Source organism: Arachis hypogaea, chromosome 16 (genome assembly GCF_003086295.3).
Source record: "Arachis hypogaea cultivar Tifrunner chromosome 16, arahy.Tifrunner.gnm2.J5K5, whole genome shotgun sequence".
NCBI lineage: Eukaryota > Viridiplantae > Streptophyta > Magnoliopsida > Fabales > Fabaceae > Arachis > Arachis hypogaea.
The window spans coordinates 17,134,263-17,204,805 of record NC_092051.1 but is presented as its reverse complement, the minus strand read 5'-3'; the positions used below and the strand labels follow the sequence as shown (position 1 = coordinate 17,204,805).

Below are 70,543 nucleotides of genomic sequence, written 5' to 3'. Positions count from 1 at the left end.
GATTTTTAAATTTAAATTTTTTTACTTACCACATTTATAAATTTTCTCTTTACTCAATTTACATTGTTTCTCCACAATAGAAGTACTTTCATTTTTTCTCTCTTTTTAAATATTTTTTCAAAATTTACGTAATTTATAAGATTATTAATTTTTGGATTGTATTTAATTTTATTTATTTTTATCGATAAATAATAGGATTGATACTATTTATGACAAAACTAATAAAAATTATTTTTAAATTAACAAATTCCTATATTCCTAATGAATAACGAACGTTTAATTAAAAAATTTTATTTAAAAATTTAAAGTTTGCACTAGCTAATTTGGAAACTCTATTTAAAAATTTAAAATTTGAAATTCTAATACTAATTCCTATATTCTTAATCATGAAATTTCTAATGTCTTCTTCAGATCAAGATGAAGGTGAAATGAAGAGATTTGCTAATTGGATACTTGATGTTGAAAATGGAAATATTGGTTCTGTTGTTGGTGATGAATCAGAAATTGAAATTCCAGATAATCTATTGATTACAACTACTGATGACCCTCTCTCTCATTTGGTAGACTTTACATATCCAAATTTATTGCAAAACATGTCAGACTACAAGTATTTTTAGAGTAGGGCAATTCTTGAACCCATGCTTGAGAGTGTCGAGAAGGTAAACGATTTTGTCTTGACAATCTTTCCAGGGATGGAAAAGGAGTATTTGAGTTCTGACACAACATGTCAAGCTGATGAGAATGAAGATATACAACAAGAGTGGTTCACACCAGAGTTCTTAAATGACATCAAATGTTCGGGACTATCCAATCACAAGTTGACTTTGAAACCATGAGTCGCTGTAATGCTATTGCGAAACATAGACCAGATTTCAGGTTTATGCAATGGGACAAGATTAATAATTAACGAACTTGGCAGCAACGTAATTGGAGCGACAGTAGTGACCGGTAGAAATATTAGAGATAAAGTATACATTCCAAGAATGAACTTGATCCCTTCAGATTCAAGATTGCCATTTAAGTTTCAACAGAGACAATTTCCATTAACAGTATGCTTTGCAATGACTATTAACAAGAGTTAGGGTCAATTATTATCACATGTAGGACTTTACTTGCCAAAATTAGTGTACACCCATGGACAACTTTGTGTGTGTTTGGATTTCAGTTTGTAGACAGGAGTTTGCATAAAATTGATTTTACAAACTTGATTTTGATGAAAAGTAAGTTTGTGTTAAAGTAATTTATGTTTGGTAATCTTTATATTAAAATAGATTATAGTAAAGTAAATATTGTTTGGATTACACTACTCAAAATTACTTTTAAATAAAAAATTACTAAAATAGATTTCAAGTTAAATAAATTTTTTATATTATTCTATCATTTTAATTTAGATATTTAAATAAATATTATTAACTAATTTTATAATAAAATTAATATTTACTTACTAAAATAAAAATAATATATAAAAATTGATAAAATATATTTTTATATCAAAAGTAAAAATAATATATGAAAAATATATCAAAATATACTTTATTAAATTATATTATTTATAATTTTTTTAATACTCTCGGTATTCTTTTATTTAATACTATTTTAAACTATAAATTTCAATTATTCATGACTTTATTCTTAGTTATAATTAGTTTTTTATTTATTTTGTTTTTTTAATGGGATCAATAATTTATATTATAACAAAATTATAATAATAAATTAATATACAAGAATTACACTTACAAATTTTAACAAAGCCAAATAAAAATATTTTTTTTATACAAAATCAAAAGTAAAAATTTAATAAAAAATATAATTATATATTTAAAATATTTGAATACTAAAGGGACTACAAGCAAGGAAGTAAAGGGGTAGAATTGATAAAACAAAATAAATTCAATCCTAACGTGATTATCTAAACGCAGAAACTACAATTTCTAGCTTCTTATGAACGCACGTTAAGAACTGTAAAATCACGTTGGCGTTTAAAGAAAAAAAAAAAAAAGCATCCAAACAAAAAGAGAAAGCGTTCAATGCACTCAAACGTGCTTCTCTTCCTTTTAACGTAAAACCAAACACACCCTTTATGTTGCTTTGTCAAGAGTTAAGAGTTGCAGTGGGTCTCAGAATTTTAATTCTAGACGAAGACGGCAATCCAAAGTCATCAACAACAAATGTCGTGTTTAAAGAAGTTTTTAATAATATTTAGGTAAGAATAATATTATTTTCATTTTAATAGCATGTTATGATTTACACTTTTGTATAAATATTTATTGTAGATATAACTAATTTATCTATAACTATGTTTTCATATTTGAGATGAAATGTGTAACAAAGAGCACACCATCATATGCCAATTGCTTTTCTAATGAAGTTAGTAAGATACTAAATTGTCGATAAATTTTTATTAGCCTTTTGATATAAAATTTAGTGTAAAATTAACATGCTATTATTACAATTATATATATTTTTATTTTTTTATATCTCCCTTCTTATAGTTCAAAAATATTATAAACTTCAAACTCTCCTATTTACTTTTTATTTTGAATAAAAATAAAACAATATATTCAATAAATTTATTATATAATAACAATGATCCTGTTATACTAAACTCAAAAAATTTATGATTATAAATTATTATTTTTAATTTAATATATCAAATTTAAATATAAACCGTAGTATATATAATTATTGGAACATGTGTTTAATCCCAATTCCCGTCTCTATCTCTGCTGAAGGCTGAATTCACTTTCTATTCTTCTTTCCTATTAAACTTCACTTCAATACAATTCACTCAATCAATAATCCATAAAATTCTTCCTCTATTATTTTCCTAATCTTCCACAATTTTATCATTTCCACTGCCACGAATTTCTCCTAGCTTTTACTTTGTATATCAGCATCACACAACGCTGCTAGTTCTCGACAATGAGTGGTGGATCAACTAGCTTGTCTTGTTCCTTTTCTTCCTTCAGCTATGGATGGACCTATGATGTTTTCATCAGTTTCAGGGGCACCGATACTCGCCATGGTTTCACCGGTCATCTCTACAGTGCACTCTCTCACAGGGGAATCCGCACCTTCATAGACGATCAGGACCTTCAAAGAGGGCACGAGATCACACCCTCTCTTCTCAAGGCAATCCAAGAATCCAGGATTGCTATCCTTGTCTTCTCTGCAAACTATGCATCTTCCTCTTTTTGCTTGGATGAACTTGCCACCATCATCAACTGTGTCAAGTCCAAGGGTAGGTTGGTTTTGCCGGTTTTCTATGGCGTGGATCCTAGTGATGTGAGGCATCAGAGAGGGACTTATGGTGAAGCTCTCGCTACGCATGAGGAAAGGTTCAAGGATAATTTGGACATTGTGCATAATTGGAGGAATGCTCTTCATCAAGCTGCTAACTTGTCCGGTTGGCATTTCAAACAAGGGTATGTATTCTGTATTCTCCTCTCCTTTTTTATTTGTCTAATTGTTAAACGGTAAATTATATAGTTTTTTTTTCCAAAGAAAAATGTTATTTTATTAATATAAAACAAAAATGTTCCCATTTATCAACAAGACCGAAAGAGTAAGAGTTTAAAGAAGAGTAAAGTAAGAGTAAAAAAAATTAGCGCATCTATCAGATATGGCTCACGAGTTCATGTACTAAATTGCTGGCTTCTTTCACTATCTCTGGTGCCGGGCTTATTATCTTCTCAAAAGCACACCGATTCTTGCTTTCCAAGTACTCCAACACAGTTATCTATGATAATTTATGTTCATTGTACTAAACTATGTTAACACATTTAAATATAAACTTTAAAAAAGTATAACATTAATTTTTAAAATTTTTCTTTTTTCTTAATCTTTACTCTGTTTTTCCTCGCAAAACCCATACCTTATCTACTAGGCGTATTTAGTAACAACTGTTAAATTAAACTTAGTTGATTGAAAAGTCTTTATAATTATTTCAATATTAAAAATGAACCAACATCTTAAAATTCATGTTGAAATATACACCTTAGTTTCCAATCCTTTTGTGCCTAACTTATCTTTTATAGCAAATTTTAAATATTTAATGATTATTTATTTTTATACTTTTAAAATTAAATATTTATTTTTAATTTTTTTTAGTTAGATAGAGACTTTTAGACACTACAGCAATCACCTTGTTAAATTTAGAATTGTGATTACTGATTATTGAGTATGTTATGTGTCAACATGGTCATGATTTTGTATGGCTTAACACAAGGGTGTCATGTTGATTGTTGAATAGGGATGAATATGAGTACAAGTTTATTGGAAAGATTGTGGAAGTCGTCTCGAGAAATATTAGACGAGGCGTTTTGCCGGTTGCTGATTACCCGGTTGGACTGGAGTCCAAGGTGGTGCAAGTAAATTCCCTTCTGGAGGTTGGATCTAATGATGGAGTCCGTATGATTGGGATCCATGGAATTGGTGGAATAGGTAAGACCACACTTGCTCTAGCTGTATATAACTGCATTGCGGATCATTTTGAAGGTTTGTGTTTTCTTCAAAGGGTGAGAGAAAGTTCAAGTAAACATGGATTGGTACATCTTCAGAATATCCTTCTTTCAGAATTATTAGGTGAGAATAAATTTAAATCAACCAGTGTTCAACAAGGAATTTCAATAATACACCATAGGCTCCAGCGAAAGAAGATACTTCTGATTTTGGATGATGTCGACAGACAGGAGCAATTGCAAGCTCTTGCTGGAAATCCTGACTGGTTTGGTCCTGGCAGCAGAGTCATCATTACGACGCGGGACACACATTTGCTCGCATGTCATGGGGTTGAAAGATCATATGAGTTGGAAGGCTTAAATTATGCAGATGCTGTTGAATTGCTTAGTTGGAAGGCTTTTAAAACCATTGATGTCAGTCCAAGTTATGTGGATGTTTTGAACCATGCAGTGACTTATGCTCATGGACTTCCGTTGGCTTTAGAAGTAATAGGTTCCAACATGTTTGGAAAAAGTATCGGAGAATGGAAATCTGCAATAAATCAATATGAAAGAATTCCTAATAAGAACATCCATGAGATACTTAAAGTAAGTTTTGATGCTTTGGAGGAAGAAGAGCAGAGTGTTTTTCTTGACATTGCTTGTTGCTTTAGAGGATATGCATTAGCAGAAGTTGAAGATATACTTCATGCTCATCATGGTGCCTGTATGAAATATCATATTGGTGTTTTGGTTGAAAAATCTCTCATAAAGATTCAAGAGCTTGGTGAGATCACATTACATGACCTGATAGAGCACATGGGTAAAGAACTTGTCCGACAGGAGTCACCAAAAGTGCTTGGGAAACGTAGCAGGTTATGGTGGCATGAAGATATAGTTCAAGTTTTGGAAGACAATCAAGTGAGTAAGATTGATGTGGATGGTTGTTTTTCATTGTTTCCAATCCTTTATCACTAGTACTAATTCATAGTTGTTTCCTTCCGTTTACAGTTTGTAGGTTTCTTTAAGAAAGTGTGTTGAAGTAGTTCTATATATATTGTGGTTAATTCGTGGTTTTTTGTGTTGAAAGGGAACTAGCGAAATAGAAATCATTCATCTGAATTTTCCCTCAACCGAGGATGAAGAAGAAGAAAAAGTAGAATGGGATGGGAAGGCATTCAAGAAGATGAAAAATCTCAAAACACTCATTATAAAAAATGGTCATTTTTCTGAAGGTCCCACACATTTTCCAAATAGTTTAAGAGTTCTGGAATGGTGGAGATATCCTTCTGAATGCTTACCATCTAATTTTCATCCAAAGAAACTTTCCATATTCAAGTTACCGAATAGTTGCTTCTTATCGCTCTATTTGGCTAGCTTATTGAAGGCAACGGTAATAAACTCATTTCTCTGATTTTGTATGTTGATCAATTCACTTGAGATTATTCATTTGGTTCTTCTTTCTTGATTTTTCTATTCTTTTTCTTGTGCAGAAGTTTGCAACCCTAAAAGTTTTGAATTTCGACAACAATAAATATTTAACACAGCTACCTGATATATCTGGTCTTCCAAATCTACAAAAGTTGTCATTTGAGCATTGTGAGAATTTAATTTCAGTCCACAATTCAGTTGGTTTCCTGAAACAACTTAAAAGTTTGAGTGCTTATCGTTGCGGTAAGCTTACAAGTTTTCCGTGCATCAACTTGCCTTCTCTTGAAGAACTCAGACTTTCAGGGTGCTCAAGTCTTGAGAATTTTCCTGAAATACTAGAAAAAATGGAAAAGATAACAGGACTTCATTTGGAGCACACTGGAATAAAAGCTTTGCCACTTTCGTTTCAGAAGTTTTCTCGGCTGCAGCAGTTGACTTTGAATGAAAATAAATATTGTAAGATACCAAGTGCCATTGTCATGATGCCTGAACTGGTTATGATTACAGTCACACCACTTGAGAACGAGCGGCTATCGATAGAGGGTGAAGAAACAGTGAGCTCAATGGTGTCTTCAAATGTAGAATATCTAAGTATCTCACGCTGCAATCTGTCAGATGATTTTTTCCCTCTAGGTCTTGCATGGTTTGCTAATGTGAAAGAACTAGACCTACGAGGCAATGATTTCACATTTCTTCCTGAATGCATCAAAGAATGTCACTTTCTGAGGAAGCTTAGTGTGGACTATTGCCCAAATCTTAAGGAAATTAGAGGGATTCCACCAAATTTGGAACATTTCTCAGCAATAGGCTGCAAATCCTGGACTTCCTCATGCACGAGCATGTTAACGAATCAGGTTGCTTTTCTTTTCTTATTTGGTGAAAACTCGCGTGCTACTGCCTTCATGTGAAGTTGATGACTGAGAATCGTTAGATGATTTGACATATTTGACAAATTGTCATATAATAATTTTCAACTATCAACTTCAACTGTACGTGGGTTTTTACCTTCTTATTTTATTTTAGATTTTAGCTGGGATCATTGATATTCAGATTGTCCCTGAGTATATTTATGCTTCTAAATTTGTGAATTATGACTAATAGGAACTGCATGAAGCCGGAAACACGAGGTTTGCTTTGCCCGGGTCAAGAATTCCAGCATGGTTTGAGCACCACAGCAAAGGAGCATCAATTTCTTTCTGGTTTCGCAACAAGTTCCCTGCCATAGCTCTCTTTCTTGCAATTGGCCTGACGGATAAGAACACAGTTTTCGTAAGCCCCGACATTACCATAAATGGCAAGAAAGGTTTTCCTGAATTCTGGACTGAAATGGAACAGATATTTCTCTTTGATCTACAGATGATACAATGTGACTTGGGTGAGACACTTTCAGAAAACGAATGGAATCATGCAGAGATTTCGTGCACCGCTAGTGATCATTTTCTTTTTATAGGAGAAAAGTTCCCAGTCGAGCCGTTTGCAAAAGAAATCGGAATCCATGTATTCAGGCAAAAAAGTACCGTGGAGGATATTCGATTCACCGATCCTTATAAAAGAAGAAAATTAGATGAAGGTCTCTGTAGTTCAGATCCATGAGTAATGTTGATTAAAAATGGCAGAAAATGAATGCAATAATTCTCTTTAGTTGAGCCAGCATTATTATGATACCATTTAAATATTATCAACTAAGATTAACTTACATTCACTTCCCTTTTAAAAAATTTCACACCTATATTCAGTTATATTATATATAGTATGTACTATGTAATATATTATAAACAAAAATATTTAACTCTTTTTTATTACAAACGCAAATAATAACTACTGAACCATTAATTATTCACTAAGATAACATTAATTCTTGTTTTCTGCCGAAGGATTCTATGAGATGATAACAGGAAACATTTTTATCTTGTAAATATATTAATTAAAGGAAAATACCATTTTTACCCTCAGAGAAAGAAACGTTTGTAAAACAAGAAATATTCAGACCCCACCAAATGTATGTAGGGTTTAAGCATCCTTGCAGAATGAAGAGTTTAGTTTGCAGAGTGACTGAGGAGTGAGGACTCTTAAGTCTTAACTGAAACCAACACACACTCAGACTCCATTCTAATGGCTTATGGCCCTTTCTCTGTTTTACTAACCAGACGCCTCTTAAACCCTAAACCCTCTTCTTTTTCACTCTCTCATCTTCTCACTTTCACAAAATCATTTTCAACCTCCCAAGATCCTAACCCTAAACCCTCTACTCTCTCCGCCCGCCTCAGCTTCGTCTTCGACCAAATCGACGCCATCGAAAAAGAGCGTTCCGAAAAGAACCAAGCGCTGCAACGCATTCGAGCCTGGCGCCAATCCAAGAACCCTCAATCCCCTCTAAACGACGCCGTTCCTCCCAGCTCAGAATCAGCTAAGGATGAAAAGCCTAATTCCGCGGATGCAGCTGCGGCCGAGCCGGCGGTGGCGGCGACGAATCTGGAGGAGGTGAAGAAGGAGGTAGAATTGGTGCACCCTTGGCCCGAATGGATCCAATTGATGGAGAGCTTGGTGCACCAGAACTACTTCGATCACAGGAGGAAGGACGAGGATAAAATGGTCCAAGATGTAGGGTTCGATGCCCCGGGCGATGTTGCTGACGATTCGGATATTGATTTCACTAAGGATTTCAAAAGCGTTCATGACGCTTGCCTCAATTTTGGGAAAGACCGGTTCGACATCTTGAGGTTTGTTTGTGCTTGTCTGTGAAGTTGGCTTTTTGGGTAATTAAATTGACTTTGAAGTGACAATTTTCAAGAATGTTGGGTGTTGTTTAGCACAATTTATATGTAGTAGTTAATAGTGCTCTGTTTTGTTAAATAATATACTAGTACTGGGGTGTTGTTGGTTCTGAATCACAATTGCTGAACCAAGTGATTGATTTCAGGTCCTTGTCAAGGCAAGATATTCAGGTTTTGGTTGGTTTTGGTTGCCCCAATGTGGACAAGAAGGTGGTTTTCTCTGCAAAACTTCTAAGGAAGCATGCTCACCTTGATGAAGGAGATGTGAGTATGATTATTCTAATTTGTTGCCATCTAAATGGATACAAATTGTATATATTCATGATTTATGATTATGATAAATTCATTCATATCAGGTCTGTAGTTCCTGCAGTTTGAGAAACAACTGTGATAGAGCATATCTGCTAACAAACAAAGAGGATGATGCACGGACTCTTGATGTCATGCGGATCCTACTGTCTTTCGGTTTTGATCCTGTAAATGGACCAGTCACAAATAAGTCACTTCTAAAGCAGAAGTCTGTCAAAACTGTGGTTCGGAAATTGCTTCATGAGGTTGTTAAGTTGAGCTCCGTTCCTATTGATCCAAATCTCCCTCCTCCAGTAATTAGAAAGCCTCCTCCAAAAGTGAAACAACCTCCTCCTCCTCCAAAGAAACGTGTTGGAAGGGATGACGTTGAGATGAAAAAGGGGGATTGGCTATGTCCTAAGTAAGTTATCTTAATCTTTGTAATTTTCTTGCAATAGTGAACACTTAGTTTACCACCTAAGAAGTTTCAAGGTAATTGTCCGTTTGAAATATTCTTATGTTTTCCTTATGCTTGGTATACTCCCCAACTCCCTGTGAACCATATGAACTCCATTTTTTGGGCATGCCACTGATTTGCATCATAGTAGATTTGTAGTATATGCAGACAGAATTCTTAAAGCTGATCGGTTATATAGTTTACTTCCGCTTCTCGTTTTGATAATTGAAGATATATAATCTATTAGAGTTTGACTAGGAATCAATTGGATGTGATTATGTGGAATAACATGAAGCATACAAAGGTTATTTTTTTTCTGTTGTAAATGTTGACTGAAGTTGTTGGACGCTTCTCAGGTGCGATTTCATGAATTTTGCAAAGAATACTATATGCTTACAGTGTGATGCCAAGCGGCCAAAGAGACAGTTATTACCAGGAGAATGGGAATGTCCTCAGTAAGTTTGAGCCTGCCTCTCTCTCTCTCTCTCTCACACACACACACACACACACACAAGGGGCGACCATATTGATGGTGTTGGAAAGATTGACTGCATAGAAACCCAGCAGATTGTATCTCTTTTGACATTTTATTTATAGCTTGTGTAATTTTTCTTAACAAAAATCATGCGAGGCCTATATGTCCTATGTAGCATATATTGTTAAAATAGAGTTTGGCTTTTCTTTTCTCTGGCAGGTGCAACTTCTTAAATTACAGAAGAAACGTGGTATGTTTTCATTGTGAGTGCAAACGGCCACATGATGAATTTATGGAGAGTCAAATGCAAGATACCAAGCTCAGTTCCAAGCCAAGGTTCAATAAGGTCAGCCGGCCAGAGGTTTCCAATGCTTGGAATTTTGATTTTGATGACAACGAATCAGATGGTGCAGATGTTGCTGCTTTTGAGTATGCAGATGCTAAAGCTATAGATGAAGATTTCCCTTCAGATAATCTTGCTCGACAAGGAAATTATAGAGGGTGGGAAGGTGATTTCGGAAAAAACAACAGAGTGCAGGGGTCTCATGATGAAGAATATGCTAATCCTGGAGCTCTTAAACCCGGAGTAGGGTTTGATGATTTTGAGGATGAAGATGACGATGATATAGATAGCTATGAGCTAGAATCCAAAACTCATAGTAGTAGTACAAGAGTGCAACCATCTAGAAATCACTTTTCTGAAGTCGAAGGCTCATCGGATTTAGATGATGTTGAAGACACATATGATAAGAAGCATGCACGTAACAGAACAGGTTCCAAAAGAAATATGAGATCGAGAGATCCATTCTCTGGTTCTGAGGATGATGAACTTGATTTGGATACAGAACAACGGGCCATTCATTCCAATTTTAAATCTAGCCATGCTTATAGTGCCAACCAGAAAAGAAAGGGCAGAGGTCCAACTAAGAAATTAAGCTTTGGTTCTGATTCTGATGAAGATGATGTTGGTGCTGGTGGTTTATTCTCTGATGACGATGATGACTTAAATGATGTGTATTCATCAAGAAAAAATAAAGGGAATAAACATGATTCATCCAGACCAAATAAAGGAACTAGGCCTGATTCTGGGAAAAGGAGCTTTACTGAATACAGGAAGTCTGGATCTACTGGCGGTCGCAGTCAAAATAAGTTCCGGGATGATTATGGTGGGTCGTCCCAACATTCTTATAGGAATGGTAGAGGCTCACAGGGAAATGACCGTAGTTGGAAAAAATTTGAAGATTTTGATAAATCTACTTCCTACGGAAATGGTAGAGGGAAGTCGTTTGGTAATGGTAGAGGGTCTCAAGGTAGTGACCGAAATTCACGGAGGTTTGAAGATAGAGGGTCTCGAGGTAGTGACCGAAATTCACGGAGGTTTGAAGACAGGGGACGTAGCGCAGGACAGTTCAATAAATATGGTATGGATGAGAAGGATTTTGGCGAATTTAAAAATAGTAGGCGTGTGATTGAAAGATAGCACCGGTAGCTTCAGGAACAAAATTTTTGGACTGGGTTCATTGTTGCACATAACTGCTGCCGATCACAAGGGTTAATCTTTGTAAAAGCATGAATAAATTCATGAGATCATTTCATGTTAAAATTTCATGGAAACTATCGGAAACCACAACTTTGGGAAAACAACTCCATTCAACGTATCTTGACCTACTCATTGAACATTGTTTAGTTTGTGAGTTGCCTATCGAAGTGTCTCAATGGCAGCCAAATTATCTCTGCGTGACTCCGAATTGCTGTTTGTCAGCCAAGTTAATCTGCTATGCACCTCAATTCCACCGCACCCTTGTTATGGCAGCCTGAAATTTTCTTTCATGTCGTGCACTCGTGCTACAGCTACCTCCATACATCTTTGGGAGCTTTGTATTTTGGCCGGGACATCCTTGGAAGTTTCAAATGTTATACCCTTCATGTAATAAAATCATGTTACTTCACTGGTTCGAGTATAGCGTGACAAAATTTAAAAAACTTAAGTATATTTTAATATAATTTTCACAGCATTCTTTCTTTCTTGGTAGGATTTAGATTTTGGGCCAAGGATTTGATGGACTGGTTCTAAGAGAGGGGAACCAATACCCTCTCCAAAAGTCATTATAAAACTTGCCTAATGTTTTGTTTCAAGAAATTATATTAAAACAGTACTTTATTCTTTTGTTTATCTTTTGTTTTTCAATTTTAAAATTACCTTTCTATAATGCAATGCTGGATTTGTTTTAAATAAGTATTTTAAATATTTTATTTACGAAAATAGGTAAGTTGAATATAATTTACCTTTTTTGTCATATTACTTATTTTGTTTACCGTATAAACGATTTGAGATAAAACACATACCCTTATGAACGTAGACACAGAGCATATAAATCAGATATGTTGATAATCAAATCGTTTGTTCTGTAAATGAGATATGTTTAAATGAGGCTTATATATAATTCGTTTACAGTGTTGAAATATTTGATTGGTTTTATTCTAATATGTATGATTAGAATAGTTGTTGTATTAGGAACATAATTTTAATTAGGGTTAAGTATGATTTTGGTCTCTAATGTAGGGGCTGAAATTTTTTTTCGTCCCTCGCCTTTTTTTTGCTCCAAAATGGTCCCCAAAGTTTCAATTTGTTTTAAAACGTCCTTCGAACCAAAATGTCCCTATCCCTTCTTCCCCAAATTTATGCAAACCACCACCACCACCACCACCACCACCACCCCCAAATTTTTGTGTGTGTGTGGATGTTGAACCAAAGACCTCTCACTAAATACAAAAGATTCTTGACCACTAAAAAAATCATTAATTAATAATTTAATATTTTTTTATATAAAAGTCAGTTCTATTTTGAATTAACATCAAATTATATAATAATAGTGTATCTTTTCTGTAACTCGCAGATACACCACCACCACCACCACCACCACCACAACAAAATCAGAACAACAACCACCACCCCATCCACTGCCACTCCATCACCAGCATCCATCACACCAACCAAAACATCAGAAAATCAACATCATCATCTGTCATCCTCATCAAAAGCCAGAACTCAGAAAATCCAAAAAAATCAAACAATAATACTCAGAATCAGAAAATCATCATCATCATCAAGAACCCAGAATCAGCAAGAAGCGGCGGGCGGCGGACAACGGCTCGGCGGTGGTGTCGGCGGGAAGAAAAAGAAGAAACGGGCGGCGGTGCAGTGGCGGAAAGAAGAAGAAGAAGCGGCGGTGCGGCGGCGGTACGGCGGCATGGCGTCTCTCCCTCTTCCCCCCCTCCCCCCTCCCCCCTCCCCTTTCTTTCTTTCTTTCTTTCTCGGCCCCTACCCCCCTTTTCTTTCTTTCTCTCTCGCCCCCCCTCCCACCCCGCTTCTGTATCCCCATTTCTTTCTTTTTTTTCTTTTTTTTTATTTATTTTATATTTATTTTATTTTATAATTTATTTAATAAAGGGTAATTTGGTAATAAAAAAATATAATTGGTAAAAAGGACGATTTTAAAACAAACTGAAACATTGGGGACCATTTTTGAGCGAAAAAAAGGCGAGGGACGAAATAAATTTTCAGCCCCTACGTTGGGGATCAAAATCATACTTAACCCTTTTAATTAAGTGCTAGTTTAATTTTTGTTAGTTATTGATATTTATTTTTAGGGCAAAACACTAAGATAAACCAAGGAGAAGCAAATTTTACGCAAATCAGCCAAATGGAAAACTGATTCAGGAATCCACCATTGCACAAAATCATGTAGTTCGAATCAGGTTACATCGAACTAGGTTTGAAAGTAATTTGAAACAAGGTGGTTCGAATTACTTTAGCACGTGAACATTGCATAATTCGAATTGCATGGATTCGAATTACAATTGCATAAATCGAACCAAGCTGATTCGAATTAGCTTGTGAAACGAGAAAGTGCATAATTCGAACCTAACTGATTCGAATTACTCTTTTTTGCCACTAGTAGTAATTCGAATTGACCTGTTTCGAATTACAATAGATTTGGCTATAAAAGGAGTTCGAATCCACTCCCATTCGAACCACTTCCTCACTCTCAGACCCCACCAAATCTCAGAGAAAACGACCCAGATTCGCTCCGACAAAGGATCGAGCAGAATATTTAGCTGATGGGGGACAATCCAGGTAGACTATATCGGTGATGGAGTGGCTCATATTGCCGGGGTCATCAACGACGAGGTTAGTAGTTAATTTTTTTTGCTAATGGTTTATTTTGTGGTTCTGCATGTGGTTTCTGTTGGCAGTATTGCATGTGGTTTATTGAAGTGGTTTTATTGGCGGTTTTGTTGGCAGTTTATATTAGTGGTTTACGTTAGTTTTGCATGTGGTATTGTTAGTGGTTTTTGTTTAGTGGATTTGCATGTGGGATTGTTAGTGGCTTTGGATGTGGTTTATGTAAGTGGTTTACGTTAGCGGTTTTTGTTAGTGATTTTTGTTAGTGGTATTGCGTGCGGTTGATTTTAGTGGTTTTGTATGCAGTGTTGTTGATGGTTTATGTTAGCGGTTTATGTTGGTGGTCTTGGAAGTGGTTTATTTAGTGGTTTTGTATGCGGTTTATGTTAGTGGTTTCGCATGTGATTTTTGTAAGTAGATTTGCACGTGGTTTATGTATGCGGTTTATGTTAGCGGTTTATGCATGCGGTTTTGCTAGTGGTTTATTATATTGCTTTTGTATGTGGTTTTTGTTAGTGGTTTCCATAAGTGGTTTATGTTGTTAGTTGTTTTTGTTAGTGGTTTTGTAAGTGGTTCTAATTATGCGGTCCATGTAATGCGCAGCCCCAGCGTTGCATCTCGAGCATGCGGCGGCAGCAAGGCATGCGACTTGATGAGATATACATTCCGTACTTGCAGATGGCCGGATTATACCATCTTGCGAGACTGGACGATAGATGGTTTCGATTAGATGAGCCCCTTGTCAGTGCCTTAGTCGAGCAGTGGCGTCCGGAAACGCACACCTTCCACATGTCGTTCGGAGAGTGCACGATCACACTTCAAGACGTGGCGTACCAGTTGGGGTTGCCTGACAGATTTTCAGATATACATCCAGGGTGGCCGTCCAGCTTGGGTGTGGTTCCAGGAGTTGCTTGGAGTGATTCCTCCTCCGAGCCAAGTTCAGAAATTCGCAGTAAACTGCACCTGGTTCCAGGAGACTTTTGGAGAGTTCCCCGCGAGAGCTGATGAGGAGACTATGCGGCGCTTTGCTCGTACCTATATCATGATGTTGTTGGGCACTCAGCTGTTTGCCGACAAGTCCAGCAACCGTATTCACATCAGATGGCTACCCTACGTGGCTAGGCTTGAAGAGATGGGTGGCTACAGCTGGGGGTCTGCAACACTAGCATGGTTGTACCGGTGCATGTGCCGAGTGGCCAACAAACATGTGGTGAAGTTAGCGGCCCATTACAGTTACTTCAGTCTTGGATCTTTTGGCGCTTTCCTAGGTTTAGGCCTGCTGGGTTTGATACGTGCAGCTGGCCGTTGGCCTTGAGGTACCATTCTCGGACTTCTCTATTTCAAGTTAAATTAATTAATTCCATGTACGCTTGTAATGTTATACAATTCTGTCACACTTTTAATTAGCTATAACACCGATGTGAGATGCAAGTGGTCAGGTTACAACCCTTCCGGTAGCGAGAAGGGACCTAGAGTTCAGATGTGGAGGCTGAGGATAGACATATTACAAGCCAGGGATGTGAGTATACTAACTGCCAATGTTTATTTAATTAATTAAGCTTTATGACTTTGGATCATGAATTGGCCTGACAATGTTGAAATCTTTTTGCAGTTCATCTGGATGCCATATAGCTCCCCCAACGTACTACAGGTTGTGCATCCGGAGGTGTTGGAGCCTCGTCATATGGCGTTATGGCGGTCTGTGACGCCACTGATATATTTTGCCTTGATAGAGTGGCATCAGATAGATAGGGTTTTACCGCAGTTCGGCGGAGTCCAGCCCCGTCCCCAGCCCGCCTTGAACATCGACTTTCTGATGTCGAAGGACGGGAGAGGAGGTGATCGTTAGTTCCCGTACAGTTTGCAGTTCTGGCATCTTCATTAGGAGAGCCGTGCGGACCACGTTCTCCGGTTCGATGTTGTCGCAGACCCTGGACCCTCACATGACTTATTAGAGTGGTGGAGTCAGCATGGAAAGAGGTTCTTGTCACCAGAGATGTACCTGGGGGATCCGAGAGCCGTTCCTATTCCTATGGAGGCGACGCATAGGGGTGCTGGGTGAGTTCCTGATATGGATCGTGTTGACGACGTGCCGGATAGGCGTCGAGTTGAGAGGAGAGCTCGTGTGGGGACACGACAGAGCCAGCGTGAGTGGAGGTGGCTGGACCAGGCTATGGACGACGGTGACGCGGACGGTAGACGTGGTGGTAGACGTGGTGGTAGACGAGGAGGGCGTGGATCACATGATAATCCAAACTCCTGTGGTCGCTGGAGATGGAATTCGCAAGACACGTATGCGGTCCATTGTACTGTTTGACCTCCCAAATGCCCTTGCGCTGCCGGAGACTCAGCCGAATCAACCATGTGCACCCATTCCCAAACTCAGAACACTTGCCCACATACCGTCGATAGTCAGACTCCACTACCTTGTACTGTACCCCTCGTCGGATGCTGTAAGTCTTGACACTTAACACGGCCTCATCTTTATCCTGAAATTGCTGACCAACCTGAAACTCTGTCAGACCTGCAGACCCTTTCGCATCTCTAGCGCCAAATCCAGCAGCCTCCCTAGGAACCCCCTCCTGCCTCCTGGCATCCAAGTCCAAAGATGAAAAATGTGGAGGGTACTGCTGTGTGCCAGAGCTAGAACCACCTCCTGCCCCTGCAGGCTCACTCGCTCCAATATCATCGCCACTGTCATCAGCAATCATATCCGGCTCCACATCATCGTCCTCTGGATCATCCAACAATCCATCTCCAACCCCAGCCGGTGCAGCACACTGTAAAGAGGTCGGCACAAAATCCCCTATTACAACCTCGCCACCTACACTGCCGTTGAGATCAACAGCGAACGAAGGGGAGGCGACAGGCTGGATGGGTGGCTCGTACACAGGGACGGACGAAGAAGCAACGGCAGGTCTGGAGCTAGAACCGGCTACCGTGCCTAAAGTGGGGGTATCCCGGTTCGAATCCCCCGAGATGGATACCACATCAACCAACTTTGCCAATAGCTCTGGTGTCCTCACTTCGGAAAACTGCCGGCGACAATAAAACATGACCTGCAAGTCCTCATCACTCCCGATTGTGAAACAATCATACTTCACGGTTTCTTGGAGCACCGTGATTGAAATGCGATAGAAAAACTTCTTAACCCGTTTCCCACCTTCCAGACCAAGTCTCAGCACTACATAGTTAACAAGGTCATCATACCTCGTCGTAGGCCTCACGAAAATACTGAGAGGATCCTTATCAGTGAACTTCACACCGAAACGTGTTTTCCTCTTAATCGATCCTCTGTGGTGAACCAACACTACAAAACTCTCCTCACTAGCCATTATCCCCCTCTAATGAGAGCAACTCACGTTCAAACCATATATATACACCTCTGCTCCCTTATAATTCGAACCAGCCTGGTTCGAACTATACTTTGTGTAATTCGAATTAACCCACTTCGAATTACATGGAATTGCATCATTGGAAGTAGTTCAAATCAACCTGATTCGAATTACATGTTATTGTGTAATTCAAATCAGCTGAATTTGAATTATGTTGCTTTGTGTGTCAGTGAGTAATTCGAATTTATTTGATTCGAATTATATGCACTCTAAGTTCGAAGCAGGTAGGTTCGAACTACATGTAAACGTGGTTTGGTTGATTGATGAATCAGATTTTGCTTTGGCTGATTTGTGTAAAATTGTTCTCCCCTTGACTTATTTATGTTTTTTGCCCTTATTTTTAGGAATTTGTTTTTACTGAATATTAGGATTTTTTTTAAAGGAGTATTTTAAAAAGAGAAAGTCTAAGGACCAACACTTTTATTAAAATTTGGCCAGCACTTAATCATAAAAAAAGGTGAGTAATTTCACACCTCCCACCATTAAAAACACTAGTGATAGCTAATTGATGGCTACAAATCACAAAACCTGCTGGCCCCTAGCACTCTTCTTTTAAAAATTTTATTTAGAAAATAAATGATAATGGATTTACTACATTTGAAATAATTCTTTAATAAATTTTACTTTAATATGTATGCTAGAGTAAACTTTAAGAATTAAATTTGGGTGAACTTTATTTTGTAGTTTAGTATTATACTTCTTTTTACTTATTTTTAGGAATTAAATTTACTATTAATAAACTTTAAAACTTTAGGAATTAAATTTGGTATTAAACTTTATAAATGTCATTTTAATGTAGATGTTATTGTTAATATTATTATAATGTAAATTTATTATATAAAAAATTTTATTTTTTAAATATCATTAATTAATTTATTTTTATTTTAACAAATGCCTCGCCTCCTACTTCCTAGGCGAGTTAGCCATACCCTTGTACCATCGGACGCCATTCTCTCTTACTTAAGGAGGTTGACTTTGGCGACACAGTGCAGCTCAAAGATTTTGTATTTGACAACACTCTGATTTCTGTATTTGTGGAGCGTTGGCGTCCGGAGACCCACACTTTCCACCTGCCTTAGGGTGAGTGACCATCAACTTGCAAGATGTGACGTACCACCTTAGGTTATGCACCAATGGAGAGGCAGTGGGTGATTGCTTGAGGGAGTTTCAGACATGGTACCAACACTCCACGTGGGATTGGGTAGAGGAGCTTCTCGATGCTAGGTCTCCTCATACTCAGCAGGAGGAGCAAAAGGAGTCGTTTTCGATCAAATTGACATGATTTAGGGAGAGAGTGCAGCATATTCTAGTTGAGACAAATCCGGCCATTTTTCGTTAGTACACGAGATGTTACATCCTCTATTGATAGGGGTTACCTGATGATAGATAAGCCGAACAATCAGGTAGACATTGGGTGCCTTCTCTTGTTGGCTGACTTTGATCAGTGTCGCAGTTTATCTTGGGAATCCACTATGCTTGCATGGACATATCACTCGTTATGCTCTGCAACACATCGATCCACGACAGACATTGCAAGATGCATGCCGCTACTGATGTCATGGATATACCATCATTTTCCGGCATGTTGCCATCTGACAAGCAGACATTGACCTTTCCGTTGGCCATGAGGTATACATTTATTAGCTTCTCGTGTCTTCTTTCTTAATAGTTAATATTATTTTCGCATAGAGTCATATATAACTTGTTATTGTTGCACATGGCGGTAGGTTGATAAGTATGGCCCAACAGAGTAGAGACCACTTTGAGGGAAGACTCCTTCGCTAGCGTCTTTGATTGGATTAGTTGACGCTCGATGAGGTTAGAAAGTTTTCTTTTATTTCATAGTAAATGAATAAAGTTATTTGTATAATGTTGTTTCATGATTAAAATTTTTTTGAACATTTTATAGTTCCGATGGACGTCATATGATGACTCAGATTTGAAGACCATGACACCAGACTGGCTGAAAGATGACAGGGAGATCCAGACAAAGATGGCATTGGTTCCCATGATTTGCTTCAATTATATTGAGGAATTCTAACACTTGCAGGTTCTTATATAGCTTATTTGAATTTGTCGTACTCTATCTCATTTACAATTAAACGATTTGATTATGGTCGTATCATATTTACACGGTATGATTATAAAGTGTTCATAACACACAGCGGAAGTAATAAAGTAATCTTATTGATCTATTTTGTACTTAAAATTTTATCGAAATAACATAGGTTAGATGCCAATATTTGAGTACGCTAGTGAATAAGACTTTCTCCTTCGATTGTATGAAGACATTATGTATTTACACCGAGACTGATCCTTGTTGTCAACTCCTTAACCAATGGATTTAATTGAGAAACCTCTTGTAACTCCTTATACCAGAAATTCTTCACCAAGAATTAGACTATTTTGTGTATGTGGAGGTAAAGGAACAATTGTTGTGTTTTCTTTACCATATACATATGTATAATATGAGATTGATAGCTGAATTGAAACACTTAGTATCTTATCCATATTTAAAATTCATCATAGAATAAATAATTAATTATTTAATATTCTCAATTATCATATTATTATATTATTATATTCATAGTGCTAGCAAAGAATATAATAATATTTTATTTAAATTAATATAATTATTTATTTGATTAAATTAAAATATTAATTAAATAATTCTTTATCAAGGATTAGAACACTCATTACTGTGTGACCTCATAGGTTCAATACTAAGTGGGTAGTAAATAAGTCATATTAAATTTATTAATCAAGGTTGGCATCTAGCAACACTTCTTAACGACCCGATAGTGTGAACTAATAATATTTTGGGTTAAGCACAATTTTATTCCCTAAGGTATGGGCAAAAAATTTTATTCATCCCCAACATTTTTTTGCATACAAAATTGTTCCTAAAGTTCATCTTGGTTTTAAAATCGCCCTTTTGGAAAAAAATACCCTTCTTCTCCAATTTATCTCAATCCCTCATCTTTCTCTTTCACTACAATGAAAGGAGAACAGAGAGGCAGAGATGCTGGCGGCAACGACACGGGTGGGAATACACGCTGGAAGCAGCGACCTGGGCTGGAAGAGACGCATGCGAAGCGTAGGAGGGCAGAGACGTAGACAGCAGCGACGTGGGCGAGAAAAGATGCATACGATAGTGATGCGAGCGGGCAAAGACGCAGGCGGCAACAACTCGGGCATGCACAGATGCAGGCGGCAGTGATGCGGATAGGCACAAATGCTCGCGGTGGTCTAAGTCATCCTCTTCTCATTGCAGTGGTCGCCCCCCATTCGTGCTCCCTCAAGCTCTATTCTTCAGTCTCTTGTCGCATAATTTTCTTAGTATCTGGCGATGATTTTTTATGTTCTTTGTTGCTGATTTTTCTTCTTCAGTCTCTGTTAGTTTTTCATTCTTGTTGTCGCTGATTCTCTTCGTTCATCTCTCTCTCTTTCTAGTTTGGTCTCTAAGAAATTGTAAAATTTGTGTGAGAAACCGGTGTTGCTGATTCTTGAATTCTTGGAGTATATGTGGAAATTGGTGTTGCTGCGTATGAGAACTTGGTAATCCTTCTTCAATAATGGTGGATCTGAGAGAGTGGAAGTCAGTATGTGTAAATTGGAGAAGGATAATTTTGTCCAAAAATTAGAGAAAAGACGATTTTAAAATCAAGATGAACCTTATAGATGATTTTGTAAGTAAAAAAAGGTTGGGGACGAATAAAATTTTTGGCATAAATCTTAGGGACCAAAATCATACTTAACCCTAATATTTTTACTAAGAACCCAAGAAGAACAAAAAAATATAATTCTTTCTATCTTTTCAACTCTTGGCTAACTTTTAGAGTACAGTTTGATTGTCAAATTCTAACTTAGCTTGTTACCATTATTATAATGAATTATGAATGACCTAAGAAACTCATTCTTTATTCATTCAAACTCCGTGACCAAGGCATTGTTTAATTCATTCATTATAATCGTAGAGCTCAAACTCATCATCAAAGTTGATGGATTTTATATTGACTAATCATTAATTCTACAAGTATTTAAATCATACCCAATATCTATTCAATTGGCACAGTAGAGTATTAGGTGTTCGAAATCAAAGTATAATAAATATATTGTCAATTACTATGATAGTCACAAGTCAAAGAAAAATTCTAATATTATGAATCGCTAATGTCCTAATATTTTCGGCATAAACTTTAGGGACTAATATTGTACTTAACCCTAATATTTTTACTAAAAACCCAAGAAGAACAAAAAAATATAATTTCTTCCGTCTTTTCAGCTCTTGGCTAACTTTTAGAGTACGATATGATTGTCAAATTCTAACTTAGCTTGTTACCATTATTATAATGAATTATGAATGACCTAAGAAACTCATTTCTTTATTCATTCAAACTCCTGTAATTCATTCATTATAATCGTAGAACTTGAACTCATAATCAAAGTTGATGGATTTTATATTGACTAATTATTAATTCTACAAGTATTTAAATCCTACCTAATAATTCAATTAGCACAGTAGGATATTAGGTATCTGAAATCAAAGTATAATAAATATATTGTCATTTACTATGATAGTCACAAGTCATAATATATATATAAATTAAAAGTATTCAAAAACGTTTATCTCGTTATTAAGATCTCTATTATAATTATTCGTTTCTAATTTTAATTAAGGATACTATCATAAATTATGAAAGCTTATTCTTATAAAAAGAAATAATAATAATGATAATTTATGATAGTATTTTATTAGACATATATATTTATCTCCAATATACACTGTGTCCTTTTTTTTTACATGTATCAAGATATGTTTAGCATGTAATTTCCTACGTATCACGAGTGCACTTGTCTTACGTGTTTAAATTGTATATTTTATCTTGTTTATAATATAAATGAGATATATTCACAATCAAGTTATTTACACTATAAACGAGATAAGTAATATAACAAAAAAAATAAGTTGTATTCGAATTATCTGTATCTGTAAATAAAATATTTATTTAAAAAAAGGGGTAAAGTACTAAATTGGTCTCCTACGTTTGGGCGTAATCCTGTTTTAGTCCTTAAGGTTTAAAGTGTTCTATTTGAATCTCAAAAAAGTTTCATTTAGCTTTAATGCAGTCCTACCGTAAGGTCAAAGTTAAATAATTAACGAAATATCCTACATGTCAACAATACAAGAACAAAGTTGATAATCTGGAGAACAAGTACAAGCTCCAAAGGTACAAAATTAACTGTGGATGCATCAATACATTTATTTATCATTCTTCTTATAATTTAAATGAAATATTTTCTATATAGATAAAGAGAACGATAAATAAATGTATTAATATATTCACGGTTGATTTTGTGTCTTTGGAGCTTGTACTTATTCTCTAAATTATCGACCTTGTTCTTGTATTGCTGTTATGTAGGACATTCCGTTAATTATTTAACTTTGATCTCACAGTGGGAGTACATTAAAACTAAATGAAACTTTTTTGGATTCAAATAGGACACTTTAAACCATAAAGACCAAAATAGAATTGCGCCCAAATGTAGGGGACCAATTTAGTACTTTACCCTTAAAAAAATTATATAATTCCTTGGTAGTTTCTTAATGTAAATATTATATGTCGATATGAAATTTATTTGGATGAGATTTTACAAAAATATTTTTTTTCAAGTGATCTTTTTTTTAAAAAAAAAATATAAGTAATTTTATGTTTGAATATCTTATATAAAATTTTTTTGTTTGATCATTATGTTTGGATATAATAATATAAAAATATTTTTTATTACATTAAAAATAATTTTTTAAATAAAATTTATATATATATATATATATATATATATATTATAATTTTAAAAAAATATAATTTTTTAATAATTTTATTTTTATTACTAAAATTTTATCAAATATACTAAAAAGAATTAATAATTTAATAACACTCAAACAAGATAATAATTTTTAGCCTTTTAACATTCTTTGGATGTGTATATAATGTGTAAGTTTCAATTATGATTATGTTTTTTACTGTTAGCTTTTATCTTTTGGTCTTTTTTATTAAAAGCTTTTGCCACTATTTTTTGTGTAGCACCAGGATAATATGTGGAATTTTTTCTTAAACGAATGGTAAATAATTATTTTCAAAAATAAATTAAAACTATTAAATGTATCAAAATTAACTTTTTTTGGGAATAAGAAGTGATTCGATTATAGCCAAAATCGTGTGAATTTAATCCGATTATGTTTTTTATGCATTTGTGAAGTATTTATATTAGTTTTTAATAGTAAAATTTATTAAAAATTCTGTGTTTACAAAAAAAAAATTTAATTATTATATATTTGTGTATAATTAATAAATTATACTAACAATTAATTAGATAAATTAAACTAATTTTTGGTAATTTTAGTTTGTTAATCATGAAAATTTAATCATATTCATATTATATGTATATAAAAAATTAATTATTTGTATAAAATATATTAAAATATAAAATATACATTAAAAATATGTGAAACAATATATATATATATATATATATATATATATATATATATAAACAAATATATAATTGTTGATTTTTTACGTACATAATAATTTTCATAAAAGTTTTACTATTTAAAACTAATATAGATACAACACAAATGTCTATAAAAAAAATTATAATCAATTTGTGGTCGATATGATTTTTTTACAATCTCAAAATAAAAGTCTATTTTAGTATTTAATGTTGTTTAATTTTGCCTTTAGAAATAATTTTTTTTGATTTATTAAGAAAAATACTTTATTATAGATGTTAGGATTTCTAATTTGTGCAAAAGTCACAGCACGATATTGAGTTTTTTTTTTTTTAAATGCTAAAAACTAACATCTGTTGTAATATAGATGCCTACTATTAATAAAGTATGGCTTGTTTTATTAAATCGACGGCTCAGCTTTTTAATATTGAAAGAATCACTTTCTCAAGACAAATTTAATTAATGAAGATTGAAAAATTAGACTTTGTATGTATATAAATGGAAAAATTACTATTTGTATCCATGAACTTTGTGAACGCTAACAAAAGTATCCATGGAAGAAGAAAAGTGACTTTGTACCCACGAAAGGCTAGATCCGTCTGTCGATAGTATCCAAACGTCATTAAAATGTTAGCTCCGTTAAGTTAAAAGCCAACATGGCACGTTAACTGCTTACCTGGCTTTGAATCAGCAGTCTAACGTGTCCAAGTATAAATATACCGTTATAATATAACTCATTTCCCTAATTTATCCTCAACTGTTTTCCCAATTTCAATTTCAAAACCCTAGAATGTCTAGGAGAAACAGATGTAACCAATTTTCTTCGAATGGAAGCATCAGCGAAGAAGGGACTTCGTCTTCTAAGAGGGGTGAAGAGAAGATTTTGTCTGGGAGATGCTTTTGTGGACAGGGTGTGGTGTTGCTACAATCTGGAACCTTAACAAATCCTGGGAGATGGTTCGTAAGGTTTCCTCTATGGAAGGTAAGTCTTTTTGTTTTTGTGCTTCTGATCAGATTAACTTATTGTGAATGATTCCTTATTCCTCCCTTTCACACTACAGACGATGGATTGCAAGTATTTTGTATGGGTGGATGAGATTGACGGAGGATGGGAAGGACTGGCAAGAGCCCTTGTTAGAAAAAATCAAGATAGCTCCTGTGGTAACCATGAGGTCAATGTCACTGGGCAAAGAAGAGAGATTCAAGAGAATAGTGTGAAGATCTTGTTAAAGATAGGGAAGCTCCAGGGTAAAATTAGAACTATTAGGTCATGGATTATAACTATTTTTTGAGTTTACTGATTTGTGTAGGGCTGAATCTACTCCAATTAATCAATATGTAACTGTGCTTATGGTGTATGTTGTCCTGGGGAATTTTTGTACAGCTTTTTGGTTACAATGATGATGAAGTTAGAAGCTGGTTGGTCTCGATGATGATGAACTTCGAAACTCTGTTACTATCTTCACTTGTTGTGGAAAAAGTCAAGTTGTGTTATGACATTAATATCCATGATTGTTAATGTATTTGATATCTGTTAGATTGGAGTTAACTCAATTTTGACAAAAAAAAGAAATATAAATGTCGTGATTTGTCTTAATCTAGCCAGAAACATGGTATTGTAAAATAAATAGCGAAGTTGTAACCTGAAAATGGAACTAAATATTCATTCCATAAGCTATAATAAACCTTGAAGTAATTTACTCATATGCAGTTATCAACAAAAGCCTCAAAACGAAGGTATGAGTTTGATGTAGCAGTAGCAAATCAAATGTACTTAATAGAACTAATACAAACCATGAACATGAAAGCATCAAGTTGTGATGTTTAAGCACTAGGCATAAGTTACAAAAAAACCATAATATCAGAGTTCATAGAGCTCTCATTACAGTAAGTACTTCATCAAAAAACAAATTCACACTAGAAAGTCCTATTTATTGGGTGTGGAGTTGCTGCTGCCACTAGAAATCCTGTTGTTGTTGCCACTTGAAGATGCTCCTGTTGGTGGACGGAACCCAGGTACTGGCCATCTGCCTGGTGTTTGAATTGTGGATGGTGGAGTTGGCATGAATCGCATAAATCGTGTAGTGGTCCCTCAACTTGCACCATGCATTGTTTGTCTGGTAACTCTTGGAGGCGATTGGTTAGTTGGTGATGTAGGCCTAACAACAGAAGGTTGTGGTGTGGTAGGCGTTATGGGAGTAGGTTGTGGTGGGGCAGGTCTGAAGGGAGAAGGTTGTGACGGAGGTGGCCTCTTAATGTTTCTCCTCCTAATGGTCTCTTGGACATGGTTGGCTTATGATAGGTCTAGGTGGCACATATGCAGTAGAGGAGTTAGAAGGTGGAAGTCTTACTGCCATAGGTTCTTCAGAAGGATTCACACAGTTCAGATCATCAACATTCACCTATAAATGGATAATTGCATTAGCTCAAATTTTTAATGCAAGATAAATTTATCTTCATGCCAATAAGTAGAAGAAGAGAGTGGATATAAATAACTTACACTGGGTGAATATGAAGCTGATGCTTCAGCATCTGCTACCTCCATAGTCTCTTTCCAATACATCTCTTGCTCTCTGGCAGCATCCTCATCAAGATCATCAACACCCATACCTTCAGTTGTTGCTGCTGCACCCTGATGCTGACTACCACTACCTGCTGTAGCTCCTCCATTAGCCATAGCTTCTTTCTTCTTGTCACATCCTCTGCTATTATGACCAGTCTGAGAAAACAGTAGCAATAATTGCAATTTTAATTTCTTTATTAGACAACCAATATGCAGAAGTAAACAAATGAGACATGGAATGTTAGGTTATACCTTCAGACAATATGTACATTTAATGGGGCCATATCTCCTCTTTGCTCTATGGGGATCAGGATTCTCTCTAGAACCATCTCTACGAGCGTCTCTCTTTTTAGTAGGTCTCCCAATAGGCTTCCTATACATAGGAGGCAACAATGGATAGTGGTTTCCCTTCTCCCAGTACTCCTGGCTTGGGACAGGTTGAATTGTCCACTGATATGCTTGGTTGTATACTCCCATAGTAAGCCAGTTGTGAGCAAAGTCCTCAGCCCTTCGATTTTGGTATGCAATGGCAGCACAGGCATACCTACATGGAAATCCAGTAGGCTGCCATAACCTGCATGAACAGGTCCTTCTCCCCAAGTCTACACTCACCTTCACAGGTAGCCTTTGAACCTCATAGACATTCCCATCTTCATCACCGGATAGGAAGGGCCTCCAATAGTTGCTGTCTTTTTTCTCCCTTTCCAAACAGCCTTGTTGCATAGGGGTTATTCTACCATGATATTCGACAAGTGCCTTCTTGTTTCTTGCCAAAATCCTCATTACATAACCTCTCACTTCCTCTAACATGGTAATAATCAGCTTTTCTCACATCTTTTTAATTTTGCCGTTGAAGGTCTCGCAATTGTTATTTGTATAGAAGTCAATCTTAGGGTACTCACTGAAGTGAGATCTTGACCACTGTTGCAAGAGAATTTTGTTAAGATACTCCCAAGCGTGCTGGTTTATTCTCTTGACCCTCCCCATTGCAAGTTCAAACTCTTGTGGTGTAGTAGCCTTTGAGCATGCCCACATTGCAGCCTTCATTTCTAAGTTTGGCCATTGTTTTCTAAAGTTCTGATAGATATGCATGGCACAGAATCTGTGATGTGCACCTGGCATGATGTCCTTTACTACTGGAATTAGCCCCTGACCATACAATGGATGAATGACTAAAACAATTGAATATAAATAAATAAACTCCTTCACAAGGTGAGGTTTAGACTAAAATTTGGTACTAAACTAAATGCAATCAATTGAAACAACTAAACTAAATTCAGATCAATTAACATAGACTTATAACTGCGTTTAGCAAATAATAAGAATTGCATAACTTGACAAACATTTAATCAATTACTAAATTAACACAGTTTCGATTAAGAACCAAGTTTCCTGAAATCAGACCAATTAAAATATATACAAATCACACAAAGACTATTAAATGCCTTCAATTCAACCAACTTAACTGAAATAAGATCAATTAAAAAAATATACAAATCAGACAAAGACTACTAAATGCCATCAGTTGAATATACTAAACTGAAATCAGATCAATTAAAATATATACAAACCAGCCTTAGACTACTGAGTTTAGCGAATTACAACAACCAATTAACCTGACTAAGCTTTATTCAATTAGTCAGTTAAAACAGTTTCGAATAAATACAATATATTTACCTTTTGCATGTCCGACATCAGGTTAAAGCCATTTGCTGCATGGTCACCGACATCATCCTGTAGGAGCTCTAAGAACCATTTCCAACTGTCCTTGTTCTCTGACTCAACAATTGCATATGCTATTGGGAAGATATGATTATTTGCATTGGCTCCAATAGCAATAAGTAACTGGCCTCCATAGTATCTTCTTAGAAATGTGCCATCTAGTCCTATAAAAGGTCGACATCCCTCAACGAATCCTCTCTTGCATGCATTCAGACAAACATAAATTCTCTTAAATAAGAAACTCTCCAACCCAGGCATAGGAGATGTATGTATCCTTACTGTAGTACCAGGATTTGTTTTCAGTATCTCATTGGAGTAGTCACGAAGCCTAAGATATTGTGCAGCCTCGGAACCCTCAATCCTTTCTCTTGCTGTTGCCATTGACTATAAATTTTTCTTTCGTTTACAAGCACATCAAACTCAGTTCTGAAGTAGTTCTCAGCATCCTTTACTGTCACATCAGGTTGATTCCTTATTCTCTCTTCTAACTCATCAACTACCCATTTTTCATTGGCAGATTTACAATGCAAGTTCCGTGGGCAAGTATGCTCATTGACAAATATTTTGACTTGATAACTCACCGGACATGACCTCTTGGCACAGTAAATTTGCCACGGGCAGTTTTCATCATAGCAAATAGCATTGCATCTTGTTGAATCAATCCTTGGGAAAAAAAATACTTCTTCCAAGGTTAATATTGAACTTTCTTATAGCTTTCTTGAACTGTTGCAGAGTCTCGAACTCCATTTCAAGCTCCAGTCTCACCTCCTTAACAGGTGCATCGGCATTGCCCTGTGAAAATGACCTTCCCTGGTCATCCTCATCACTTTCAATGCTGTGGAGGCCCTCTGACTCATAGCAATGAACACCAGGTTCATCATCTGAATATTCTCTCCCATCCACTGGAATAAATATTGATGGAGGTTGATTCTAATCTGCATTAGGGATAAATGTTTGTCCAGTTGGAAGGGGTCTCTTAGTAGATCTCCTTATCTATTTTCTCCTACTACCTCTAGTACCCTCCTCTGTGTTGTTATTCTGTATTTCTGGAGCATTTACTGTGGTAGATGGATTGGTAGAAGGGGTGTTGGGTGGGGGGGGGGGTTGGATGTGGTTCGGGCATGGCTTGGGAGGAAGGTTGATTCTATGGTAAAGGAACATATTGGGTGAGCAATTCGTCTTGTGGATCATGAGAGGTAGAGGATGGCTCTGTGTATGTTGGTGACTTTGGCTGGGCATTGTTGTCAAGCAGAATAGATGGTGCTGGAACTGTGTTTGGTGTAGCAAATTCTTCAGATACAGGAACTGTGTTTGGTGTAGCTGGAACTGATGGATTTGGGCTAGCATCTGGTTGGGCCTTTTCTGTACCATGGGTCTCCTCTGTAATTTGGGCTTCAGTATGTACCCCTTCCAGGTGAAGAATTCTTCTAGGACCTATTGCCTTCTTTGGAGTTGGAGTCATCTTGACACAAACTTTCCTCCTCCTCCTTGATGGAGTTACATTAACCTGACCAGGTGCTTCTACACCAGCTTCTTCATTCGTATCTATAACATCTGCTTGGCTAATGGGGTGCTCTGTGTATAATTCAATCTTATGCCATTATCCACAGCAGCTTCGTACATCTTAACAACTTCCATGTCAAGTCGCAGAAGCCTCAAACCACCCTCAATTTTCATTCCAGGCTGTCGCCAGTAGAAATCAGAGATGATTGGATACCCAATGTTTTTCAGTGGGTCACTAATGAAGAAGCCATTCAGAGTATCCACGTTAACTCTCTCCACCTCAGTAATTTCACCTTCTGCGTAACACAACTTGCCATCCGATCCCCTTTCAAGTCTACCTCTATGGTGTATTATTAATGTGATATGCGTCGTGGTAGCCATTTCTGTCAATAAAAAAAGAATGAACAGTCCATATCAATACACCTACTATTTCAACAAGGACATTCAATTAACGTATAACCAAAGTTTAATCACAATAATCATCAAAAAGTTCAGAAAACAGTTGCACTTTATTTGAGACAAGCAATAAGAGAAGCTAAATTGCATTCATCAACCCAATACATCCCTTAATCCTTTCCATTATTTATTACATGAAAAATGGGGTTTCAATTATTGATTTATAGAATAATGATTTGAGATATACATGTTATGATGTTTGGTGAGGAATATGTAATAGGCTATGCTTGCTGCCAACCCGTGTAAAATAGTGAATGTTTTCAGAAAAATGTCCCCTGAAAACTATAATTATCTTATGGTGGTGGTGGTATTGTTTTCAACTGTGTAAAATATGAAGAATTTACCAAATTACATTTTGTTAGGTAGGTATCTCTTCATTGAGTGACAACAAAATATAGATAACTTGGTGTTCAACAAGGACATTCAACTAGCGCATAACCAAAGTTTAATCAAAATCATCATCACGAAGTTCAGAAAACTGCATATTTGTGAATTAAAATGCCTAATGAAAACAAAACTTAAGCCCTATGCTGATCAGATATAAGGTTTAAATAAAAAACTTCATTCAGGCGATATATCGAGCATGTGGTGTGCAGCAAATTCAGACAGCGTGTTTAGTTCGATGTTGGCATCAAACAACCCAGAAAATTCAGCCACAGCAAACACATTCACTCCAAAACACAGAAATCATGTAACTTAACCTACCCAGATCACTAAAACATAATGAAAAAGCAATAAAAATAAAGAGAAGAAAGACAGGGAAGCAGGGAAAGGGAATTGAACCTGCGCTGATGAGAGGGAAGGACGAAGAAATTGGGCGAGGCGGAGGAGCGGCGGTCGCAGCGGCACAAAAGTTCGCTGCCCTTGGTTCCTCGCTGGACTGGAAGATGCGAAGCAGGGGCTGTTCGTGCAGAGACAGAGTGACTACGTGCAAAGGAGGGAAGAAATAGGGAAATTGAGAAGAAAATGGAAGAAGGATTGGGCGTTGCTGGTTGCCAGTGGTGTTTTGGGCGGACGGAGGCGGTTGGGCGGATTGGTTGGTGGCGTCGGGTTCAGTACGTGGTTCACGTTTCTCTCTCTGCTAGGGTATGCATAAGGGTGGTGAGGAAGAAGATGGAATGTCGCGAAGTGCCTCTATCGTTTCTCTCTCTCTCTCTCTCTTCTATATTCACCTGGAAGGTTCTTAAAAAAATTCAAATTAAAAATCAAAAGCTAGGTAAGCAGTTAACGTGCCATGTTGGCTTTTAACTTAACGGAGTTAACATTTTAATGACGTTCGGGTGCTATCGACAGACAGATCCAGCCTTTCATGGGTACAAAGTCACTTTTCTTCTTCCATGGGTACTTTTGTCAGCGTTCGTAAAGTTCATGGGTACAAATGGTAGTTTTTCCTATATAAATAGAAAAAGCAAGGCTCGAAATATATATATGAATCATATAAAGTAGTGAACACAAACACAAGCATAAAAACACTTCTCTCCACATATGTACTCTCATCAACATATGAAGTAGTGAATATATATGAATCATTTCAATTATATTGAGATAATAATATTAGTGAATATTAATACTAGAATTTTTTATTTACACTTTTTTATTTTATATTTATTTTTTTTCTTTATTTATCTATTTTACAACACGTTATCAACACAAGTCTCTGATCAAAATTTAGGAAGACGCAGGTAATAAATTTTTATTATGTCAAAATTCTCTCATCTTGAATTTAATGTTCTTGATATATTTGAAAACAACTATTTATTATGGATATTAGATGCTGAAATTCATCTCGATTCAATAGATCTTGAAGATACCATTAAGACTGAAAATAAAGCATCCCAAAAGAATAAAGTGAAAGTCATGATCTTCCTTCATCGTCATCTTGATGAATGATTGAAAAATGAATATCTCACACTAAAAGATCTTGCAGATATATGGAAGAACCTTGAAGAAATGTATAATCATCAAAAGACAGTGATACTTCCTCAAACCTGAAATAAGTTGACACACTTGCATCTACAGGATTTTAAATCCGTAAATGAATACAATTCAGCAATGTTCCGAATTAGCTCACGAATGAAATTATGTGGAAAAAAGATAACTGATAATGACATGTTAGAGAAAATTTTCTCGACCTTCCATGGCTCGAATGTGCTCCTGCAGCAGCAGTATCGAGAAAAAGAATTTAAAAAATATTCTGAACTAATTTCTTACATTCTTGTTGTTGAATGAAACAATGAATTGCTTTTAAGAAATCATGAAGCGCGCCCGGTTGGCGCCGCTCTATTTCCTAAAGCAAATGCGACAAGTTATAACTCCAGAAGAGGTAAATGGCAATGTTTTAATAAGAAAAAAATTATGGCAGGAAGAAAAAGTATGTTTACAATAAAGGATCTCACCAGAAGTGGGACAAAGAAAGAAATAATTGGTAAAATAAATCAACAGAGTAAATATTTCTGTTGTGGTAGAAAGGGTCATTGGTCGCATACCTGTCGTACCCCAATACACTTAGTTAATCTTTATCAAGCATTCTTGAAAAAGAATGACAAAGGAAAGGAGACAAAATTTATTTCAAATGATGTTGAAAATTACACCACTCATTATGAAGTATCTGATTTCTTTGAGGATCTTGAAGGAAATATTGGTCATTTAATCAATGATGGAAAAGTTTAATATTTGAGTTCGTTAAGTACTTGTGTAAATAAATAATGTAAAAAACTTCTTATTAACTTTTATTTTCTATGTATTTGAATTTCAAGTATGATATATATAAATAATGTTTAATAAAATATTAATGTTTGTGTTTAAAAATTTTAAAATCACTAAATATGTCAAGTTCTATAATAATAATAATAGTAAAATTTTTAATATATGATACTATGTACTGTGCTTCTTAAAAAAAAGTTCCAATCAGGAATACAATTTTACTGCGCGTGTATTTTTACTCATTTTATTATTATTTGTCTTTGAAGAAAATGGCAAGGACATATAATAAAAATCTTTGCCTTGCGGATAGTGCAAGTTCGTATACCATTCTCAAAAGTAATATATATATTTTACTCATCTTGTACCGAAAGAAGAATGTGTTAATACTATTATTGACTCAGGCAATGTAATAGAAGGTTCCAAAAGAGCTATAATTTTGTTTCTCAGAGAAACAAAATTCAGAGTAAATAATGCACTGTTGTCTACTAAGTCTTTAAGGAACTTATTGAAATCATGAGTACTTATATATCACAACTCATGATTTAAATAAAAAGGTTAATTTAAAAAAGTTACCCCCACTTTCATATAAGTTATATTATACTAAAATTAGTGCAATTGAATCACATGTCATTATTAACCAGAAGCATATTAGCCAAAATGAATTTATAATTTGACATGATCAATTGGGTCATCCTGAAATAACCATGATACAGAGAATTATTGAAATTCTCATGGACATTTATTAAAGAACCAAAAGATTCTTAAATCTAGTGAATTTTAGTGTGCTGCATGTTCTCAGGGAAAGCTAATTTTAAGGTCATCACCAGTAAAGATTGGATTTGAGTCTCTTGAATTCCTAGAAAGGATTCAAGATGATATATGTGGACCTATTCATCTATCATGTGGATCTTTTAGATATTTTATAGTCCTATTAGATGTATCTTCAAGATAATGTCACGTGTGTGCTTATTATCTTCTCGCAACTTGACGTTTGCGAGATTACTTGCTCAAATTATTCGATTAAAAGCACAGTTTTTAGAAAATTCAATCAAAATAATTCGTCTTGATAATGTTGATGAATTCGCCTCCAAGTTTTTTATGCTTATTGTATGGCCAATGGTATAAGTATTGAACATCCAATAGCTCATGTTCATACACAAAATGGACTAGCAGATTCACTTATTAAACGGCTCCAATTGATTGTTAGACCCTTACTTATGAGAATAAATCTCCCCACCTCTATTTGGAGCATGCCATTATACATGCTGCAACACTTATTCGCTTAAGGCCAACAAGTTATCACCAATTCTTTCTGAAAGAGATTAATCCCCCCGTCCATTTCATTAGAATAATCCATTTATATACCCCAAATACAAGAGTATAATTACGCTATAAATAGGAAAGCTAAACATACACTTAACAAAGATGATATACACAATCTGTTAGAATATATTTTTCATATATTCTAACACACCCTCGCAGTCGAAGCAGGAGGTCGCTGAATGTTGAGATTGTCCCGAAAATCCTCAAATAACACCAACGGAAGATCTTTGGTGAATATATCTGTAATCTGATAGCGCGAGGGGACGTGTAATACACAAACTTGGCCACGAGCCACCTTTTTTCGTATAAAATGTATATCCATCTCAATATGCTTAGTGCGTTGATGCTAAACAAGATTACCAACAAGATATATGGCACTAACATTATTGCAATACACTAGTGTAGCCTTCTGAATAGGACAATGAAACTCCAACAGCAAGTTTTACAACCAACATGACTCAGAAACCACATTGGCAACCCCTCAGTATTTAGCCTCTACACTAGAACGGGATAAAGTAGCTTGACATTTAGTGGACCAAGAGATCAAGTTATCACCCAGAAAGACGTAATAATCCGATGTTGAACGCCGTGTATCGGGGCACCCATCCCAATCAGCATCAGTATATGAAATAAGAGTGGATGTGAAAGATGGATAAAGATGAAGACCAAAATCCATAGTACCCTGAATCTAGTGCAAAATGCGCTTAAGAGCGTGCATGTGTTCCTCCCGTGGGTCATGCATGAATAAGCATACTTGTTGCACCGCATAAGTAATATCGGGCCTCATGAATGTAAGGTACTGAAGTGCCCCTGCAAGATTCATATAAAGAGATGGATCCTCAAAAGGTTTGCTCGTAGTAGCACTGAGCTTCAGTTTTGTATCTACCGGAGTAGGAGATGGCTTACATAATGACATGCCGGCTTGATCAATGATTTCAACAACATATTTCTTTTGAGATAAAAATAAATCACTTGTATGACGAGTGACTGCAATGCCCAGAAAATAGCTCAACAGGCCCAAGTTCTTCATAGCAAATTTCGAGCTAAGAAGAGATATGATAGATTGACGGAGCTCATCTGAAGAAGCAGTCAAAATAATATCATCGACATACAATAAGAGATAAACTAGAAAAGTAGCGCAGCGATAAACAAACAAAGAATAGTCTGAAGTACTATGAGAAAACCCAAGAGTATGGACATAGTCATCAAATCTCTTATACCAAGTCCTCAGAGCCTGTTTCAACCAATAAAGAGATTTCTTCAGTAAACACACATGATTAGATTTATTAGGATCCCGATACCCCAAAGGTTGATACATGTAAACAGTCTCCTTGAGTTCGCCATGTAAAAAAACATTTTTGACGTCAAGTTGATGAATTGGCCAAGCCTTAGAAAGAGCCAAAATGAGAACTGCATGAATAGTCTCCAGTTTGACTACCGAACTAAACGTCTCACCACAGTCCACGTCCACCTGTTGAGTTTTACCATTACCTACAAGACGAGCTTTATACCTCTCAAAAGAACCATCATATTTTTCTTTATGAGCAAAAATTCACATAGACCGAATGACATTAACATTTGGAGGACGGGGCACCGACTCCCACGTCTTATTATCAATAAGAACATTTTATTCATCATCCATAGCCAATTTCTAATTTGGGTCACGAAGAGCAGACACAGGATAACGGGGTAAAAGGGATTTAAATACTTATGCAAGAAGGTTGAAAGACTTCTTAGGCTTATAAATCCCATGTTGACTCCTAGTAACAGGACCTGTGGGTAGATTAGATTGAGAGATTGGAGTTGGGCAAGGAAGAGAGATAAGTGGGAGAGTGGAAGTAGAAGCTAGGCTCGGTAAGATGGGCTCAGGAGAGGTAGGAAAGGGTGCGACTGGTGAGTTTGTTGGAGTAGTGAAATGATGGACCACGTAAGGAGATGGCCCATCTTCCAAAAATCGATAAGTGTAATTTTAAGGAGTATATACCTTTGCAAAGGGAAATTGCGTCTCATCAAATAAGACGTGACAGCTAATGATGATTTTTCTAGATGACAAATCAAGGCATTTATACTCATGATGATGTAAAGGATATTCCAAAAAAACACAAGAAGTTGACCGGGGTTGAAGTTTATTTATGATTGTAGAGGGAATAAGAGGATAACATAAACACCCAAACATCCGAAGATGGAAATAAGAAGGATTCTTTTGATAAAGAATGCAAAGAAGAGATTGATAGTGTAATAGTTTATGAGAAAGAATATTGAGAAGGTAAGTTGCTATTTGCAAAGCATGATGCCAAAATAAAGGAGGAAGAGAAGCATGGGCTAATAAGTACAAACAATGTTGTTATGATATGTAATAAAAATTATAATTTCTAAATTCATAAATATTAAAGTCTTTATAATTATAAATATGTAATAAATATATTCATAAATTAAGTTTTTTGAAATAAAATAATAAAATCAATATTATCTAAAGTAAAATAAACATTGTCCAAAACATATAATTAAACATCTTTAAGTTTATAATCAATTAAACATAAAATATATTCAAAATATAACTTAAAACATCTTTAATTATCATCTTTATCTTCTTGTAGATCAATAACATCATAAAAATTTGTAAAAAAACGACCCTGACCATAAAAACGTTAGACTCGGCGAAGAAGCCGACTCCGCCCTGCCGAAACCCGCCAAATCCTACCGATTAGGCGGTGCGAGTTAGACAGATTTTTTAAGTTTGACGGTTTTAAATTTACAACCTAACCTATTTTTTTAGTAGGTTACGCAAGCCGACTCAGCAGATTTCAATCTGTTTGCCACCAGGGGCGGAGCTAGATGAAATATTAGAGGGGGGCCAAAAATATTTACACAATAAAATAAGATTAAAATAAAATTTTAAGAGGGGCTAAACTGAAATTTACATATAATTTATATGTAAAAAATTAAAATTAGGGGGGGCAATTGCCCCCTTTTAATGTATGTAGCTTCGCCCCTGTTTGCCACTCCTATTCAAATCTGATCCAAAAATAATACTGAATAAAAGTAACAAATATAAATCAAACAGAATATATCTCAGTTCGTACCGAATCAGTCTTGAACTCCCGTAGTGGCCCTGTGCCTTGGTGTTGGTGGGGATAAAAAGAAATTCCGGGGTCAAATTGACAATAAGCGAAAACCTTGGGGTTGGTGCGCAAACCTACCTTAAAGATGCAGAACCAAAATTTCAAATATAATCGTCTAAAACGTCAACCAGGACTTCCCTATGAGTCGCACAATCAAGACTGTCTAAAAGATACACCCGGGTACGTGTAGGGTAACGAGCAGCCTAATACGAAGGTGCATGGTTTCCCACAGTCCATAGACCGTCTTCATCCTTCACCATGATAATGATACACGCACTGCTTCAAAAAAACAAAAGAAAAAATATCATTTCAATTTCATTCATTGCATTTTGCATCCCTTAACCCAACCCAAAACCCAAACCATATATTGAGTTGGAGTTGGCGGCAATCGCTCATTCTTTTTTCTTTTTTCCCTTCTTTCTCATTCTCTCTCTAAACCCTGTCTGCCATCAAGTTTCTCTCTCTTCTTCTCGCATATGCTTCGAACCCTACAAAACGGTGAGAACCGCAGAGCCAAATTTCACTTCCCGATCTGTAATTTAGGGTTTGAGTTCCATGCAAAGAAGCAATTTGCAGCGATCTTTGCTTGATTTTAAGAGATTTGGCTTCTTGACTGTTTTTGCTGATAATGTTGCTGTTTTTCTTCGGATGAGCTTCTAATTTCTTTTCCGTTTTCGTTTTTCAAAAAAGAATAGCTCTTACGTTATTGACTCTTGCTATAATCTGTTTCTTCTAGCTCATTCGCGTTTGCGTTTTTCTTTCTAAGCTGCGTTATTTTGTTTTTCGTTTTCGGTGTGTGTTCGCGCTTACGATGCGATTGTGAGAATTATGGTTTGAATTCGGAGACGAGGAGCTTGATTACTCACTGGATATGTTTTATGTAGGAATCGAAACGAGTAAAGTTTTCTGCTTATCTTGCTGGATTTGGAAGTGCTTGATGTGTGTTTCAAATTATTGTACTGATTTTACGGATTTAAATTATGCTTACTCTCTCAGTCTGCTTTTAATTAAGTTTTTAAGTTTTTGGTGCAGGGTTCACGTATTTCAGATTCAATCTGATCTAAGCTGATGTTGGAGCTGGTGATCAATTAGAAGCAATTTTTGTCGGGGCAGAAGTGTAGTTCTTGATTGCAGAAGAACATTTCTACCTCGTGGAAAATTTCTAGTGTATGACTATAATTTATTTATGCTGTACTTTTCTTGTTTGTAAAATATGAGGGCAACAATAAGAGTGATAATGATTTGTTGAACATTTTTCTTCAAATTTGTTTGGAGTTAGCTATATCTTTAGTTGTATATCTCGTTGGAACAAGCAAGAAGGGTGAGGATTTTGGACGCATATAATGTGGACATTTATTGAATGGTTGTCATAGAGCAAAGTCTGTCTGTTATGTTGCAATTTTTTGCATTATTGATCAGTTTAATGGATGATTTTCTTAACTTGGCTTGTGTACTGATTTTTTCTCCCCCAATTAATTCGTTGCAGAAAGATAAAGAATTTATGGCTCCAACTAGGAAGCCTAGAAGTATGAATAAGCGATTCTCGAGTTTAAATGAGGTCTCTCCCGAGAAAGAGGGAATGAACTCAAATAAAAATAAGCAAAGGGTACGTTTCATTTTATTGCATTTATATTTTGAGGCAGGCCCCAATTAGGCAGGAGTATATGCAATGTGCCTTGCCATACTCCACGTGGTACGGTCAAAACAGCCGTTGTTACGTAAATAGCATGATAGTTGTTGGTCATACTTAACATTTAATGTTGGTTCATTAACTTATTGTTATGTATATGTATTTCACATGATGATAGGAGTTTACGTTTTGTCGTTTTCTATGTATAACTTTGATTAATTCCATTCCATTACACTACTTGCTTTGGCCATTGTTTCTTTTCTTGTTTAAAGCCTGACTTTTTTAATGCAGAAGAAAAAGCTGTCGGATAAATTGGGATCTCAGTGGAACAAAGATGAGCTAGAGCGTTTTTATGAGGCATATAGGAAGTACGGAAAAGACTGGAAGAAGGTGAGCTTCTGATTTGCTGTTATTTTGTCCCATCATGTTGCTAGTTCATTGGAAACTTATCTTCAAAAATTGACCATAGGTAGTAGAGTTATTAATACTATTCTCCATTCTGATTACTTTATTTGGATTTCCAGGTTGCTGCAGCTGTACGCAACAGATCTGTTGAAATGGTGGAGGCTCTTTACAATATGAACAGGGTATGGTAATATCATAAAAGTTAGTGGGCACTGTGCTGTTACAGGCCATGAAACTCATCATTATATACTCTGCTTCCTGATATATATATATATAGTGTGTTTTATTTTTAACTTTCTCATCTTATTTGGGCTTATTTAGATGACTTCTTCTAGAAAATGATTAAATGACTCTTGATTTACACCTATGGATGGCTCAGACTTTTGTTTTTCCTCCCCTTTTCCTCATCCCCTCCATGCTTGCTTCTTATATTAGATATCATCCATGATTATCAGTTCGTCTGATTGTAATTATTAAACCGCAAAAAGTGATACTCTTTCATAAAGCCCATGATCTTTATAGAGGATTGCCCCTCCTCAGACAAGTTGAGAGATTGGAAAGCTATGTCTCAAAGATAGCTCGTGTGATTTTTTTTTTGCTCCCGTATAGAGGACCTCTTAATCTCTATCTTGTTTTTTCCTTCTTTTATAAAATAATAATAATAATACATACATACATACATACATACTTCCTTCCAAGGTTCTTACTTCTGGTTGATGTGAACTGACTTTATTAATGTTGTTCAGTGCTTAAGTTCTTTCGTTTTTATGTGCCACTGAAACTACTTGTTGTAACTCTTAGGCTTACCTATCTCTGCCGGAGGGAACAGCTTCTGTTGTTGGTCTCATTGCAATGATGACAGATCACTATAATGTGCTGGTACGTCTAAAAGAGTTAGATTTTTAGATGAAGTTTATTGCTCATTTATGCTTCTGAAATTCCATTATCACTGTGACTTTTGCCTATTATTATCCAAAAGCAGCTTTTCTTCTGAAAAACACTTCTGCAATAGCAAAGATTCAGCTTTCAGAAAGAAGACTGGAACTCACAGTCTTTAAAACAATTTAAAACATCTGTTTTGGATATTGCCAATGTCCTGCCTTGTAGTATGATATTACCATATCTTTTCTTAAGCCGCTGTCATGGCAATAGAAGTGATGTAATTCATTGTTACATTTGGATTTGACCTCTGTTTGAGAATTAAGACTTACTGATTTTTGGAGAAGTTGATTTCTCCTGAGTTTGGTTTGGATTTTCTATTTTCTGCTCCTAATTGTTTCATTGGCGTCAATGATATGTTTCTGAGTTGCAATCTTCTGTGCTTGTAATCGACAGGAAGAGAGTGATAGTGAAAAAGAGAGTATTGATTCACCAGGATCCCGAAAACCGGTGAAACGAAAACGTGGAAAAATTGAGCTTGGTGCCTCAAAAGATTCTGTCCATACTCAGTCAATTGCTTCTAATGATGGTTGCCTCTCTCTGTTGAAGAGAAGACGCTTTGATGGTAGTTTCCCTTCGTTTTTTCTCTGGCACTGATATAACTTGACCATTATTGAACTCCTCATCCCTTCCAATGGATGTTAACTAGAATTGAACATGCAACTAGTTACTAGTATACTTCATTTCTACTTCATCAAAGTCTATATTTCAAATTTATTTTTCATACTATACAATGAATTATACAAAATTGATTAATGTCAATGGTTGTTCAACTAATCAGGTAGCCAGCCTCGTGCAGTTGGGAAAAGGACACCTCGTGTTCCAGTTTACTACTCTTATAAGAAAGATGAAAGGGAAAATTATGTTTCGCCTAATAAAAGAATGTTGAAGTCGGTCTTTGATGCTAATGATGATGAAGTTGCACATGTTGCAGCACTGGCGTTAACTGAGGCTGCAAAAAGAGGTGGCTCTCCTCAAGTATCCCAAACACCACACAGAAGATCACAGCAGAAGTTCTCTCCTGTTCAGAGCTGGGAAAGAATGGTATTTGACTGCTGTTCTGCATTTTGTCATCTGTTTGTATTGGCAATGTTATTGCTTCAAAAATAAATTTAGATTTTAAATTTGTGAATAAGAATAACCATTCAAATATAAGGTTATGTGGAATTTGATTTTTTGAAATTTTTTTTATGATTTTACTATGTCAACCAGCAACAATCTGGGACAGTTCCTGCCAAGTTTTATGACACATCTTTGGATGAGGAATTCATGGAAGGTAGTATAGAAAGCAGGGGTGCTGAAAATGGGGAACAAGCTAGAGATACTAGCTCCTTGAAGGATATGGAAGGTAGTGGCACAGTTGAAGTTAATCAGAAACGAAAAAAGGTATATAGAAAGAAAGAGAGAAAGGAAAATGTTGGAAACCATCTTCTTGATGATGGCGGAGAAGCATGTAGTGGCACCGAAGAAGGACTTAATTTTAGCTTGAAGGAAAAAGTTGATGTTGAGGTTACTAATGCAAAACCCCAGAAAAGGAGTAAGAAACTTTTCTTTGGAGGTAATTATGTCGTCACTAACATATCTATGTCGGCTGCTTGTGCAAAAAGCAGATGTATAAGTTCCGTTCTATACCTTGGGCTTGAGCAAGGTTAACCTTTTCACCCTTTTATAGTGACAATATTCACTTATTTCCTCCAGCTGATGAAAGCTCTGCCGTGGATGCTTTGCATGCTTTGGCTGATCTGTCATTAATGATACCGGCGTCTACTATGGAATCTGGTAAGTGTGGTGTTGCTTTCTGATATATTAACAGTAGCATGCAAAGAGAGACAAGACGACATAGTTATATCCAATAAGAAAAATTTTCAGTCTCTAGCATTTTTGTTGTCAATGCAATTTTTTATACTTCTATTCACTTAGTTTGGAATGATTTCCTCGTTATGGTGCATTTTGATGACCCAATTGCTTGAGACTGAGAGCATGATAGTCTAGAACAAGAAAAGAAGCATGCAATTTCTAAGTTCTTCACATTGGAAGGCATGATTATTTATTTGTACTTTTGACTTCATATTAGTTTGGATGAATTTTTTGCATCTTTTCTATTATTCAGGCACAAATACCTTGAACTTCAACCTACTTGTTGCTACTTTTGCCCATGTTTATTGGTTTATTAATCAATGTTTCCTCTCCCTTTTCCATCTAGAATCATCTGTCCAGTTGAAGGAAGAAAGAACAACTGTTGATAAAGACGAAAAGCCTGCTGTGCCGGAAGTCACATCAACCAGCCAAAACAGAGATAAAAGTAAACTTAGTTTGAAACAGAAGGTCGTTCCTTCAGTTCGTGGAGTTGAGCTTTCATCATCCAGAAAGTCTAAAGTTGGAAGGACAACAATAAATGATAAGGAAAGTAAGGCTCTGTTTGAATCAAAAGAGCTGCTTCCCACTGATGATAAAACATGGAAAAGAAAGCGCAAACCCATGGTTCCAAAGGTAAACACAATTTGTAATTCACAATTTATGCTAGTCATAAGATTTTACAAAAGTAGATTTTGATTAAGTAGATGTGTCATAATGATGTAGAAGGATGATCAGGATTTATAACTGCTGCTTTTCTTTCTTAATGTATAACTATTTATAATGGCACAGACAATCTCTGTCTATGTTACATGCTTTATTTTTTTGTTCTTTTCTTTTGAATTGCTATTATTTAGTAATGGCGGTTTTCAAAATCAGAATATAATTAGAATACCACGTGATTTTGTATCCCTCTATGAAACAATGATCGGATATTATATTTGACTTTCTTTAGTTCCTCAGTTGAATTGATTGCACCTCTTATCTTTTTGTGGCTCTCAGCTGGCCAATGCAAAGCATGATTCTGATCCAAATGATCCATTAAATGATGAGGTATGGAAATCTTTATACATTTATTGTTTTTGGAAGCATACTTGACCTTTATAGTCTATTACTTTATTGAGGTGGCAGGGATAAGTAGTAATAGTTTTATAGTCTTATGCATATGTCTGTTTCGTGTTATGCTTAAAGTCTAGCTTTATTTAAAAGAATGGGGATTCAACATGGTTCGAATTATAGACTCTTTAGTTAGAGACTCTGACACCATATCATGAACCATCTCTCCTAAAAGTTTAATCTGTTATGTAGAGGCACAGTGGTTAGAAGTTATTCTCGTCCTATTTGGCAACGTGTTAATTGTCCCAGAAAATTAGGTTGATATATATACTCTATTATACTATAAAAGATGCTTGGTATGTATTCATGTTGTACTTGTTAAAGATATTTTGCATGCCTTGTAGGCTGTAGATGAAGAGGACAAACCATTGATTAAAGGAAAGCACACTGGTCAGACATCCACTCCAGCAAAGCAAAAGTCAGTAAGATCATCAGAAAGTTCTCTGTGTGCTGACCAGAAGGATTTGATCGTATCAACTGCAGAAGTTCAACTTGTTAGTTTACCAACTAAACGAATTAGTAAACGTAAAATGAGTTTGCCGAGAACATTTATACCCAAAGAGAAGTCTTCTGAGAACAAATTAAAAGGTCAACCTAATAAGTATTCTAGCCCACCCCAAGATAAGGCATCAATTCTAAAGGTAAAAGTTTTGCTCAATTTAAAGTATTTAGCTCCTGAAGCTTAGAGGGATATTAATATCTTCTTTTTTTCCCCTTTTCTAATTTGTTACATGCAGGAAAAGCTTTCTAGTTGCTTGTCATCTTCTATGATTCGCAGGTGGTGTGCATTTGAATGGTTTTATAGTGCAATTGATTATCCATGGTTTTCCAAACGGGAGTTCATGGAGTACTTAAATCATGTTGGACTAGGGAATATCCCAAGATTGACTCGTGTTGAATGGAGTGTCATAAAAAGGTATGAAATTCAGATGTGGCTTGCATATCTACTGCAAATTTTTTAAAGTGGAAGTATATAATGAGAAAAACATTTGACACTGCATTTGTCTCTGCAGTTCCCTTGGCAAACCTCGCAGATTCTCTGAACACTTCCTTCGAGAAGAAAGACAAAAGCTTGAACAGTACAGGCAATCTGTTAGGAAACATTACACTGAACTGCGGACTGGTATCAGGGATGGACTACCAACAGATTTAGCTAAGCCTTTATATGTTGGACAGCGAGTAATTGCTCTTCATCCAAAAACAAGAGAGATTCATGATGGAAGTGTGCTTACAGTTGACCATGACAAGTGCAGGGTTCAGTTTGACCTTCCTGAATTGGGTGTTGAATTTGTCATGGTAACATGATCTCTTATATTCATCATTTCATGCCTTTTCTTTTTCCCATACTCTAAGAGGTAGTTTCAAATAAGTCCAAAATGTTTCTTCCTCGCTAAATGTAAAAATTTCTTGAACCTTCTAATGAGTAGAATTTTGCATGCAGGACATTGATTGTATGCCTTTGAATCCATTGGATAATATGCCAGAAGCTCTAAGGAGGCAGGTTGGTGCTTGTAAATTCCCTTGTATAAGTAAAGAACCACAAATGGATGGAATTTCAAGTTTTGGGGGCTGCCTGACATGCACTTCAAGCAATCCTGTAGAGAGAGCACCCAATTTGGCTAAGCAGGAAAAGGTTAGTTTGCCTATTGATAATGAGGATCAATACCCTGGTTGAGTTTTAGATGTTCTTTATCCCTGATGATATGGTTATTCCTTTTTCCTTCCTATATCACCTACTTTTCCCTTTAAAATAAAGATTTTTTTATTATTATAATATATTATATACTCCATTTATCTCTCATCTTTGGCAAGGTGAGGGATTCCAGTAGCTTTTTTTTTTTATGTTTTTTGCTAATTAAGTTTTCTTTGGGTTACCCAACAACACTACATAATTAGCAGTTTGTAGGGTAGATCCATAGTTGCAACTTAAAAATTGTTTACTTTGTTTGACTGATGTAACAACCTTCAAGTAATATATTTTACAATTGTTTCTCACTGATACATTTGACTGAATGAAGTCTATCAAAAAACAGTTAACTGGATGAGTTAATCACTACTTGTTTTTCTTGTTTCCATAAAATCAGCTAATGTGAATAGAAGTGTTGGCAACCTATCAGACACTAATAGGATACATGTTTGGCCTTGGTATAATACTTGTGGGTAGAACTATAAAAATTAGGTGTTTGTTCTATGGTATTTATTTCCCATGCTTTTCCACGTCAGCTGATTTTGCAGGTTTTACATGATATGTCCCAGAATTTTAAAATTTTTTTTACCTTCCTCAAGGTTTAATTATTTCAACTCTATATGCAGCAAGCAGTGGGTGCTCAACCATGTAACATGACAGACCATCAAACCAAGGAAGCTAACATACATGCCCTTTCTGAGCTGACACGTTTTCTTGATAAAAAGGTCTCCATGGGCATAAATGTATATTTGTTTCCATGCAGTAATTTTGGAACTCTTATAATTCTCCCTCGTGGTTCATTTAGGTGCTTTATTGGCATCTATTTGGATCCATCTGTATGTAGATTTCTTTTGCCTATTGATAAGCTTGTTGACTCTCTTGTGGCAATCTTACAGGAAATACTGTTAATGGAGCTTAAAAATAGCAACAATGCCATATTGGAGAACCAAATTGATAGTGGCAGCTTTAAAGATTCAGAGGCGCTCGGGAAACATTATGCTACGGTACTTGTACAGCTAAAGGAAGCCAGTGAACAGGCATGTGGCTTCCATGGGTTATTATTTATCACAATATTGTCCTTTGACATCATAGTAACTTAAGATTGATTATTTCATTCTCAGGTTTCTAATGCTCTGCTTCATCTGAGGCAACGTAATACTTACACAGGAAACTCCCTACCACTGAAACCCCAAGCAAATTTAAATGTCCATGATGGCCTTCCCGGTATGTTGGATGGTTCTCTGGCTCAAGAGTTAGGATCAACTGTTATTGAAATTATTAAAGGATCCAGGGTAAAAGCACATGCAATGGTGGATGCTGCATTTCAGGTATGGAGAACTAGACATAAAGTCAGATGTAATGAACTAGCGATTTTATCCTAAGATCCCTGAACCCTGGTTGAATACATTTTATGTCAACTTTGTTCATGTATTACCTCAAGCTATGTGTTTCTAAAATTTGTACTTGATGATGTTATTCAGGCCTTAGCTTCAGTGAAGGAAGGCGAAGATGCTTTCCTCAAGATTGGACAGGTATTGGATTCTATCAATTATCAGCAGTTGGCCCACAACACTTCCTTGCCTGCAATGAAGTCCCAAGAGCAAGGGAATGGAAGTCTCGATAACCATACTCGATCAATTTTCTCTTCATCTGAGCCTTTACTTAATGATGTATCTGGTCAAAAATTGCGTAATGATTCTGACAAAGTAGACGCTCAAATTCCTTCTGAACTCATCACTTCCTGTGTTGCCATATTGATCATGATTCAGGTAATTTAGGTTATAACATGCATCAACTTATCATTTCCAAATGTGTTAAACATTTTTCTTGTCATACGTGTCCAGAACCTGGACACAAATTGTTCGTGTGGTCTTGAGTGAACATCTCTTTCTGTTAACCGTTTTGCCTTTCAACTTCAGCTGACGTTTATTACCATGTTTCTGAGAATACTAACCACATTTTTGGATACTGTTTCTTCAACGCAGACTTGTACTGAACGACAATATCCTCCATCCGATGTGGCTCAGATATTAGATTCTGCTGTCACCAGCCTGCATCCATGCTGTCCCCAAAACCTTCCAATTTACAGGGAAATTCAAATGTGCATGGGAAGAATTAAGACCCAGATTTTAGCTCTCATCCCAACATCCACATGAATTGTTGAGTTTCTATGAGTTGTATGTATATAGGATGCTGAAATATTGCTTCGAATGACATAAAGTTCCGAGCCAACCTTGTAACTTATGGCTGTTATATCAAGTCAAGGTCAACAAGGCCAAGCGGTGGATTTAGGGAAAAGAATGTACTTGACCACCCAGGTGTTGTAATTTCTTTGTATCTAAAATAAATTTTTGTTTAGCTAGAATAGCTTTGGAATTGGGATATTCTTTTAGCCCTAACAAATAACAATGGCGGGCACCATTTTCCTGGCTCGGATGGGAATTTTACTTTGATTGAGTAATATACATTTATTTTATGGATTTCGGCACTTGAATTGAGTGGCATTTTAGGAACGTACGCTGATAAACATAAGATTATAAATGAGCAAGGATGAATTTATTTTTTTCATGAAGGATTATAAATATTTTTTGTTTTTTTTTTTCAAGACACTTATGATTTTAAATTAAAGATTCAACCTTTATGTAAATTTATATCATGTATTGTAATAATACTAGTTCTTTAATTGTCTCTTCCAAAGTTCAAATTTTTATTCTTTGACCACAATTTTAGAGAACCAAATTTAAGTTCAAATTTTTAAAGTAATTAGCCAATAAAATGTCGCTTTAAAACTAAAAACTAGTTTATTCACCCTACTTACCCTACTTAAATTTTTTGTTTTCTTGCGAGAAATTTAATTCTTTCATCCTTGTTACTTTTACGGGAAGGAGAAATTTCCCTAATGAATCAGTCTAATCATCCTCTAAGCTATTTCGAGAAAACAACAATAATATTAATATACGGAAAAAATTTTACGTTTTAATTTTTTTTCCCCCTCAATTAATTGAAATCCAACGCTTCCCATCTATATATCTATCTATTTTTATTATATAAAAATTTATGTCAATTTTTGTACATTAAATTTAAGTCATTTTTATTTTTTTAATAATGTCACGTCAATATATTTACTTACTTGATAAAATTTAAAAATCAACCAATCAAATTTTAAAAAAATTAAAAATTAAAAAAATAAAACCATAACTCCCATAATTAATTAATTTATTACATATTCTTATTTAATAAAAATATAAATATTAATTAAATACAATAAACATCTACATTAAAAGTGTCATAATAATATTATCATAACAAATTTTAAATTACAAACTATTCAAATTCCATATTATTTGACATACTTATATATCATGCATTTGACTCTTATTGCTATTACTTTATTTCACATTTCGTAATTCGCTTATGAAAAATATTTACACTAACAAATGAAAAAGAGCCTATTTATTTAAAAATGATTCTATTAAATAATTAGGTATAAAATAAAAATATTTATTATATTTTAAAATAAATTTATGAAAAAAATACTCTTATTACTTTTACTATTTATACTTTTTTATTATTTTGTCATACTTTTCATATAATTATATTTTAAGATCTTTATAATTATACTTATTTAAATATGTTATTTAAATTAAAGAATTAATTTTGATCATTTTTCAGCACTATTTTAAGTTTATATTACACGGGAGATTGTCTGATAGAGTAAGTTAAAAATATTAACAGATATTTTTATTTTATGCTATTTAAATTAATTTTATTAAAAATAACTTATTCAATATATATACACACAATACATATTCTAAAGATTTTTAATCCTATTATTATAGATGTCATTAAAAAATTATATGCACTAGGAGAAGAACAATGTCAAAGAAAAACCTATAAAAAATACAAAAAATAAAGTTTGTCTCACAACATAAAATATTATTAACATATATTTTTACTTTATGCGATTTAAATTATTCTTATTAAAATAGCTTATTCAATATATTATATATACACACATAATAAATATTCTAAAAAAATTTATTTTATTATTATAGATGTCATTGAAAAATTATATGCACTCAAAGAAAAAGAATAAGTAAATGTCAAAGAAAAACCACAAAAAATATATTAAAAAAATAAGTTTTTGATTCAAATTATAAAAAATTTAATCAAATTCTATCAAATTATACCTATCATAAATTTTTTTTTATCAAATTATAAATTACTAACTCAATAATTATTATAGATTCAAAATTAAATTAAAGATTTTAGATCAAAGTGCTACAATATCTTTTTTGCTATTTGATAGAGAAGTAAAAAAATTATTGGGTATAGCTACCTTAAATCTAATTACACTCCAAGATAACAATGACACTCAAATACTATCCCAATTGAAAAATTTATACACTTTTATACTTATATTTAAAGTCAAAGTAAATGATTTTAACTATATTCTCAATAATACATTATTACTGTTCCGTCTGTGATGGCCGAGGTCGATGATCTTTAGGCGAGCACTTGGATACGCGGCTGAGTTATGCGTCGTTCAAGCGTAACGGTGTGATTTTGGCCTCGGTCCTCTGAAACACGGCGGCGGGAGTACCTACACAAAGCACTCCGACGCTCAAGTAAGTGTGTGAACAATTAGTGAATAAAGAGTAATAACTAGAAGTGAACTTAGAACCTGAGTCTTTCTGAATTAGAGTGGTCAGATTTATAGGTGTTTTGGGTTTGTTAGTGAGCTTTGTTAGTTCCGATATTCCTGGTTAGTGCCGTTATGGATATCTCTTGGGAGTGTGGAGACGTGATTGAGTAGTGTGTTCAGTTTTGGAGATAGCTTTTTGGGAGGCAGAGTTTGTTTGTTCTGTTTTACTTGTTTCCGACCTTTAGGGTCGGTCTGTAACTGAACTCAAATGCCGATTATTGCGTGGTACACATCATAGCCCCCCAGGTCGTCTAGCGTTCCGTATAGGTCGGTAGGCGAGCTTTTTGTCTTTCATACGTGGCTAAGTTTGTTTTGAAAAAATTTGAAAAGGGTTTTACTTGTCTCTTCGCAAGTCGTGTCATCTTTATTGCTCCTTATTGCCGTTTTGGTTTCCCACGTTTGCTAGTGGGTGTTGAATTAAATTACCCACTTTGTTAGTGGGCTTGCAATAATAGTTATTTTCTTTGTTTTGGAAATTACGCTGTTTGTTCATAATCTTCTTATCTTCGCTATGTCTTCGAAAGGTAAGCGTTTCTTGACTCTTCTTTGACTGTTCGTCTTTGTATATTCTTTCATGGCGGGAGAGAAATTAAAAGAAAAGTTGAAGGCTGTTGAGGTTAGGGAAGATGATCCCTATCACTGGGTTCAGGATGATGTGAAGACTCGTTCATCTTCCTTCATTAGCATCGAATCCCTTTCTGATTTGAGGGGCGTAGATTTCGTGATGGGAGGTTCTGGTGTTGTTGTTGAGTTTCAGCCCTGCTCCAGTAGTGATAGGGTTTGTGAGAGAAGGGGTGACTGGGAGTATTTCTATATGTATACTCCATGCATGGTTGAACTTGGGGTGAAGTTTCCCTTTTCTTCTTTTGAGTGTGACGTCCTCACTCAGCTAAACTGTGCTCCGTCACAGTTGCACCCAAATTCTTGGGCATTTCTTCGCGCATTTCAATGTCTGATGGAATTTCTCTCCTTCCCTTGTTCGCTGTCTTTGTTCTTCTCTCTTTTTCAGGTAAAGGGGGTTCGTAAGGGATTGTGGGTTTGTTTCAGTAGTTTTTCGGGTCAGTCTGTATTCCTTCTTTATAAGTCCTCTTTCAAGAACTTCAAATCTCTTTTTGTCAAAGTTCGTTCGGCCGAATCTGAGTATCCTTTTTATTTGGATGATGAGCTGAGTGAGAAATTTCCTCTCTACTGGTGCTCTAAACCGACTCAAATCCTTGAAGCTTCTGAGAGGAGTGAGGAGGAGGAGTTTGTGATGAACTTTCTTGTTGAGAGTGTTGCTGCTGGGGAATGCTTGTCTATTCCTGATATTTTGCGTTTATATGATTCAGGTGATAATGAGGGTTTAAGGGCTTATATAGGTAATGTTTCTGATGTTTGTTGTTAAGTGTTGGGCATTTGCCGAGTTTATCTAATGTTTGGTGGTTTCTTTCAGGTGGCCGAGTTCCTTTATTGGATCCGAACAAGCTGCAGTCTTTTTTGAACAAGAAAAAGGAGAAAGGGGTTGGAAGTACTGGTGATCGGAAGGATGTTGGTGAGCAGGCTTTCTCGTCTGTTGCGCATCCTGCATCTTCGTTTAAAAGGAAGAGGGATGATACTTCTTTGGAGGTTATTTCTGAAGGTGATCATGAGGTTGTGGGTGGTAGTGGACTTGCCTTTGATCGACAGAAGAAGCTTCATGGCTTCATTGCTGGTTCTAGTTCGCATTCCCTTTGGAGCGAGCAGTTTAACTTTGTGGGGCTTTCTGAGAGGGCCTCGCAGTATCCTGGGGATATGCTTATGACTCGCCGAGCTGGTATGGAAGCGCTTGGTAAATTTGTTCAGGTACGTCTTGTTTTTTGTTTCTTGTTCTTTCGATCTTTTGCATTGTTCTTATGTCAGAAATGCTCGTAGGTGGTTGCTTCTCGCTTGCTCTGTATTGGTCGGACTGTTGAGTGCGTTGGGGCTGAGCATCAAGAAGCTATGGACAAAGCTTCTACACTAGAGAAGTCATATACAGCTCGGATTGCTGATTTGGAGAAAGGTGTGAAGGAAAAAGATGAGGTCGCTACTAGTGCTGTGGCTAAAGCGAAGGAAGCTGAGGATGAGGTTGTTCGTTTGAGGGATCAGATCCGTTTGTTGCAAACTGAAGTTAAGGAGCATGATGTGGCCAAAGGTCGGCTTACTGCTCGTGTTCATGAGCTAGAGGAAGCGGGGATGGAGATGTTTTCTTATGGTTTTGATCGTGCTGTGAGTCAGGTTGCTTTGCTAGCCCCTGAATTTGATTGCGATAAGCTTGATATGACAAAAATAGTTGTAGGTGGAAAATTGGTTGAAGATGGTACTGCAGAGGAGCATGATGAGAATGCTCCTTCTTATTTTGTTTTATGTAATGTATTTATAACCTTTGTTGTTTTGACTTTGACTGTCTGAACTTTAGACCTTGTTGGTTTTTTGAACCTTGTATGGTATTTGGCCGATGTTTAGGCCGGTTTGATGATATTTGGTGGTTTTGTTTAATAGTATGTTGTTTTGTCATTGTTAAATTTTGCTTTGGAGGAATTTGTCATGTTTCATTGGATGTATAGGGCGTCCGGCCTCATTAAAACCCTCCTTAGGCAAAACCCTTTTTTTGGGAAAAAAACTCTAAGGGGGAAAAAGAGTACCTTCATTCGCAATTGTACACAAACTATGATATATACATTTTGAGTGAAGAGATGTTCCATTTTCCTATCATGTCATTGCCTTGTAGCGTTTGGAGTTGATATGCACCCTTACCGAGCACTTTTGTTACACGGAAGGGGCCTTCCCAGTTTGCGGCGAGTTTGCCATGTGTTGGAGGTCGCCTAGCCTCTTCTGTTCGTCTGAGCACTAGGTCGCCCTCCGTGAATGTCCTCGGTACCACCTTCTTATTGTGTTTCCTTTCCGCGATTCTTTTTTGGGCTCTTTGTTTGATGGCAGCGATTTCTCTGTCCTCTTCGGCTAGGTCAAGCTCGGTATTCCTGGCATTTAGGTTTTGTTGTTCGCTATATAACTCGGTCCTTAACGTCGGTATTCCGACCTTAATAGGTATCAATGCTTCTGAGCCATAGACTAGCTTGAAGGGTGTTTCGCCCGTAGTGTTATGCGCTGTGGTGTTGTAACTCCACAGTACTTCGGGTATGAGTTCGGCCCATTCTCCCTTTGCATTGTCGAGCTTCTTCTTTATTGCCTGCAACACAACTCGGTTAGCAGCTTCGGCTTGCCCATTAGTTTGTGGGTGTTCCACCGAGCTAAAACGATGCTGGATATTAAAGTTCTTTAGGAATAATCCGAGCTTATTGTCTGTGAACTGTCTACCATTGTCTGATATTATTTCTTTTGGAATTCCAAATCGGCATATTATATTTTTCCAAATAAAGGATCGTACCTTTTCGGCTGTTTTCTTTGCTAAGGGTTGTGCTTCTATCCATTTTGAGAAGTAGTCTATGGATACCAAAAGGAATTTTACATGTCCAGGTGCTGTTGGAAAAGGGCCGAGGATGTCAAGTCCCCACCTGTGGAAAGGCCAGCTTACCTCCATGCTATGTAGTATCTCGGCTGGCTTTGTTGAGATGGCCTCATGTTTCTGCCACTTGTCGCATGCTTTGACCTTTGCTATGCAATCTCTCTTCATGGTCGGCCAGTAATATGCTGTTCGGATTATTTTTGCGGCGAGAGCTCGTCCTTCAATGTGGTTTCCACATACTCCTTCATGAACTTCGTTCATTACTTCTCTGGCCTGGTCTTGGTCTAAGCATCTTAGTAGTGGTTGTGAGAAACCTCATCTGTATAGCTCCCCTGATATTTTCGTATAGAAGCTTGCCTTACGTCTGAATTGTTGAGGGTGGAGCTCGTCTCTGGGTATGATACCTGTACATATGTATTCAAGAAAAGGTTTCCTCCAATCCTGGAGGTGGTTAATGTTTTCGATACATAGTAGGTCAATGCTCGGTTTTGTGAGTGTGTGTTGTGATAATGTTGATGTTTGTGTATCCGCCCTCGTGGCGGCGAGTTTAGATAGTATGTCTGCCCTGACATTGTGTTCTCTGTGTACATGTAATATAGTGAAAGAACTGAAATTTGAAATTAGATCCTTTGCTATGAGCCAGTATTGTTCTAGCAAAGGGTCTTTTACCTGGAACTCTCCTCGGATTCGTTGGACCACCAGGAGGGAATCGCAATGTGCCATTAAGTTCGTCGCTTTGTGGCTTAGGGCGAGCTTAAGTCCCACTATGAGGGTTTTATACTCGGCCTGATTGTTGCTTGCCGAGAAGTGAAATTGGAGGGCTTGCTCGGCTACCACCTTATTTCCCTCCTTTAAGATTATGCCAGCCCCGCTTCCTTCTCGGCTTGACGCCCCATCCACGTGTAACTCCCATGTTTCAATATGATCGTCTGGGGTCATATCTGTGATGAAGTCGGCGAGAACTTGTGCCTTGAGGGCTGATCTAGTCTGAAACTGAATATCGAACTCTGAGAGTTCAATTGACCATTTGGTCAATCGTCCTGCCAGCTCTGGTTTTGTTAATATTTGCCTCAATGGGTGATTTGTTCTTACTACTATTGTGTGGCTTTGGAAATAGTGTCTTAGTCTTCTTGCCGTGACCACGAGTGCCAGGGCGAGCTGCTCTATTTTCGGGTACCTTTGTTCCGTAGGTTGCATTACTCTGCTGACGAAGTATACCGGCTGTTGAGTCCTTCCTGTCTCAATGACGAGGGCCGAGCTTACGGAATGATTGGAAATAGAAAGGTATAAATATAGAGGCTTGCCGACCTCAGGTCTTTGTAATACGGGAGGTGATGATAGAAGGGTCTTAAGTTCGGCGAACGCCGTCTCGCACTCTGGTGTCCATTGAAATTGTTTGTTTTTTAAGATCGTCTGGAAGAATAGGTGTGACCGACTTGATACCGCGGGTAAGAATCGAGAGAGAGCGGCTATCCTTCCTGCTAGTTGCTGTACTTCCTTTATCGTCTTGGGGCTTGTCATGTTGAGTATAGCCTTGCATTTCTCAGGGTTTGCTTCTATTCCTCTGGAAGTCAACATAAATCCTAGGAATTTTCCTCCTTGGACTCCAAAAGCGCATTTTTTCCGGGTTCAATCTCATATTGTATGCTCGGATCTGTTCAAATATTTCCTTGAGGTCGTCGCAGTGCGCCCGATCTTTAGTGGTCTTGGCGACCATATCGTCCACATAGATCTCAATGTTCTGACCTATTTGATGTCGGAATACTTTGTCCATCAGACGCTGGTAGGTTGCACCTGCATTCTTTAGGCCAAATGGCATGACTCTATAACAGAAATTACCGTGCTCAGTTATAAATGCTGTTTTGCTTTGGTCTTCTGGATGCATTAGAATCTGGTTGTACCCAGAGTATGCATCCATGAAGCTCAAGCTGTTAAAACCTGAGGCGTTGTCTACAAGTTTATCGATGCATGGCAGAGGGTAAGCATCCTTAGGACATGCTTTGTTTAAATCTGTAAAGTCGACGCACATGCGCCACTTACCTGAGCTTTTTCTTACCATTACTACGTTTGAGAGCCATGTGGTGAAACGGATTTCTTTTATGAAGTTGGCTTTGAGGAGCTTCTCTGTTTCTTCTAAGGCCGCTTTTGATTTCTCTGTGCCGAGGTTTCGCTTCTTCTGGGCTATAGGTCGGCTTGTTTTGTTTGTGGCCAGCTTGTGGCAGATGATATCTGGGCTAATGCCAGGCATATCTGCCGGGGTCCAGGCGAACAAATCAGCGTAGTCTTGTAGTAACTTTATCAATTCCGATCTTTGTTGTCCTTTCAGTGCTTGGCCGATGTAAGTTACCTGCCCCGGGACTTGGGTTAGCTGGATTTTGTGTAGCTCATCTGCTGGTTGAGGTCTTTCCTGGGTATCTCCTCAAGGATCAAGCTCGGCCAGGGACAAGATTTCTGTGCCATTTATTGAGTGGACCTCACTTTGTTTGTGGCTTATGTCCGATCTTTTTAAGCTAGCATTGTAGCATTGCCGAGCTTGTTGTCGGTCAGAATGTATTGTCGCTATCTTGCTATCTTGAGCCTGAAACTTAACACACAGATGATAAGTAGATACGACTGCCCTGAACATATGCAGAGCAGGTCGTCCGAGGATAATATTGTAAGGGCTGGGGCAGTCAACTATTAGGTATTGTATGTCTAAGGTTTTTGATAATGGGTTATTTCCCATCGTCGTCCTTAGCCGTATGTAACCTTTGACTGGTACTCTTTCGCCAGAGAATCCTACTAATTCCCCGGACGAAGGCTGTATTAGTTTCTCAAACAGATTCATTTTTAAGAAGGTAGAATGAAAAAGGACATCTGCACTACTACCTGGGTCCAAAAGGACTTTTCTTACTATAAGGTCGCCGGTTTGGATGGATATTACCACCGGGTCGTCCGAGTTTGGAGCGGCCGAGCATATGTCAGTTTGGTTGAACGTGATTTCTAGGTCAGATGTGTTTTTGTTGCTTGGCAGTGTTGTTTCTTCGATTGCTAACATTGCACGGTAGCTTCGTTTCCTTGCTGAGATCGTTTCACCCCCTCCTGCGAATCCTCCAGATATGCAGTTTATGACGCCTTTGGGTGGGCTATTGTTCGACCACTTGTTGGTGTCTTTATTGGCCGAGGTTTGTTGACGTTCTTCCTTATTGCTTTCCCTGTGTTTTCTGCCCTCAATGTACTTGTCCAGGAGGCCCTGCCGTGCCAATCTCTCAAGGAGATCTTTGGCTATCACACATTCGTCGGTTGTATGGCCATATTTTTGGTGGAAGGCACAGTGTTTGCTTGTATCAACGAATCTTTGATCTTGGTAGCTTCCTGCTCTGGCTGGTGGTTTTATAATCTTGGCATTGAGTATTTCTTTGATTATTTTTTCCCTCTTTGTGTTGAATTTGGTATAGTTATCGAATTTCGGAGTGAGCTTGAATGATCTACCGAGGTCTTTAGCATTTGCCGATCTGGAAGATCTGTCATCCTCTTTCCTCGGCCTCCTTTCTGTTTTGTCGGCTTCTCGGAGCTCTTCGATCTCAATTTGTCCCGCTGCTCTTTCCCGAAACTCGTCCAGTGTTTTTGGCTTGGTCACTGCGATGATTTCTCTGAACTTTCCGGGCCTGAGACCAGCTTTGAGGGCATGTAGGTGGACGACTGGGTTCAGGTCAGGTATTTCCATGGTGGCGTCTGTGAACCTGGTCATGTAGTCCTTTAAACTTTCTTGTGGGCCCTGGCGAATGGTGCTGAGATAGTCCGATCCATGCACATAAATCCGAGCTGCCGCGAAATAGTCGATGAATGACCTAGCTAATTCTTCGAAGAGGCAATTGATCCTGCAGACAATTTCAAAAACCACAGCAGGGCAGCCCCATCAAGGTAAGTAGGGAAAGCTCTGCAAAGCACAGAATCATTGTTAGGTCCGTTAAAAAACATCATAGATTGAAATTTCTTTAGGTGAGCCCGGGGGTCACCAATCCCCTTGTACGGCTCAAGGGAAGAAGGGAGAGTGAAATGTTTTGGCATTTGGTAGTTTGTTATCTCCTCGGAGAACGGATTGTCCAAGGTCAGCTTTTCCTTGGGGGGGTTGACACCTATTAGATCGGCTCGACCTTGGGTTGGACCTTTGGAGTTGTTTTCCTCTTGCTTGCTGTTTTGTGTGGATAGCTCAGCTAATCTCTTGACTTCTGCCTGTAATTCGGCCAGCTGGGCCATGAGTTCGGCTTGATTGGCCTGAGGAACTCCATTGTCAGCCATGTCATCAAATTAATGGGCCCTGCGCAAGAGAAGAAAAGAGAGTGGAAATAAAGTGGGGTTAGAGACGGCCCCACGGTGGGCGCCAAATGTTCCGTCTGTGATGGCCGAGGTCGATGATCTTTAGGCGAGCACTTGGATACGCGGCTAAGTTATGCGTCGTTCAAGCGTAACGGTGTGATTTTGGCCTCGATCCTCTGAAACACGGCGGCGGGAGTACCTACACAAAGCACTCCGATGCTCAAGTAAGTGTGTGAACAATTAGTGAATAAAGAGTAATAACTAGAAGTGAACTTAGAACCTGAGTCTTTCTGAATCAGAGTGGTCAGATTTATAGGTGTTTTGGGTTTGTTAGTGAGCTTTGTTAGTTCCGATATTCCTGGTTAGTGCCGTTATGGATATCTCTTGGGAGTGTGGAGACGTGATTGAGTAGTGTGTTCAGTTTTGGAGATAGCTTTTTGGGAGGCAGAGTTTGTTTGTTCTGTTTTACTTGTTCCGACCTTTAGGGTCGGTCTGTAACTGAACTCAAATGCCGATTATTGCGTGGTACACATCAATTACCAAGACATTTGTCCCAACAAAAAATACCAAAACTCAACTCCTATTACAACAAATAAAACAGGTAATACAATAAAAATTTCATTTATTCAAAACATCATTTATATTGTTCATTTATATTCTTCATTGATTATATGAACTAACTTCACTAACATTAATATCATGAGATTTAGATAACATACAAATCAAGAGATTAAAAAAAATAAACAAATTTAATACACATCTTCAAATGAAGAATATATATACAAAGATGAAACCAAAAAAAAAGATAATAGATAAAAAAATGTATACAAGTCAATAGTTCAAAAAAAACGTCTCTACAAAAACATATGATAGGGGAAGAAAAAAAAACTCTAACAATAACCGAAAAAAAAAAAAAAGAACAAACACTATATAAAAAAAACTAAGTCTGTCAATTAAAAAAATATAAAAATAAAAATAATAAATAAAGATATAATTCTATACAACTTCAATATAAAAACTTTTATATTATGAAATATTTTAAATAAAATATACAAATTTAATATTAATTTATATATATTATAAATAATTTTTAAACAATATATTTTATAAAATATATCGTATATTATCATTAATTTATCGCTCCGGTGCATCGCACAAACTCACTCTAGTTTAAGTAATAATAATGAGAGAGAATATTTACAACATCGTTCCTATTTTGGTTCTTGATAATTTGTAACATCATTCTTCACTACGGTGTAATGTAAGTGACAGCTCTATTAAAAAATAAGTCGTTAAGAATACCAAAAAAAAAAAAACATAAGTCGTTAATCAACGTTTCAACAGAAAAATCTAAATTAACATCCAAAAACATAACATGAAATTACAACCAGCCAGCAAAACAGCGTGCGCTCGCTGCATGCGTTCTTTCCTAGCACCTTTCTTTTTCTTTCTTTCTGTTTTTTTTTTTTTTTTTCATTCACTATTCCTTTTCTAAGTGTCTACATGATTTCTTTTAGCACTGGACACACATTGTAGATGTGCCGGCACAATGGAGAAAAAGATTTCATTAAGATCTTCAAAGGAGAAAGTTGAAACTAAATTTACAGAATTTTCTCTCCCATTTTGTATCCCTAAGTGAGCAACAAGAACCAAAGATGCCCATCCAACAACTCTAAAATGTAAGCAAAGGAAGGAGAATTGCTCAGAAAACAAGTGCCATTAAATTAAATCCATTCTTCCAAACTGCTTTTCCCTTCCCAGTTAGCCTAACAAGAATTTGAACACGTCACTTAAGGAAATTATCCCTTCCACGCGCTTGCTGCCAGCTTCCACAATCACAAGTCTCCTAACCCCTGTAGCAAAAATTGAAGAAAATTGGTGCAAGAAAAAAAAAAAAAAACAACCACCATACTACGGATACACGAAAAATCAACCACTTATAGAAAATACATATTAGTTAAACAACACATATATTTATATTTTATACATAAATATAGTGACTGATTTTTTGTGTACACATAATATTTTTTAAAAAATAGTAAAAATCTTTCCATAGACTTGTTTTTAACAAGTATAACCTTTCTGTAATTGATGAGATCTTAAACAAAGCTAAAAAGAATTAATAATTTGAGTTAGTAGAACAGATAGTTAATTCTTAGTTACATTAACCAAAGTGTGTCTACAAACACCCAATTTAACATCCTCTGTTCTTTTTATAGGCAATGAGCTTCTTGGTAAAGAAGATATTACCGGGACTGGCTAAACGCTCCATAACTTTCTGCAATGAATCAGACTTCAAACACATATGACATCTCTGGCCATTCCAAAGCCCATAAGGAGAATTTGCATCTTGTCTCAAAAGCAATGCCTATAACCATAAAGTGCAAAGATTTAGTTTCAGTTTTTGCTGACAAAAGAAACCGAACAAATGTAATTTTAGTCTCAAAAGCTACAAGGTAGTGATTACCTGATGGATACTGATCTCATCAAGGGATATCCGAGCATAAGCTTTATCTTTAGCCAACGCCGTAATATCACTAAGAAGAAATTTAATAGCACGTATAAAATTAGGTATAAATGTGAGAATCACACACACAAGGATTCGAAGAATAAGAGATACTACCTTCTTGAATATATATCAAGCAAAGAATCATTATCGTCCACAATTGGTATTGAGCTAACTTCAGCTGCAAAAAGAAAGCATATTCACATAGGATACGGATATTCAGACACTAAGATAAATTGTTCGAAATGTATAATGCACTATGATGCACGAACACTGACACGGACACGGGACACGACACGACACGAGACACACCGACACACAAATTTTAAAATCTTACATGACACGGGGACACGCATACATATAAAATATAAAGTATTTTTTAGATAAACCGTAACGATATTTTAATATTTTATTGATATTAAAATATAAATTAAATTTTTAAATTATTTTTAATGTCTTATTTTAATTATATCAAGTATTTAAAATATTTTTTATTTTAATAAATAATAATATATACTATATCTAAATTTATTTTAAGAATATATATTAAGAATAAGACTGGATATGCTGACACGTGATTGTATTTAGGTGTGTCCACGTGTATCTGAAGAAGAATTTTTTATTTTTTATTGAGACACGGTTTAGACACAACAGACACGCGTGTCGGACGAGTGTCGGTGAGTGTCGTGTCTGAAATGTGCCGACACGCAAACACGGCAACTCAACAAAGTGTCCGTGCTTCATAGATAATGCAGCTAATAAATACTACATACGAATTCACAGATTATAAAGTTTCCCAGTTCAACTGCAAGAGAAAAACGTGTTCACCAAATATTGTCCCTCTTGCCAAAAACTAAAATATCATAAATACGTATTTTTGAAACAAAACATACATTTTGAAAAAGCTTAAGCGAGAAATGGTCTACCAATCTGTACTCCTGATCAATGAAAATTACACAAATTGATTTGACAATTTCAGTCTGACCTGCAATATAAAAGATTTGACAAACTAACTGTTTCCATTAAGTACAAAAATGAAAGGTGACACCATGCACAATTACCAATCTTTCCTACATTTATTTTTTTTTATCCTCTTTAACATTGATAATCAGTTTTTATACCCAAAGGAAGTACGAAAGAATCACCATGAATCCCCCCCCCCCCTCTTTTCCTCTCTCCTGTCTTTCCTTTTTTCATGAAAAGTTGTGCAGGAAAGACAAAGCAAAACTTGGAAACTTAGCAGAACAAACATCAGGACAACTTCAAAACAGAAGAAAGTTCACCTTGAACAAACATTGACAGAGCAGCACCTAGCGATGCATTTGGCCTTAGCATTGCAAGTGGCTGTCCATTTAGTTCCCCAACTTTAGGCAACCGTGTACCTAAAGGTATTGAACCAATCGGTGAGCGAAGAATAGGCAAAGAACCAGATGAGTACTTGAAATGCCTGCATATACCTGGAAATTTAAGTACATCTATTAGTTCCATTGTCCAAATAATTTTCTACAATCAATAGATCTAGATGCTTACATTTTAGAACTCCTGATAAGGAAGCCAGGTGTAGCAGCTGATGAAATGAACCATCATCTGCAGAAGAATGGATGATAGGAACTGTTGACACCTTGTTTTGCAGAACTTTCAAAGCAACTACTTTAAGACATTCATGAGGTCCAGCCTGAAGATCAAAGACAAAAACAGAAGGAAGTCCAATCAGTGAAGATTCAAGACTTCACCTACAGTGCTTTTTTATGAAGAAAGAATCATAATCAGAATGAAGTACAGACAAGTGAAAATTCTTCAACATATGCTGCTACACAGTGTGAGCCTTAGCAAAACAAGTAGGTTGCCAGTTGTGACATCGAGGTCACAGATTTAGATCCTAGAAATAATCTTTCTGTTTACAGAGATAAACATGTGTATGTCTATTCTCCCCAAACCCCACAAGGTGCAGGCTTCATGCACTGCGAGTAGAGGGCTGCGCTTAATACTACTGCACACATGAATCTTCCTTTACACTTGCTACATATATCTACTTAAACAATCTTGGGATTCTAAACTGGTATGATGTCTACATAAGATAATGTCTTGCTACTTTTAATTGTCGTATGTTTTAAAGATTACACACATATATTCAGTTTGGTTCACTTAACATTGATTAGTTTGAATGTCCCAGGCCATAAAAATCACATTTGTGTGTGTGAAGAGAGAGAAATTAAAACCAGTGCTTAAGTAGCTATATAATTCTCTTCATTATACACATCTTGTCATATAACGTATTATTATTTATCCACCACATTGCAAATGCATTCCTGACTATGTTGAGTGATCACAAGTTACAATCCTGAACCCTCCAACGTACATAAAAAGATGACTATCATGTGAAAATATGGAATCACAAGAATCTTATATGCATTAAAATTTTGCCATAAGTGCTCCGGAACACTTACATAAACAAAACGCCAAGGATATGATCCCCCATTACTACTAAGTGTTCTATGATGCTGTAGTTTTCCCTCTTTCCAGGCTGCTATTGTATGAGTTTCAAGTTGTTCTTCAGTCAGATTTGATCCATGATTTCCCAGCTGAAATTATGCTAGTTACACAGCTAATGAATAAACCGAAATATGCATCATGCATTCCACTCTTAAGAGTAGCTTATGAATTAGAGACACCAAAGATTAGAAATGAACAATCATGAAAAATACAACACCAATGCATGCGAGCAAAGATAAACCACACATGTCTATGAGAAATATTCCCTGAATAGCAAATAATCAACGACAAAGATGCCAGAACTCAAAATTTTATATAAGCCACATTTACTAAAGCTTGTGGTAGAAAACAGGAGCAACTATCCTTAATTCATTATCTTCCTCATATTTACTTTCAACCATACTTGGATTTAGGAATCAGTGAAGCCACTACATGTAAAAACTTTCACTTAAATTTTTTTCCCCCTATCACTTTTTAAGTTCTTATTTAGATCAATTGTACCTGTTGTTAAGTAGCTTCAAATGTTAACCCAATAAACTATTATTTGAAGAGTCCAATAATGACTGCAACCCAAAATTAAGCACAAGAGATTTCCATAAAATTTTGTTCCCCACAAACCTCTTTCAACATTAGAATGAAATCCATTGCACTGAGCACTCCAACAAACTGGCTCCTGCAATAATCCCATAGAGGAGCAATAGCTATGCCCTGAAAAAAGATTCTTCTACAACTGGTAAAACTCGGCCGACAGATGATATGCATTCATGGGCATGGGTGTGTTCATGCAAAGAGAAAAATACCTGTTCATAAAGCACATGAAATGCTTGCTTAACTGGTAAATTTATATCCAAGGCAACTACCTGCAATATAAATAAAACTACAAATGAGCTGAAGTCAATTTCTATAGCTCTTACTAAATGATGACATAAGAATATAGAGAACAGAAAAGTATTCAAACCTTCCCTGAATCTGGAAGTAACTCGTAAGCAGTATGTGTAGACAAGAATTCAGATACACGGTGGCGAGAGACCTCAAGATCAGAATCTGACATACTTGGATTAGCCTCCTGGTAAATTTCTCAAGTCAAATAGTTTCTTTAGTGTAACCTAAGCCCTAAAGTTTGACACTACAAGGACTACGGAATAAAACTGGACATCATGTATAATGAGATAGGATATAGAAAAAGGAGGAAGATGTTTCACTTCCGAGCCAAAAAGAAGATATAAGAAACATAATATGATCTAAGAATTCAGCAAGAATTATATTTGCCTCTTTTGATGGATTTCTTTCCCAATGCCACCATGTTATAAAGAAAAGAAGTCACTTTAGAGTAACAGACCATCTGTATTTGTTCTAACTAGCTGATAAACTTCACCATAGGATAAAATATGGCCTTAGCAACAGGGGTTTACAATCATGGATATTCATTTGGGAGTTCGTTCATGATTATTATATATTTCCAGATGTTTCCAGCTCAATTTTTCTTATACTAGTTTGGAAGGGGACAGGCAGGTAGCTCCTCAGAAGAGCAATTTGTGATAATTATCTCCAATCTATAGATTTAAATTATAGCTGTCTTTCCCATATTCCCCCCCTCTTCCGTCAGAATTAGACATAACTTCTTCAAAATTCATTTTAACTTACAAGTAGGTTTCAAGCTGACACTAACAGGGACACAAAACATGCATTTATTTTTCTAGAAGGAAAGCAACTCTTGAAAACCAGTGATGATCAGACTAACTTTAAAGACCAATCAGATAGTCACTCTCACAAGCCAGGCTGTTAAAAGGGGAGAGACTCTACTTAAACACAGTTCCTTAATATGGCTAACGTTGGACTCACACTCCTATGTTAGTTAGAAACTTAGAATACTATCCAATAATTAAATTACAATGCCAAAACAGGACAAAAGTAAGAAGTGAGGACTTACCACATGCCCAAAGATAACACTATCAACCTCCATGTGAGATCTACCAGGTGTTTCAGAACTCAAAATGGTGTGCATATCTGGTTCTCGCCCTAAATAAATAGTATTAACTACTCCATAGTTCCCACTTACAACTGGTTGCTGCTCATCGTGGCGCCACTCACCATCGACATTAAATTTGTACTGCACATTGTTGGAAAGAATATTAGCCGTGTCAGCTTGAATCAGATATACATTCCATATTATGTTAAGAATTAGATATTAGATATATTTCACTATATTTCCCCATTGGGGAAAGACAACTCATGTGCCTTATTTGAAGCCTCTGTCAACTTTTACCCATACATACAGTCATAAAGTGATTAACAAAACTCATAAAGAAACCTTGTCTGTTTCAGCCTGTTCTAAGTTAAGCTTAATCCCAAAAGGTTTAACAACAATTCACTGACAATGACAGGCACATTCCTCCTTCTTTTTTTTTTGTCGTCCTCACAACTTGAGTAAACAAAACTGAATGATCTCATTCACCTACTCTGATCTTCAAGGATAATGAGGTTCAAATAACCTAATTTTCATTAGTAAATGTTTCAGCATATTAAAATTATTTCCTCAAGCTTTCGATATTCAAAGGGGACAAATAACCTGATGATATCCAGGCATTAAAGGGCAAGTAACTTGAAAGACTGAAGGGCATCCCTCCATAGGAGACATTAGTATATGTTCTGACCATCTGCGAATAAACAATTCAACCTTAGTAAATTAATTCTCCCACATAAATAAGAAACTGGAAAAAATTAAAGGAATTAGAAAAAAAAGAGAGAACCCTTAGAATACAAACACAAGCACATTCTCACATCTACCATGTAGCATGTTGAATAACAAAGAACTAGTCTAGTAGCAATAAAGAATTTGATAATACATGTACCTACCTCGTGAAAGAACCACTTAGATATACCCTTTTTCCCCCATAAGGCCAAACAAACCGCTTTGGAATCAAAATGGGTCCTGACACTCCACTACCCTCAAATCCTGTTTCAGCTACTGGAGCAAACATTTCCTCTGAAATTCGACACCCCACAATTCAAAAGCACTCTCCAAAGCCACAAAAAGCTATATCAAAATCACTTCTCTGCCACGGGTATCCTCCACAGCAGAGCAGAGGAACCCTCCCCTTAATTCTCAAACATGCAGTGTAGTGTACCTTCACAATCACCACCACCACCCCTTCAGACCCACTAAACCCAGAGGGCTGTAAATCAAAACTCCGTGATCGATGATAATTAAGCACCTGAAAAATCAACGAATTACGTCAACATAATAATAATAATAATAATAATAATAATAATAATAATAATAATAAATTTTAAGTTATCCAAAGTTCCACCATTCAATGGGCACAGTTTTCAGAAGTTGTGCACAATTTGGATTAGCCCATCCCAGATAATAGATTTTTTATTCCAAAAAAAAAAGTGAAATTTTACCACGAGATTCGAAGCAGCGGAGGTCCTGAAATTGGGTCCGAAAGCAATCTAGGATGTTAGTAAAGAAGGGGATTTAGGTCAAAAGCAGTGTAGAGAAAAAAGAGAATAGAAAATCAAAGGGATTGAGAAATTGGCATTTGAGGGAGGGAATTGGAATTGTGGGTTGAGAGAGAGAGAGAGAGAGAGAGAATGAGACTGGAAAAATGGATGAAGCAGCGTAGGTGAGAGAGAGAGAGAGAGGAAAACGAGAGAATGCATTAATTAATTAATAAAGCTACTAATAATAATTAATTAGTTAGTTAGTTAATTAAGTGTAGTTAATTAAGGTGGCAGGCAGGGCCTTTGGCAGCAGACACAAAACAAAGGCCAAAAATTAATACATTGGGGCAGTAATTATGCTTTGTCATGGTAATTAAGAACCATAGGCAGGTAGACATGGAATCTTAATAGGGTTAAAGCTACTTTGTTCAACTATCAATAACTATTTTTTAAAACTTTAGTACATATGTTAAAAAATTATTAAAATCATATAAATATAAAAAAATATTAATTTTTATATTTTTTTAGTGTAAAATAGTTTTACACGTGTATTTAATTATGTAATATCACATTAGTAAAAATAACTCTTTTTTATATTAAATACACGAATAGCCATAAAAAAATTATTGTGATTGTACGATTATGTAAAACATGCAATTGTTTTCGTGTGAAGTTAATAATTGAGAGTCATTAGATAACAATTTAATCAAACCTATCAAATTATCTCATGACTCTTAGCTTTTAATGTCACATGAAAATAACTACATGTGAGTTTTCACCGTAAAATATATTACATGGTCAATATATCAACGACTCCGTTAGGAAACCAAATAGCGGGTACCAATTAGAGCCAACTAGCAGTTAATTTTTTTTTTTTTTTGGTAAAAACATGAATTCAAACTATTATAAAGAAAACATCCAAAATCTAAAAAATAAAACATCTATCCCAATAATAACAAACATCCAAATTATTTTATAAAGTCCAAAATATATTTTAAATATTCAAATTTATTTTTAAAATTCCAAAATTCATTTAAAAAAGAGATATCCAAAAATTATTTAAAATTTATTTGGAGAGAACGTCAATTCAAATTATCATGAAAAATATTCAAAATCTAATAAAAAATTAAAAATCTAAAATTATTTTTAAAATTTATTTTTAAAAACCAAAACCTAACAAAACGAGACATCCAAAAGTATTAGAAAAAACATCCAAAATTAGAAAAAGAAACATATATAACTATAAAAAAAATCCAACACCTAAGACAAAAAAAAAAATTCAAAATGAAGAAGAAGAAGGTGGCAACGACAAATGCAGGGTGAAGAAGAAGTGGTGACAGACGCGATGAAAAGAAGAAGCGTCGGTTTGGCCTTTGAGAAGATCATCGATGGAGAGAGATGCGTCAATGCTGAGATCACGTTCGACGGCAATGCGTTCCTCGGATCCGCTGGATTCCGCAGTGGACGGCGTTCTGGTTGGCGTAAATGTTGTGTGTGGTGGACGCTCCTGCATCCGATATAAAAGGTGTTGCATTTAGCGTTCGGTAGTCACGGCAATCGGCAACAAACGGTGATGATCGGCAACGTCAACCTCGCAACGGAAGGTGTTGCATTGAAAGGTGATCAGTAGTCCTTGGAGAGTGGTGACTATGAAAAGAGATCATAAAGGTGACAATACGATACGAGATAAGAATTGGAGCAGTTATTTTTTTACTTAGTACTCTGAATATGTGTGAATGTGAAACTAGATTGCCAACTTTAGTGATTTTTTTTAATTTTTTATTTTTTTAAAAATTTGAATTAGAAGAGAGTTGACTTGTGTTGGTTTATGACCCGATTGGTTTTTCATATTTTTTCATATATCAAAATTAAGTTCATAACAAAAATATATTATTTTAAGTGTTGGTATATCATATAAAAAAATAGAGTTAAATGTCAAAACTGACATGCAATAATTTGATAAGAATTTGTTAAAGTGACAGTGTCTCATGATATTAGAGAGGTTTAAATCTAATTCAATACAAATAAAAAAAATTAAAACTACTAATTTAAATTTGATTAGAGTATATTTTTTCAAATATAATGGATTTAATTAAACTTATTCTTAAATAGTATTTTATAAATGTAAATAAAATCTGTTTAGCGAGTAGACAGATAAATCCTTGTAGCTAATGGATAAATTAGTCTATGTAGTCATTCACAAAACGTTGTATTTTCTCTCTCAATTCTTTGTTTATGTTGTGTCCCAAAATCCTACCTTGTTCAAATTCTAAAATTATCCTGTTCTAATGACCATTAGTAAGAAGTTTAGATGCATCCAGTTGCAATTAAGAAAGATTCAACCATGGAGAATTACTTGTCTTTTGAGATATTTGTTGGGTTATTTACTTTGAAAACCAATTGAATTAAAGAGTAGAGAGAGATCGCATGAAATTTCAACAATTCAAGTTCTATAAAAGAAATAAACACAACTAATTTACTACTCTTCCAGCCTCCAACATTTTCTTCCTCTTTCTCTTTAGCGGCATGATCATCAGAATTATTATCGGCTACACTGCTTTCATGGCAATCTCGGCATTAGTTTGTCACCTCTAGTAGCGAAAGAAGATAGAGGAGCAAGAAAAAGAGATCGAGAATTAGGAACTCGACTACTGGCACCACAAATTCTTCTACTATAAACTCGGCAACATAATGGTAGAATTAAGAAGGGAGAATCTTCTGGGCTCCAACAGTTTTGGAAGAGTATACGTCAGAACACTTCAGAACAATGCAAAAGTAGCTATGAAATGCGTCAACCATGACTCGAAACAAGGCATGAGAGAATTTTTGGTAGAGATTTCAAGCAGGAGGAGGCTGCAACACAAGAACTTGGTACAAATGAGAGGATGGTGTAAAAAAGAGAAAGAACTAAGCACTAAAAGAAAGTTATCGGATACCGTTGAATTTATTGGTAGATTTATAAAAAATCCACCAGTAATCTGTTTATTGTCGAATTTAGTAGCCAAATAAATTCGACGGTATAAACCTTGCCAATAACTATTTACAGACAACTTTTTCGTCTGCCGCTAATTATCAGCGAATTTAGTGGCATATATAAATTTAATTCTGGAGCTTGTTACTAGTGGATTTAACCGACGATAAATCCCCCAATAAACTTAAATTTTTTATTTTTTAAAAAAATTTGTTTGTAAATTCAATATATAATTTTAAATATTTAAATTTAATAATTTCTAACTAATAAAATTCAAAGTTTTACAATTTCTTAAGTCGTAAGACGGAATGTAAACGTCACTCGTAAAATATAAAAAATTAAAAATTATAAAAATTATGAGGACACAAATTCACAAGTTAAAAGTCACAACTCAAAAGTTAAATTCACAGCTCAATCACAAATCAAAACACAAATTTACAACTAACAAGTTTACTCGACATTAAAATAAATTGTAGTAAATAAAGCAACTAAACTACTGTAATGAACAACTAATTAACTAAAATCTAGTCATAAAAAGATTAACTAAATTTGAATAAATTATTTAATAATTATCCTATTCTTCATCTATCGAAAAATCTTGACGAATTTCACAAGCTTCCACATTACCATATTCAGGAGTCAGATTTTTACTTGCATTAGCTTGATTCAATGCCATTTATGTTCATAAAGGATTTAAAAATAACAAATATTCAACGAGTCAGTTCAATATCACAACAAGAATTCAACAAATTAACAAAAGTTACATAATTGTGTTCAATGCCAATTATATAAATAAAGGGCCAAAGAGTGAAAGAACATCAATAGATCAACTTCAAACAACATAAAATTCCTATGGCAACTGGAAGATCTAAGATATTTAAGAGGCCAATTCATGAGCTGTTTGTAAATCCTGCGAAATTCAGAAATAATTAACCAAGAAATTAATTATTATTCAAAGAAATTAAGAAATTAAATTTTATAGTTTAAAGAAGTAGAAATAATTAAAATATGAATTTTGGCACTAATTTTAAAAAATTTAGCCTAAAATTAAACCGTTGGGTCAAAATTGGTTGAACTGGACCACATTGGGCCAAGGCCCAATCCATTACTACCAAATGAAATGGCTTCAGCCATTTCTTCTCTCCTTCGTATGCAAACACGCCGAAACAAAAAAGGGGGAGGAAAAGAAAATCTCAAACCCTTGGCTCCAATTTCAATTCACCACAATTTTCAATCTGAAACTCCGATTGACGAGCCATCAACGACCACGCATTTGTCTTGAAATTCTCAATAAAATCTACTGAACAATTTGGTATGAATCTAGCAATTTCTCACTCAACCACTCTCTCTTAAATTTTGAATTTGAAGCTTTAATTTTGAGAAATTATGTTATTTTGGTGTTATAGGATTGAATTAGCTTTGGGTACTTGTTGGGTCTTGTCTCAAACTTCCATTGGTAAGGTAAGAATCTTCAAAACCCTTTATGAATCATTAATTAGTGAAACCCTATGTTGATTTTGAGTGATATTATTTGGATTAGATTAAATAGTATGTGTTGGGATCAAGTTGGTGAATGTTGGATGATGGATTTGAGTCTTGGAAGCTAAGATTCTATTTTGGTAAGGAACTTGGAGCTTGAAGCTCATGGAACGGAGGAATTTGTGGTGTCTTTGGCTT

The 70,543-nt window shown here is 35.9% G+C and overlaps 7 protein-coding genes across 16 annotated transcripts; 3 read left to right on the top strand and 4 right to left on the bottom strand.

Moving 5' to 3' along the window:
- Positions 1-2,706: 2,706 nt before the first annotated feature.
- On the top strand, positions 2,707-7,523 carry LOC112758125 (TMV resistance protein N). Of its 2 annotated transcripts, XM_025806718.3 has the most exons (6): positions 2,707-3,425; positions 4,253-5,360; positions 5,530-5,832; positions 5,933-6,724; positions 6,972-7,139; positions 7,227-7,523. In XM_025806718.3, the coding sequence occupies exons 1-6, from the start codon at positions 2,923-2,925 to the stop codon at positions 7,461-7,463; spliced, it is 3,111 nt and encodes a 1,036-aa protein (XP_025662503.1). In that variant the 5' UTR covers positions 2,707-2,922; the 3' UTR covers positions 7,464-7,523. The 2 variants fall into 2 exon arrangements, with proteins under 2 accessions (XP_025662503.1, XP_025662502.1); XM_025806717.3 differs by having other exon boundaries at positions 6,972-7,523.
- LOC112758126 (uncharacterized) lies at positions 7,359-11,879 on the top strand. Its single transcript, XM_025806719.3, has 5 exons — positions 7,359-8,590; positions 8,791-8,908; positions 9,001-9,353; positions 9,746-9,844; positions 10,084-11,879. The coding sequence occupies exons 1-5, from the start codon at positions 7,983-7,985 to the stop codon at positions 11,342-11,344; spliced, it is 2,439 nt and encodes an 812-aa protein (XP_025662504.1). The 5' UTR covers positions 7,359-7,982; the 3' UTR covers positions 11,345-11,879.
- A 15,471-nt stretch (positions 11,880-27,350) lies between these two features.
- LOC140180020 (uncharacterized) lies at positions 27,351-28,625 on the bottom strand. The gene is made up of 2 exons (XM_072220403.1): positions 28,200-28,625; positions 27,351-27,671 (listed from the first exon to the last, which is right to left on the bottom strand). The coding sequence occupies exons 1-2, from the start codon at positions 28,623-28,625 to the stop codon at positions 27,351-27,353; spliced, it is 747 nt and encodes a 248-aa protein (XP_072076504.1).
- An 8,961-nt stretch (positions 28,626-37,586) lies between these two features.
- On the top strand, positions 37,587-47,462 carry LOC112758118 (protein ALWAYS EARLY 2). 8 transcript variants are annotated; one of them, XM_072219915.1, is made up of 22 exons: positions 37,619-37,849; positions 38,236-38,290; positions 38,384-38,518; positions 38,838-38,957; positions 39,273-39,371; positions 39,506-39,568; positions 40,188-40,265; positions 40,722-40,890; positions 41,107-41,369; positions 41,538-41,883; positions 42,024-42,104; positions 42,529-42,815; positions 43,182-43,232; positions 43,640-43,936; positions 44,033-44,211; positions 44,309-44,591; positions 44,737-44,928; positions 45,609-45,725; positions 45,879-45,986; positions 46,104-46,310; positions 46,464-46,751; positions 46,968-47,462. In XM_072219915.1, the coding sequence occupies exons 4-22, from the start codon at positions 38,853-38,855 to the stop codon at positions 47,136-47,138; spliced, it is 3,384 nt and encodes a 1,127-aa protein (XP_072076016.1). In that variant the 5' UTR covers positions 37,619-37,849; positions 38,236-38,290; positions 38,384-38,518; positions 38,838-38,852; the 3' UTR covers positions 47,139-47,462. The 8 variants fall into 8 exon arrangements, with proteins under 8 accessions (XP_025662495.1, XP_025662493.1, XP_025662494.1 ...); XM_072219916.1 differs by having other exon boundaries at positions 37,637-37,849; positions 45,609-45,707; XM_025806706.3 differs by having other exon boundaries at positions 37,637-37,849; positions 45,879-46,019.
- Positions 47,463-53,465: 6,003 nt separating this feature from the next.
- LOC112756757 (uncharacterized) lies at positions 53,466-54,671 on the bottom strand. Its single transcript, XM_025805379.1, has one exon. The coding sequence runs from the start codon at positions 54,669-54,671 to the stop codon at positions 53,466-53,468; it is 1,206 nt and encodes a 401-aa protein (XP_025661164.1).
- Positions 54,672-55,569: 898 nt separating this feature from the next.
- LOC112756756 (uncharacterized) lies at positions 55,570-57,431 on the bottom strand. The gene is made up of 2 exons (XM_025805378.1): positions 57,109-57,431; positions 55,570-57,010 (listed from the first exon to the last, which is right to left on the bottom strand). The coding sequence occupies exons 1-2, from the start codon at positions 57,429-57,431 to the stop codon at positions 55,570-55,572; spliced, it is 1,764 nt and encodes a 587-aa protein (XP_025661163.1).
- Positions 57,432-58,709: 1,278 nt separating this feature from the next.
- Positions 58,710-66,132, bottom strand: LOC112758117 (sucrose nonfermenting 4-like protein). 2 transcript variants are annotated; one of them, XM_025806703.3, is made up of 14 exons: positions 65,857-66,132; positions 65,305-65,663; positions 65,018-65,105; positions 64,379-64,558; positions 63,407-63,514; positions 63,249-63,308; positions 63,067-63,156; positions 62,403-62,537; positions 61,486-61,630; positions 61,239-61,412; positions 60,073-60,136; positions 59,917-59,986; positions 59,700-59,817; positions 58,710-59,302 (listed from the first exon to the last, which is right to left on the bottom strand). In XM_025806703.3, the coding sequence occupies exons 2-14, from the start codon at positions 65,427-65,429 to the stop codon at positions 59,211-59,213; spliced, it is 1,449 nt and encodes a 482-aa protein (XP_025662488.1). In that variant the 5' UTR covers positions 65,430-65,663; positions 65,857-66,132; the 3' UTR covers positions 58,710-59,210. The 2 variants fall into 2 exon arrangements, 1 of the variants encoding a protein (XP_025662488.1); XR_011873947.1 differs by having other exon boundaries at positions 58,989-59,302; positions 60,073-60,940.
- Between the last annotated feature and the right edge of the window lie 4,411 nt (positions 66,133-70,543).

Coding starts and splice junctions, on each gene's coding strand:
- LOC112758117 (XM_025806703.3), bottom strand. CDS start 65,429: ATGTTTGCTCCAGTAGCTGAAACAGGATTTGAGGGTAGTGGAGTGTCA. Junction 65,106..65,304: donor CTAAGTGGTTCTTTCACGAG/GTAGGTACATGT, acceptor GTTTATTCGCAG/ATGGTCAGAACATATACTAA. Junction 60,137..61,238: donor TCTGTCAATGTTTGTTCAAG/GTGAACTTTCTT, acceptor TTCTTTTTGCAG/CTGAAGTTAGCTCAATACCA.
- LOC140180020 (XM_072220403.1), bottom strand. CDS start 28,625: ATGGCAACAGCAAGAGAAAGGATTGAGGGTTCCGAGGCTGCACAATAT. Junction 27,672..28,199: donor TGATGTCGGACATGCAAAAG/GTAAATATATTG, acceptor TTGTATGGTCAG/GGGCTAATTCCAGTAGTAAA.
- LOC112758126 (XM_025806719.3), top strand. CDS start 7,983: ATGGCTTATGGCCCTTTCTCTGTTTTACTAACCAGACGCCTCTTAAAC. Junction 8,591..8,790: donor GACCGGTTCGACATCTTGAG/GTTTGTTTGTGC, acceptor GATTGATTTCAG/GTCCTTGTCAAGGCAAGATA. Junction 9,354..9,745: donor GGGGATTGGCTATGTCCTAA/GTAAGTTATCTT, acceptor GACGCTTCTCAG/GTGCGATTTCATGAATTTTG.
- LOC112758125 (XM_025806717.3), top strand. CDS start 2,923: ATGAGTGGTGGATCAACTAGCTTGTCTTGTTCCTTTTCTTCCTTCAGC. Junction 5,833..5,932: donor CTAGCTTATTGAAGGCAACG/GTAATAAACTCA, acceptor TTTCTTGTGCAG/AAGTTTGCAACCCTAAAAGT. Junction 6,725..6,971: donor CGAGCATGTTAACGAATCAG/GTTGCTTTTCTT, acceptor TATGACTAATAG/GAACTGCATGAAGCCGGAAA.
- LOC112758118 (XM_025806705.3), top strand. CDS start 38,853: ATGGCTCCAACTAGGAAGCCTAGAAGTATGAATAAGCGATTCTCGAGT. Junction 39,569..40,187: donor CTCTTTACAATATGAACAGG/GTATGGTAATAT, acceptor TGTAACTCTTAG/GCTTACCTATCTCTGCCGGA. Junction 43,937..44,032: donor ATAAGGCATCAATTCTAAAG/GTAAAAGTTTTG, acceptor TGTTACATGCAG/GAAAAGCTTTCTAGTTGCTT.
- LOC112756756 (XM_025805378.1), bottom strand. CDS start 57,431: ATGGCTGACAATGGAGTTCCTCAGGCCAATCAAGCCGAACTCATGGCC. Junction 57,011..57,108: donor AAGAAATTTCAATCTATGAT/GTTTTTTAACGG, acceptor AATTGTCTGCAG/GATCAATTGCCTCTTCGAAG.
- LOC112756757 (XM_025805379.1), bottom strand. CDS start 54,671: ATGACAAGCCCCAAGACGATAAAGGAAGTACAGCAACTAGCAGGAAGG.